General features: G+C 33.2%; 6 protein-coding genes and 2 pseudogenes across 6 annotated transcripts; 5 read left to right on the forward strand and 3 right to left on the reverse strand.

Annotated features, from left to right (window-relative positions):
- Positions 1-1502: 1502 nt before the first annotated feature.
- LOC123208434 (indole-3-acetic acid-amido synthetase GH3.6) lies at positions 1503-3885 on the reverse strand. The gene is made up of 3 exons (XM_044625964.1): positions 3460-3885; positions 2441-3369; positions 1503-2348 (listed from the first exon to the last, which is right to left on the reverse strand). Exons 1-3 carry the CDS (start codon positions 3768-3770, stop codon positions 1717-1719), a joined length of 1872 nt encoding a protein of 623 aa, XP_044481899.1. The 5' UTR covers positions 3771-3885; the 3' UTR covers positions 1503-1716.
- A 9396-nt stretch (positions 3886-13281) lies between these two features.
- LOC123218937 (WD repeat-containing protein 25) lies at positions 13282-30272 on the reverse strand. Its single transcript, XM_044640593.1, has 6 exons — positions 27977-30272; positions 24962-25076; positions 21860-22209; positions 20169-20335; positions 15923-16407; positions 13282-14057 (listed from the first exon to the last, which is right to left on the reverse strand). The coding sequence occupies exons 3-6, from the start codon at positions 22177-22179 to the stop codon at positions 13686-13688; spliced, it is 1344 nt and encodes a 447-aa protein (XP_044496528.1). The 5' UTR covers positions 22180-22209; positions 24962-25076; positions 27977-30272; the 3' UTR covers positions 13282-13685.
- On the forward strand, positions 16703-19391 carry LOC123214746 (annotated as a pseudogene).
- Positions 28753-29663, forward strand: LOC123192300 (putative F-box/FBD/LRR-repeat protein At4g03220). Its single transcript, XM_044604832.1, has 3 exons — positions 28753-28962; positions 29044-29226; positions 29319-29663. The coding sequence occupies exons 1-3, from the start codon at positions 28753-28755 to the stop codon at positions 29661-29663; spliced, it is 738 nt and encodes a 245-aa protein (XP_044460767.1).
- Positions 30273-31232: 960 nt separating the features above from the next.
- Positions 31233-33148, forward strand: LOC123210103 (multiple organellar RNA editing factor 9, chloroplastic-like). Its single transcript, XM_044628345.1, has 5 exons — positions 31233-31666; positions 32253-32350; positions 32439-32504; positions 32621-32797; positions 32886-33148. Exons 1-4 carry the CDS (start codon positions 31335-31337, stop codon positions 32794-32796), a joined length of 672 nt encoding a protein of 223 aa, XP_044484280.1. The 5' UTR covers positions 31233-31334; the 3' UTR covers position 32797; positions 32886-33148.
- A 5689-nt stretch (positions 33149-38837) lies between these two features.
- On the forward strand, positions 38838-39907 carry LOC123215139. The gene is made up of 2 exons (XM_044635214.1): positions 38838-39343; positions 39673-39907. The coding sequence occupies exons 1-2, from the start codon at positions 38896-38898 to the stop codon at positions 39732-39734; spliced, it is 510 nt and encodes a 169-aa protein (XP_044491149.1). The 5' UTR covers positions 38838-38895; the 3' UTR covers positions 39735-39907.
- A 5242-nt stretch (positions 39908-45149) lies between these two features.
- LOC123213102 lies at positions 45150-47069 on the forward strand. Its single transcript, XM_044632463.1, has 4 exons — positions 45150-45629; positions 45921-46107; positions 46276-46369; positions 46541-47069. The coding sequence occupies exons 1-4, from the start codon at positions 45259-45261 to the stop codon at positions 46903-46905; spliced, it is 1017 nt and encodes a 338-aa protein (XP_044488398.1). The 5' UTR covers positions 45150-45258; the 3' UTR covers positions 46906-47069.
- Positions 47070-47268: 199 nt separating this feature from the next.
- On the reverse strand, positions 47269-51618 carry LOC123213111 (annotated as a pseudogene).
- Between the last annotated feature and the right edge of the window lie 1679 nt (positions 51619-53297).

The following is a 53297-nucleotide window of genomic DNA, read 5'->3' on the forward strand; positions in this document are numbered from 1 at the left end:
AATCCACCTTGATGTTAAGAGTTAATAATAATCATTCAAACTACTTCAATTTTTTTTTTTTAGGTCAACTGGTTTATCATTTCTTATGGTACAAGCTAAAATTTGAATTTAGATTTTGAGAAAACCATAAATGATGAGTACCCATCATTTTCTCACCACTAAATTTTTTTAATTGTTTTTGCTTTTTAATTCAATCCAACTTTTTTTAAGTGAATGAAGTGAAAATTAAACTTTAATTTCTTGTAATGGTACTTTACCATGGTGTTCCAAAACAAAGTAGTTCAACTTCTTTTTAACTCAAAAAGATGGTTTTTTTTTTCTTGCTTACTCTAATTAACACTTGATGTAAGTAAAAAGCAGAAATGAATATGTAAAGTAAAGGTAAGAATCTGAAATGCAATGGAGAAAGCACCCAAGTAAGATGTATGAGTTTCAATATTAAACTGTACAATGATTATGTGTTCTTGGATTAAAAAAATTGAATCAAATACAAAGCTGAGAAAAAAAACAGCAAACAACTGATGGAAGTAGAGAAAACTGTTAAGAAACTGAAGCACTACAGAAAAACAAAAAAAAAAAGAGGCCTTATCTCCATCCCCATCTGTTGTTTTATCAAAATTATAAAAATGAATAAAGCTGAAAAACGTCTCTGGAAATTGTTTCTCTTTTTCTGCGATTGTGTCTGGAGAGTGGCTTAATTGTTTGATTAACCCCCTAAAAAACTGTACTTTTCTGAAAAAACAAAAGTGTTTTTGTTTGTTTTTAGAGACAAGGGCATAGAAAGGGAACATTTTCTGATTCTTCTTCTCTCCTGCCACTCCACAACAAAATTGTTCCGGCCTTTCAACAGTTTTTGTCTTCTGGGTTCTTGATTTTTGTAAGAATTCTCGCCAATTTTTATGGCTGAAACAGAGATTGGGTCCAACTGACACATTCACACACACCTACAACAATAATAACAATGTCTGTTTTGCTTTTGCATATATGCGTTACAAATCCAACACCATTTTCGTCATCTTCACTCTACACATTAACAATAGTAAATCAACCATCTTTCTTTATGCCTTCTGCTCTATGTGTAACCTGCTTTCATCTGTTGCAAGAACAGCCAACCATGCATTTCTTATAAGGCAAATCAAAGGGCATGGTTTTATTAAATAATTAATCTGGTTTTCTATTAAGTTTGGTTGCCCAAGTGAGATCCATGAGAGACAAATGTTGGTTACTTTAGACTTTTTTGAGGGTTAAAGGAGTTGAAAGTTAATTTGATTTTATATTTAGGGTGGGTTTAACTTATACAGATGAAAAAGTTGGTATGCTTTTTGGTGAAAATAATAGAAAAAGATAAAGATAGGAGTTCACAAGTCGGTGGCTTTTTTTTTTGCCGTTTTGGTTAATAGGTCATGAAACTGATATAAGTGGGCAGGATTCCTGGCTGGAATTAAGATCAAATTCCCATGAAATGTGATGATTATGGCAGTTGAGACTAATGAAAGAGGTAATTAATTAGAAATGGAAATTTAAAAGCTTTCCTTGAAACAGGAACTGTTTTTGTACAAGACTAATTCAGAGGTAGTCCCTATGCATCATTAACAACAGTTAAAAAAGGGAAAAAACATAAAGACATGGGGTTAACCTAAAAAGGATGATTAACATTTTCCTAAGATAATCACAAAAACAGTTCTTGTGAACCTCCATGAAAAGCTACTAAAAGACTCAAAGAGTAGCCTTTCCATTAATTTCTTCAATTCTTGTAGTTGCCTTGTTGTTGTTGTTCCATTGCTTGTGACCAGGAACCCACTTGGGACATTTGGGACTGAAGTAGCTTGAGATAACTTTTGAGTTCAAAAGCTCAACAATGGGTGCAAATTTCACACACCTGGGGGTCTTGTACTGGTTTATTGATGCGCCTAGGCTAATGGCATAGTCCATAAGCTTATCAAAAGTCCCTGTCTCTACAATCTTTATCTCAAGAGGTCCAATTGACTTATCTGACACACGGCCCTGCCGGTAAACACTGTTGAGTGACTCTTCCATTGTTAAGCAACAATCCTCAAAGACTGAGGGAGGAATTGGGGTTGTCCCATTGAGGGTAAGTTCCCAGTATAACACATAATGACCAGGGATTGTTGTGGTGTCTGCGTAGCTTGTGTACTCAGCAAGAGTTGCATCAAATGGCATCAAGTGGTTCACTGCATTCTTGATTGCATTTTGCAGCTCAACCTCGTCAGTTTTATCTGAATCAATGCTCAGCACCACATTTTTCCTGCATATGAAGTTGAATTGTGGTGCCTTGTTCTTAAATCCGGCCACTCTCAGCACATCACCAACTCTATAGCGATAAAGTCCTGAAAAAATGAAGTTATACAATTGAGTATGAGCATGTAACAATAAAGTGCAAAAATATTTGAGAGTAGATCATGAAATAATTTTAAGTTACCCGCATAAGTGGTGACTACAAGCTCATATTCTTGGCCAAGCTTTACATCAGCAAGATCCACCAAGTCTTGTTGCTCCTTCTCATTGAGCGATTTGGGCATGGAAATAGAGTTAGTGACACCATTGTTTCTATGAACAGGCAAGAACTCAAAATAGGCCATGGTTGGGATAAGGGTATAGGAAACTTCACTTGGTTTACAAAGAGGGTTAATGTTGACACCAAAATAGCACTCGGAGGAGGCATACATGGTGCAAACAAGAGGGAGACTATTGCTATAGTAATCAAGAGTTGGGATATACTGTGACATGGTCCCAGTCACAATTACATCCACATACTTAGTGTTGGGCCATAACCTTGTTATGATCCCTTGCCAGGAAACCTTACTACACTCATTTTCAATAAAATCAGCAAGTTTTGGGTCTGGTTTAAGGATCTTCATGACTGCTTCACGGACAGATGGGTCAATGATCTGGCGGTCAATGGTGCCAGTTCTAATGTCATTAACCAAAAGAGGCCAATGTTTTTCAAGAAATCTGATTGCCCTAATAAACCCAGAGGCAAAAACAGCACCAACTCTAAGGACTTCTTTGTTCTGGCAAAGACCACAAAGCATTTGAGAGTACATACTTTGGTAAGAATCTGGGCACAAAATGGTTTCATTTGGGCTAGTGTAGTTTGTATAAGGGTCAAAAGGCCTGTTTTTGAAATGAGAGCTTTTGTAGTAGCTTGTTAAAACTGGGCGAGCCACAAGGCCACCAGGAGTCTTGGCCTCAGATTTTATAAACAGAAAATACATTCCCTTGCCTTTGTCCAAACCAGGAACAAACTGGCTCATTACAGGCATCAATAAGCTGTAAAGTAGTGACCTCCTATCTAGCTCTTCTTCAATTGTTGGCATCAACTTTCTCTCTCCTCCTGATGTCCCAGAGCTAGAAAAAACATTAAAAAAGAAACCCATAAACAAAACTCCCAAAAGAAGAAAATTTTGAAGTTAAAGATGAATAAACTTTGAGCTTTACCTTGTCAAAAACTCAGAAATGGGCTTAGAACAGAGAATTGGAGAGGTATCTCCATTGGCAATACGACTGATATCATTTTGGATATCTTCATAAGTGATGACAGGCATGAGTTTCTTGAAAGTGTCTCTATCGGTATGACCATTAAGGCCATGCCTTTGCAAATAATCAACGTGAGCATTGCGAGAGAGGATCTCTCCAAGAACCTTCTTCTGAACCTCATCAGCGTTTGCTGTAACATTTTCAATGAACTCAAGACTCTTGTTGTTCTTCTCTATAAGATTGTAATCTGAGTTCTTCGGTGCCTCAGGCATGGTGAGTTTAGAATAAATAAGGGACTCTTTGGAGAAGAACACTAGAGAAATGTGTGTGGTTTCAACACTTGAGAAAGAGGATTTGATTGATTGATTGTTTTGGTTTGGTTTTGGTGTGGGGATAAAAGAAAGCGAATTGGGCTACTATATATAGAGGGAAAATTGAAGAGCGCTATTTTATTTCATTTAGGGGGCATTTTCGTATTTCCACATTTGATTTTCCTTTTAGAACACCTCTTCAGCATGAAAACATCATGCACTTATTCTCAAATATCCTTTTTTTTTTTTCATTTTACATTTTACAAATAAATCTCTTTTTAATTGATTTCTTAAAAAGTAAAGTCCATTAAAAATGTGTTTTTTTTTTTAAAAAGAAAGTTTTATTTAAGTTAGGCTGTTTTTTTTAAATTAAATTGATTTATCAAACAAATAAAAAATTAATTCTAAAGATAGATTTTTTAATTATTGTATTAATTAAATTAAAATTAATTTTTAATATATCATCAATAAATTTGGAACCTATAATCTTTTATTTAGACATTTCACTCTATTATTATTCTAATTACCTTAAAAAAATTTTAAAAAAATGTGACCGGCTATGTCCGGTAAAAGTGTGACTGTAAAGACCGGCAGTCTACGATTCACCCGCAGTAATTTAACAAGTTGCAAGGGCGCATGTACTGCGGGTGTTTAGCAAAAAACGGCGTTAAGTTTGACAATTTATCGCGGTATATCAGTCAATATATCATGAAAGTGTACGGTAAATTATTGGAGACAAGGGGAGAGGATTTCTTGTTGAAATATCCAAGTGGGATCAGCCAGCTGGCTGCCAAACTTTATAGGTTGACACGTGTACTAATGGGAGTTTAGTGCCTTCACGTAGTTATTTTCGTATAGATTCGTAAACTCGTCCCATTCCTCGCCAAAAAACTCGGCCGTATGAAGAGCACCCTTCGCCATTAATCACCATCACCACCAATTTTAATATATATTTTTTTTAAAAAATGTATTAGGGTTTGAGCATAAAATATTTATGCTTTTAATTTATTTCAAATTCATTAATATTTTGGTAAATATATGTACATTTTAGGTATATATATAAATATAATATAAATAAAGAAAATCAATGTTAAAAAAGAGGAAACAAAAAATTGAATGGAGTGATGGTCTTTGGTAGATGTGTGAACCAAGGAAGATTGAAGAGTTGAATAAAGAGGACATGGTTAACCTAACAATGGCTGCAGAGGGAAGAAAAAATAGACCCATAACTAAAATTGCACTAACGTTTGTTGGGAAAATTTTCTTTCGTATAAAGAAGGAATTATTTGGAAAAAGAAATTCATGCAAGTTATATGAATGAGGAATGATAATAATACCAATATATAAATTGTATTAAAAACTACTACTCAAAGTAGTGGGGTTTCAATGAGGAGCTGACATCAAAGACTTTCTTCAAAACTTGTGTCTGCGGGATTTTAAGGAGTAATGCAAAGTATGGTTGTTGAATTTGTTAAACTTATACATCATGTATATATTGCTTTCACACTGAGAACTTTAGCTGAATCAACAGTGAAGTTTTTATTCATGGATGTGGCCATGTCTTTCTTTTTGTGCTCTCTTTTTCTTGTCACCAGTTAGGGTTTATATCATTGACATTCATCTCCTTGAGCTTTTGTGTTGAAAATAGATGGATAGGGACTTCCCAGAAATATGGTCTAATTAGATTAGGGTGAAAGGATTTCATTGAGTGATTTAATTTCTAACTTGAAAAACGTTCAATTCCCTATTAAAAACCCTAGTAAATTTACTGATTTTATGCTAATAAATAACAAAATCTTTATGAAAAGTGGGAACATCTATGTTGCTTTTCCAAGAAATCACTTTGAAAATAATGTTGCAGCATGTGTAAAATAAAAAGACTCAAGAACATGCACCAAGAACCCAATTTGTACTTGCATTTGGTACCTAACATATCTTCAATCTTGTTTTGTTCATTAAGGTCAAAAGCCAATTTCTATGCAATACACGCAATGCCCAAAATGTCAAAACGCATGCATAGTCATGTCGTATATTACTTAATTTCTTTTAATGTATTAAAATTGTTAATGGGAACTAATTTCAAATGGATAATTTCCTTGTCAGAAGTTAATGGAGCAATGCCATTTATCATATGAATCTACTTAGAACAAAAGCAATTTCAAACATCTTGAATCATATATAGCCTACTTTCGGTGATTTTTTGGTTGACGTGGATCGACTGACTTAATTTATTTTAGGTTTCAAGCGTTTTCCAAAAGTGTTTTTGACTTACTATTCAAATGTGCAAGCTTTTCTTGCCATATCGCTATCCTTCCAAAGAAAATTACATTACCCTCCCTTATCTTTCCTTCCCTTTCACTTCATTCAACCCACAATTCAAGAGAAGCTGTTGGGTAAAGTCATCTCAACGTTGCATTATTGTTAGGGTTTGATCTGAATGAAGTTGACTTAATCATCAAAGTCAACTAGGTCTAGCTGATTCGATTCAAATTTGTTTATGTTGAATTTGAATTGAATTTAAATTGAAAGAGTCAATTCATTTTTTAAATTGAACAAACTCTAGTTAAAAAATATTCAATCAATTTAGCTCAAATTTATAATTTAAATCCGTAATTTAAATTCATAATTTGAGTTTGATTTGAATCATAACTCAAATTTGTGATTCAAATTTACGGCTTATGTTTACAATTTATCTACAAATCGATATTTTTTTATTATTATTATATAGAATGACATCATATTGTCAATAAATTATAAACTTAAATAATAAATTTAAATTAAATTCAAACTAAATTAAGTTAAAACATTTTTACTTGAATTGAAAATGAGATATCTTTAATTTTGCTTAACAAACTTAATTAAATTTGAATTGAATTAGGTATAAATCAACCAAAAACGTATTCAAGCTTAATTTAATTTGTAACCACCCTTGTTAATCACCACGACATCACATTGCCCTCAACCAGGTATGTCTCCACTTTCGCCACGTGTACACGCCCCGCCCTTGTCGCCACTTGTCTCCGCGTTCTTACAGACCCCACTGAAAGAAAACGCTCATGTGTCTCTCCTTAGTTCTTACCCACCAGCCTCTTGACTCGGTCAAATACATCGTACCGCGTATTATTATCCGACGGCTAGGAAGCCTACGACTCCCTTTTTTAAATTTTTTTAAACCAAATAAGTGGGACCTACTTGCTTGGTGGGGATTAGGGATTGAGAGCGGGCGGGTGCACCAAGGCAGGTAGGACCGCACCCAAGTGGGCGCATGGTGCTTGGAGTAGTGAATTTTTTTGGGGAAGGAATGTTATGTTAATGGAGACAGGCATAGTAGTGCAAATCTTTGACCGTTGACTTTTAATTCTTAATATTTATATTTAAGTTTTAACATCTCGAGAAATATGGAAAATGTGAAAAAAAAAAATTATTAATCTTGTATTTAGTCTCCAATTATCCCAGGTTGGATTAAAAAAATGAGTTAATAAGATCAAGATAAAGACTTAGCTTGACAAGAAAATATTAATCCAGGGTGCAAAGAGCCAAAATTGAGAATTTTCTATGTTTTCCAGCAATTTCGGTGCCTCGAGGAATTGCATTTGTATTTGTAGTAGACAGACACTTTACAAAACCCTAATTCTATTTCAATCTAGTGGCATACTAAAAGATATAATATAAGATGGTTAAAATTGAACAAAAATAAAATTATAGAAGTCCATTAAAAAAAGAAAAGAAATCAAAGAAAAGTTATTGTAAAATTTGGAGTGTTATTTTGATATTTTTAATATATTAAATTAATAATTTTTCAAATATAAAATGGATAACTACAAGAGTCTCCTAACTCATTGCCCCTCCTTGGATCCGCTACTACCTCAATCCATTATAAAAATATGCAAAATATAACTGGCAAGGATTAAAGTCACTACCCATAATAACATTTAACTTGATATTATTAAATAATTAATTAATCATACTTTTGAATTAGATTATTAAATTATATGTTAAAGGCAGGTCAATGTACCTGTATAAGGTGGCCTTAAGAAGATTTTAAAATGTTATAGAGTTGTTAATATAAGAGCAAAATGATGAATGTAGGGTCAATAAGAACCCTTTCATGCATACAATTATCAACGTAAGCCATAATATTACACAAACACAGGCACGTGAAATATATGTATTATAAATTTCTAATTTAATTTATGCATATATATAAAAATAAATAAAAGTTATTTGAGAATTTTGAGTTCACATTGGTGTTTAATTTGGATCCTGATAATTTCAGAGAGATAATCTAAGATCTTCTTCCACGAGCGGCTCATACTTTATGCCCTAGCTCCAGCCCACAACATCTTAATTATATTTATACTTAATTAAATCCTCCCAATACATGATTACCACTGTAAATCCTTATATAATGTGGTCCCAAATCTGTTTATTATTTGTTTTTTCATTTGGTTATATATATATATGTATATCATGGGAGATAATGCCATTGAAGAAAATTTTATATGAAGGTACTGTCAGTCTGCATCGTTGAGGTAGGATCCTGCATGTCTTAATGTGAACATTTGGATGAGTTAATTAATTATAATTAAGCATGATTTTAATATAAAGAACGTGGGCATAACTCCATGTTAATTGCCTGGAAATCACATGCAAAACTGTTGATTAATTATAGTACTCTAGGTTAAAGGTGAAGTTGCCTTTATTAAGTTTGACACTTCAAAAGGGCTTTGGAGGTTGTGTTAATAGTTTAAGTTGTTCAATTTTTCTCATCTTTTCATATAGTTAAAATGATATTGCCCACAAAAACATTAAAAATAAAAAGTTGATCTTCCAATTCATGTAATGATGAACTCAACTCAATTAGAAGTAGTGAAAGGAGGAGGAATTTTATGGTGCATTAGATGTACCATATGATGTTCATCAAAATTCAACATTACATCAGAATGTTGACGTGCAATTTTCCAAACTCGAATTTCTCGGTGAAGAAGAACAAGAAGAAGACCCTCTTAGCTTTTTATCAAATTGGCAGTATCGTCAATCAGCCTTAGTGCCCTGTGCTGATGAATTATTGGCATGGAGGGAGAGTCAAGAGTGGGCTTTTTATCAGGTGAAAAGGAGGGAAAGGCACACATTCAAGTAACAAAATGATGAATGGATTGAAACATGTGGTGAAAGTAGAAAGAAATGTGTCAAATTTTCATGGAGTGTAAGATGTTTCATGGCAAAATCCTTATAATCTTTATGTCCAATTCTATCTATTACATCTATCAATAATCTCATATATTTCATATCATGATCGAGCCTAAAACCACTAAAAATAGGGTATTTATCTTTTACAAAAAGTTGAAAAAAAACTTATATTCATATTAATAATTCCATCTATAAATATTTGATAATTTCAAGGAAGTAACAATTAAAAATAATATTAGGATATATTTTAAATAGTTCTTTTAATATTTTTTTCATCGTTTAAGTTTGAAAATTTTATTTTCTCATTTATTTGTTAAAGTTTAAAATAAAATTTATTTTTTAATAAAATTAATAAAATACAAAAAGATCTTTATTTTAGTAAAACTAAATAATTATAAAATGTTTCTAATTGTCATGATTCTTGCATCGTCACCAACCATCCCAAAATTAAACTACAACCCGATTGAGCAAGCTTTGCATCTGTACAAATTAGTCTCATCTCCACTTGGAATGTGGAGATTGACCTGATGAAATCTGAAAAGCAAAAAAAATTGATTCATAATAAATCGTCATTATCTCCATGTAAAATTAATTCAGCAACGATATTTGATGACGCAATGAGTTTGTCGTGGCCTCATTGCTCTGTGCCAAATCCCTCCAAATTTGATTCTCATCATGCAAGAATTTCACTCATTCTTGAAGAACCCCAATTGAGCATTCTTTGAATCTCTTCATCTTTTCTCTTAATTTCTTCATAATTGCTTCTTGAATGGAAAATAGTATATTCTCAATTGCCCATTTCTCTGTTCTTCAAGCTTCAATCTCAATTTCTCCACCTGAAGTTCATTAGAAAAAATTCAGAACAATGGTCTCTTCAATACGAAAAAATGAAGTGGAATGATAGATAAAACTTGACTTACATAATGAGCAATGTGGAGGTCAATTTCTTGTTGTTATTGCTAAAATTGAAAGGCAATATATTCATCAAGAAATGATTAGAAAGAAAATGGTGTTATTGATGATGAAGCCTTAAAAATATTGTATGCGCAACCCCTCCAACCCACACGTCACATCTCACGCCTGGAAGCTATCTCTTCCAAATCCTTTGGCTTTTCCCTGGGTGTCATCTGGCGGCTAAGAAATGAGAAAGAACAAGAAAAAAATTGGGGCGAAAAAATATAAAGTAATATAAAAATATAATATAATTGTATTATTTGTGGTATAAGTGATATTAACCCTATTATTATTAAATTGTTGTTTCAATGTGTATAGGGTGAGAAATAATTATTCGACCTTAGAGAATTTTATAAATATGATAAAAGTATAAATTTAATACTTTTTCTTATAAATTTTAATACTTCACTAGATTTGTTAACCTCTTTTCTTTTTAAGACTCATTTAGATACTCACTCTCTTGCTTCTAACATGCCTTTCATGAAATTGTACAAGAAAGGTTCATCTTGCCGACACATAAATGGCCAACATGGATAGCATTATGAAGGATTATAATCACCATCATAAATTGGTAGAAACAGACCTGACATGCTAAACAATACAAAATGTTGGCACTTTGGGATGTACCAAATTCCGGACATGTCCTTACAATATTCTCAAATGTAGAGAGAGAAAGTTAAATGAAATTAGCTAGATTAGGTTTATCATTCTGGACAATATAGATGCCCCTGTGTTCTCCATTTTCATGCTTTTTCAACCTGAATATAGATAAACCTTGTAAGCTAAAACTGCGAAAAGGTTAAAAATAATTTCTCTCCAACAAGACTACCAGAAAAAAAAAACCCACCACCGCAAAAGCTACACTATGCTTTACTTCTCTTTTCACTCGAAAGCTCAATCAAATTTCATGCACTCTCATGGATCCATTGTGACTTTATAACTTTATTTCTTTCACTTTCAGTGAAAATAAGTTTTACCCGAATGAGGAATTGGTGCGTTTTTTATGTTTTAATGGATATATGCATGCTTTATTAATTCTTGTTCATCATGGGGCTCTCTGCTGCAGCTTATCCACTTACTGTGCCTCCATTTTTGTCGGTAAAGTGACCCAAAATTTATGCAAAACTGTTCCTTTCTCGACAGTAAGTCAATTTCAATATTCATCCAAGAATTTTAGAATCATTGTTGTCTATGTCCAACTGTCTTACAATTTGTATATTAAAAACTAAATGATATTATGAATAATCGACAAAATATAACAAAAAGAGAAGAGGGTATATATGCTTGTTTGAAAAAACAACTATTGAGATATTCATGAAGCTAACAGGAGAATGGCAAAGTGTGGTTGACTAGAAGTTGAATATGCCATGCATTACAGAATTATATATTATATTCAAGTTTACTGTGGAGAAGACTGTGCTTGTGTTGAATTGAAGAAAGAAAAGTAATCAAAAAGCTGAAATCAAATCTTTCTTTTAAATTAAAAGGAAAACATATGAGACACAGAATCTAAAGAGCTAAAGCTATCTAGATGGAATCGGCATTCTTCTGTAGTCCATAGAAACTGGTGGTGAGAACTGGTGACAAAGATATTAAAAAATAATATTAGCTTTTTACAGAATCATTACAAAAAGAAATTCTAGTTAAGTGTGAGGCTTCGATTGTAATCATGATATAAAAATATTATATAGCTTAATTATTATGAAGAATATATATATATATATATATATATATATATATATATATATATATATATATGTATGTATGTATATACACACACACATATAAAAGTATAGTAGCACTGATGAATGGCTACATGGCCTACACAGAAACACCTTAATAAGGAATATTTTCCAAATTGGGAAAAATGGACATTTAACAAAATCATGATTGGTGCTTATATGGATAACAAATTTAAAAAAAAAAAAAAAGAAGAAGCATTTGAAGAGGAAAATTAAAAAAACAAAAAAAAAAGGCAAATGGGTGCACTAGATATGCCCACAAATCACATGGTTATAGCAAGAAAATGAGTTTGTCGGCTCACTTTTTAGGGCTGAGATTGGAAGAGTGAGTGATATGTTACAATTTTTGTGTTGAGGCAGAAACATTTTGATTATGCTTTACCATGTAGGAGAAGATAAACATTAATCTTTCTAAAGAAAAGAATGAAAAGATAATGAAGATAACTTTTAATAGTAGCAGCAGCAGCTTGTAGTGTTTTTATGATTCCAAAGCAACAATTCTCCATCGTTAAGCACTTGTTTAAGATTCCTCTTTTTGATTAATTGTTGGTTTAAAACAGCAAATTGTGATTCAGATTAGACCCTCTTGAGTTTATGTCCAATCCAAGTGATCAATTTGCTTAGGTAAAACCTTTCAGCCCATCTTTTCGTGTCCCCAGTTAGGGTAGCCAGTGGGTCCTTCAAGGTGCCAACACTCTCTTCTTCACCACAATTACCCTAGATAAAAAAATATGCATTTTTTAATTTTAAAAGTTTTTCTCTTTTAGACTATCATTGCGCTCAGTTGTTGTATCAGTAGCCAAGGCTTTCAGTTGTAGGAGGGGGCACATTTATCTATTTTACTTTGCTCCACTCTTTTTTGAACTAAATGGGATGACATTACAAACAACATAGATTTTAGAATTTAGTGTGAGATTCAGACCAAGTAAGGTGGGGAACATATTCATATGGAAGTTGAAAACAAAGTAAAATGTGTATAATTTGAAGACAGATTACATAAATCTGTTCCTCATTTATTATCCAATATAAACAGTTTTGAATTAGGCTTTGTGGACCACTCATGTTTTCAACATTTGCTGGTCTGTCTAGATAGTGCTATGGAAAATTGAGGTATAAACATGTTGATTTCTTCTTTTTTTTTATTTTTTATTTTTTATTTTGTGGGTATTTTATATATATATACATATTGTTTATGAGGTTTGAGTTAAAATAAAAGGGTTTGGGAAGGAGTGTTGGCCCTGTTTGCAGATGCAACTAAAAAGAGAAGTGGTGTGTCATGTCTGCCTTAAAATTGACCTCTATGTAGAATGGAAAAAGAAAATTGCATAATTATGTCTAGTTTAAGTATGAATTTGGCCCCCTCTTCCACTCTTTTGTAATGAAAAGGAAGAGGTGGATGAACAAAAAACACAGCTTTGAGTATGCCCCCACATTGCCTTCTCTCTTTAAATGAATTATGTATACCTGCTTGCTTTCTTTTTGTTGTATGATGGTAGGTATGGGTTAGGGGTATCTAGACATCAACATTTCACATCTTTAACACATTTTCTATTCATTTTTCTTCAATATATTAAAACATAAATAAATAAAACTCTAAATCTCAGTTTATTTCAGAAGGGTATCAATCAAAATGCCATCAGCTTGAGCGGTAATCACAAAATCATTCACCTAAAAGACACTAACTTAAAATAGAATAGTGACAGCATTATTCCTCATAATTCAGTGTTACACTTCAACCGGTTCATATTTGCTGTTGATGTCCACTTCTTGATTGACATTTTCCTCAATAGGTATGATGTATAAGAGCATTAAAATGGAAGAAACTGAGAACTTCTGGAATTTGTTTGCAAAAGTAGAGCAAAGTTTCACTTGCATTAAAGAAGTAATGTGGCTTACAGATGAGATGGGCATATCTGTCGCATCGTTGCCAAAGGAAGTTACCAAAAGGCCCAGAAACAAAATCTGTTGCTCAAAAGTTGGATAAGCTGTCTCATTCAAATACTGAAATATCTCCATGCCAACTACATGATGCGATTATGTTTGGCAAAATGGGATGGATAGCGACGTCTACGCAAGCCTGCTCATGCGCTTTGATTTTTCTATCAAGCTTTGTAGATCTACAGTTGTATACGTAAATAAAACCATCTGAGGAGCCTGACACAAGCTTTTCTCCATCCAAGCTGAAATTGCACTTGATTGGGAACCCAGATACCCCATGGTTTTCATATCTCCGGTACTTGTCAAGCCTGAAAGGAGGACTTGAAGAAAAAATTGCTATATAATTTCCGTTTGACTGTGCAACGAAATAGGGATCAAATGGGTGGTGCCTAATACAGGGACACGTATAAGCTTCCACATAAACCTAATACAAAATGCAGAAAACGTTACCAACAGAAAAAAGTAATTGAATTAAAAGAACTGTTACTAGTCAGTCTTGTTAACAATCGGTCTAAAATGGTAATTGACATTAGATATACATCACCCCACTATATTGCATATTTAATCAGCCGCAATGTGGATGCTAAACATATTACGTCTAGTGATCCTACTTAATCCAAAACCACATTTTAAAAGTAGACAGCTTTAAGACAAGACGTGCTAGCACTAACTAACAATCGATTTTTGCACAAGGGTATATAAATTTTGACATGATAGAATACTATTTATTCAGTCTTCTGTTTCCAACACCATACATGAAATAGCCAAAAGTTGAGCTAATCTACACATGATAATGCCAGATTCAAAGGCTACTTTATTAAGGAACCAGATCATTTTTCTGAGTCATGTAATCAATATAATTAAGGTTAAGTGGTCAGAAACTTTAGGAAAAGATGGACATGTCATGAGGTAACCCTCTATAAAAATGCCATAATTGGATTGCCCACTTGAACAGTTAAGTTTTGGTACTTCCCAAAAGAATCTACTGGTGCATGTATCAGGGTTCACAGGAGCAATGATTCTGAGGTTGTGACCAGGTGCTTCCCAGCAGAGGCTTCACTGTCAGGCAATAGATTAAGCATACATATATAAATTATATATCTTGTAAATTTACTGGAATAAAGATTCCTAATTTCTCATAGAGCCAATTCTGATGGAGTAAGCATTCTAGGTGCCATATCAGCACTCCACATTTTGACTAATCATTATATTACTTCGGCATTTGGAAAAAAATCCAAAAATATATGCACTACTTAATGTAAATATGTATGGTGGAAATCAGTAATCTTGCTGCAAGACCTAATGTTCTTTCCTTACATGTTTTAATAATTTCATTTTAACAGTCTAGTGACTTGTTAGTTTCAGCATTTACCTTCTCTCTAAGAACTTTAATTGTAACAATTACAATACGCAAAAATACAAATATCAGGTCCATCCAAAATATAATCTATAGTTTGATACTGGATCATAATATATCAATTCAAATGAAGTATCCAATTGAAATCCAGTAACTAATTAAGACGATTATTATATAGTTGTTTGACTAGTGAGGAGGCCGGATCTATACTAGGGGAAGTGATTCTTTGAGTTTGTATCCTTGGCAGTTGACAATAAGCACAACATGATTTTCCAGTAAACAATTTGATTCAATTACCATCCATATCCAAAACTAATGCAAAAATTTAGCAGAGTAAACGTCACAATTCAAGAGAACAATGAATTTCACAGAGAATCTTTTGTCCAGAAATCTGGCAGCTGTAGAAGGGTGATCTGCCTTCAGATAGTTGGATAAATAACAGGATGTCTAATATCTAAATAAGTACACTAGTCCCTTCTATCTCTAAAGGCTATCTACATTTGAACATTAGTAAGGCCATAAGAAAAGGAAACCAATTATGTATCGAGTAGCTACATAATTACTTTGTCTACTTTCTAGGAGAATGTAAAAGTAACATGGAACAAACATTGGTGACCAGAAGTGAACAAAAAGAGCCCTGCTACAGGTCATGTGTACAAACAGGATACCCTTGCGATTGCATGGGAAGTCAGTATGACTCTGGAAGAGCTACTAAACATCTTCCGTATGCCAATTCTTTGCTTATGCTAACTCATTAATGCATTATTCATCATTTTTAAGCCAAAACTTTATAAATGTGAAATGATATTTGGAAGCATAAAATAATTGTTCAGCCAGGCTAAGGGGGATTACCCCTAAATGGAGTATACTCAGGGACATAATTAACATTGAACTCTAAAGACAAGTAGAATATATTTGAAGGAATCTATTACCTGATTAGACAATGGAATCTCTCGCAAGATATCCCAAACAATAACAGAATTTTCACTCATATTGACTCCCGAAACATCACTGGAAGAGATAAATTGCCTCCCATTGATGGAAAATTCAACATCAAGAATTGGACCCAAACCTCGAATATATTCATGTACCACATTGCCCCTTCTAATATCCCACAATTTGAGAGAGCCCTTTGATCCCCCGGAAAGAAAGAGGTTGGGGTTGTTAGGATGGAACTTTATAACTCTTATCACTTGTTCCTCCTTAAAGTTCTGTATCTCTATCCCCTTTTCAACATCAATTAACCTCAATGAGCTATCATGGCCACAAGAAAGAACAGAAAGTCCCTGTGGAGACCACTTTACATCATTGACTGCTGCATCGTGGAAGCTAAGAGCACGTGCTAACTTCTGATGTCTGCTCCACACATTCCATATGCAGATTGAGTGATCCATCCCAGCAGAAGCAAGAAGATGAGCTGCAGACTAACTCTAATTAACAGATCAATAAGGCCAGAAATACAATAATAAGCATAATATATTTTGAACTAACACCTCAACTTAAATAATTTGAAATTATATCCTTGAAATGTTGAAATGAAGTATCACTGAAAGAACATATTAGAATCCATTGTTGCCTTAAGCTATGGAGTTACAAGGTGATAGGAACTAGAGCGCAAAAGAAGGGCAGGACTAGGGGATTAGTGCTGTGTGGTGAGGTGGAGTGATCATGGAAGGGAGGGACACATTGACAGCTGTGGGAGAAGCAATGAAATGGGGCATAAAACAGAAAAGGAGCAGTATATAAAGAGGAAGGAAGAGAATGGAAGGAGGGAAAATTTGTGGAGAATATTCGGGAAAAGGCTTCTACCAGAAAAGAGGGTAACAACACCTTGAATTGCCAAAATTATCCAGTTTTCTATTTCAATTCTATTTCTCATACAATCCCAGTGGTAGTAGTGAGTGTGAGAAGATTGTAATCCTGTTGACTCAAGCAATGAAACTAAAATATTCAAAATCAATAGTCCTTGTTGGTTTGTTTATTGTGTTTGGTTGAATATGCAGGTTGGAACCCTACCAAAGTTGTATCAGAGCAGTTGTGATAAGGAGGATTGATTTCATGAAGCAAAAGAATAGGAGGTGGTTGTGGTTTCAACAATTGACGAAACTAGAAGCTTGGACCATGGAGGAGAACAGAATTTGTCTTCGTTGTGAACACAAAATAAAACCAAATCACGATTATAAATTCAAATTGTTGGCAATTCTATTGATGGATAAAGATGGATCGGTTAAAGACACTATCATGATTGTGAGAGAAAAGAATCAAGAGTAGCGAAAAGTTGATATGGTCGAGATGGTGAGTTTCGCTACTAGAAGGGTAAATTAGCCACGAATCAATAGACACCAAAACATTTACAAAGTCAACAGTGGTCCAAAATTATAAATTAGTAGAGTCCAACAATGAATCGACAAATTTCAACGAAATCTAGCTAAAGAAATTCGCGCATTCACTTAACTGCTTTGTTCTTCTGCCATTGAAGATGAAACTGGAGGATATTAAAAGAAAAGATGTACAAAAGGGTACAGAAATTAAAGAGACCTGGCTTTGTTTGAAACCTCATTTGTTCAACCCGCAACCCAACCCCATGTCCATTTAAAATCCATTCAACAAAATCCCAATCTCAATTCCACACTCAAATTCTAAACATATCAAACACAAACCCATTCACACCCACACTTAATCACTCCAACCCCTGTATGCCCAATCGAATCCATTTCCACACCAACTCAAACACAATCACATATATAAGCCCACATATCAACAACCCATGCCTATTACCATAAACCTAAACCCAACCTTCACCCATCTCAATTCAACCCAATCTCCAATACTCAATCAAGCACAAATACTAAAAACCCAACTATGAGACCCGACCTAAAACCCAATTAGGTTAATCCAAATACAACTTATCCACCAGACCCAACCAATTACCATTCTAACCCAAATACATACTATCTAAGCCCAAACACTTTTATTCACTCACACCCAAACAACTCCAAACTCAAGCCAAAACATTAATCACTCTAACCCAACCTAATCCCAATATCAAAATAATCTGAACCAATATCACCTCAACCCAAGCAGATTACACACCCAACCAAATATATTACACACCTTTCCCAATTTGAAACCAATCAACTTAATTCCTAACTCTAACACCATTATCAATGCCAGTATAGGCTTTGACACAGGAACTGATTCACCCCATTAGAATTCCAAAGGTCCAACCTATGACAATGTTGTTATTAAGGATATAGGTGATTGGATTACAAGTTTATAGACCTCTTCAAAGAAAGGCTTGGGGTTACTTTTGACAAAGAAGATGAAATGAATCGTCTTGTGGCAGGAGCAAATTTTTTGCTTAAGGCTATTCGTCATGAAAATTTCACACACATTGAGGGCCAAAAGAGTTTGTGTAGACTGACCATAATGATTTGTTTCCATATCATCTTACAAATATCGGAATTAGTGTTAGTATGATCAAGGTTGACCAGGTTGGGAAGTTTCAATAGGTCAATGGGACAAATGTTAGAAGTGGTATTTTTGGGAATTAGAACGATTATTAACAAAGTGCAAGAGTTTTGATGAATTGTTAAGACTAAGTCAAGGGGGAGATAATAGGCTAATAGATATGCTAGTTGAAGACAGTTATGGTGACATGGATTACTCTAGGATTGGTCTATAAACATCAACCATTGCATCTAGTTTTGGCAAGGCTATATTCAGTAAGGAGTTGGAAGATTACAAGCCCAAAGATATCTTTGTCCCTCATACGTATGATATCATATAACATTGGGCAGATTTTTTATTTGAAGGCACTTCAGTTTGGGCTCAAACGTAGCTTTTTTTAAGGAATTTCATAAGAGATCATGTTTATACCATGAACACAATCTACTTTATTGTTCAATTTTGGTCAAAAGGTGAGGTACAAGCAATGTCTCTACAGCATGAAGGGTTCCTGGGAGCTTAAAGTGCATTCATGAGTTACAAAAAACACGGTCTAAATGATTTGATGGTTCATTAGTTGGTCAAAAGGTTCCCAATGGAAGCACCATGCAATGGTGGAAAGATTCATATTCCACCGCTTAGGGATTTAAATGAGAAGACATTTATGGATAAGGTTAATAATGGTGGGTTGTTGTTAGGAGATCAGTCTTTGGATTCAAGAATTATAAAGTAAATTTTGTAAAGTGTTCGATTTGTTCATAAAGGATTACAAAGTTGACTAATTCTTATACGTTGAGGTCTTGGTTTGATAATTATATGTTGATTGTAACTGAGTATTAGGACTCAAGGAAACTGCATAGCATATTGTTTGGGTCAGCTGAGGCGTTTGAGGAGTTGGCTGATGGGGGAGTGCAAAGTTTGACATTAGGTGCATTGGCCAAAGAAGCTGCATAACCAATAGCCTTGGGTATGGATAAGAAAAGCATTCTAGGAATGGCTATCGGAACAACTATTGAGGCAATCAATTTGAAAGACAATTTGAATGAGCAGGATAGCATAGTTGGTAATGGTAACGATAGATCAATAATAAATAGAGGCGCAACAACAATTCCAGAGGACATGAAAAAGTATCATTCCTTGAAGCGTCTACTGTATAATTTCTTCATTTCCACCTTAAGGACAATGTGGTTCTCAAATGGGTAGGAATGATAGAAACTAGACTGCACAAGAAAAGCAAGACTAGGAAATTAGTGTTCTATGGTGAGGTGAAGCAATCTAAGGAAGAGAGGGACACGTGGACAATAGTGAGAGAACTAACGAAATGGTGCACAAAACAGAAAAAATAAGCAGTATATAAAAGGGAGGATGGAGAATGAAGCGAGGGAAAATTTGTGGAGAATATTCTAGAAAAGGTTTCTGCATGAAAGGAGGTTATCGGCACCTCGAATTGTCAAAATGATTCAATTTTCTTATTCAATTCTATTTCTCAGACAATCCTGGTGGTAGTAGCGAGTGTGGACAGATTATAATCCTATTTAATCAAACAATAAAACCAGAATATTCAAAATCAACTGTCCTTGTAGGTTTGTTTGTTGTGTTTGGTCGAATTTGTATATTGCAATCCTATCACAAGTGGCAATTAAATGATATATAAATATAACCCAAATGAATGGAGGAATGTAGCACGAGAAAATATTATTTAAACTATTTTTTCCAATAACAAAAGCATACCATAAGTTGGTGACCATTGTATTGTATTTACAGCCTTCGTATGACAACAAAGGGTTGAAAATAGCCTTCCAGATAATTTGTTTTGTTGTACAATGCCCTTGGGGTGATGCCTCAATGATGATAAAATATCACGTGGTATATCCGAATCTGAAATGCTTCCCATTACTGTAAACGAGATGAAATATAGAACTAAATAAACATATCTCCATCATACAAATAAGATTCAATCTAAACATAATTGAATATTGTATTAGTGAGGGCAAGTTCCGCATAAGCAATTATCCCACACTTATTCCACCAAATTAGGGTCTTACTAGAGATAATCCAAATACAATCCTAACTTGATCACACATCTCTGTGCTTTGCAATCTCAAAATTTTATCATTCCACCAACCACAGGATCCACATAGTTTGAATATGCATATAATTATTGGATCTAATTCACATATGCATTTAATCAGAAAATATTTAGTACTACTATTTTTTTTAATGAGAACTTAATATTCTCCTAAATCAAAATACATGTCTATTTGGGAAACAATGTCAATTACCTTCACATAATTCTGACTCTAACTTTCCTTTACCTCTACTGCAGTTGAATAGATGATAGATCTACTACTTAATAATTTTACCATCTCAAGCAATTACAGTGAAAAGTAATCCTGCTCTAATTCATTACACCAACAGTAAACCACAAACTGCAGCAACTTGTTGACCATATAACTAACCTAGCAAACTGTTGCATACAATCTTAAGAGACATGCAATTGATATAGGAATTATATCTCTCTTGCTTTAAAACAATCCTTGGTGTCAAAACACAAAAGTAGCTGGCAAATTATTCATGAGAGTGTTGAACATAGTACACTTATCTCCAAACATACTAAAATTCTTATGCAAAACATTTAAAAGAATCCCTCTAATGCAGCTAAATGTTTGGCAATCTTCCTCTCCACCTTTTTTCATCATATGATGCATTTACATCACTACAACTGCATACATAGAGGCCTGGAATCATTCATTCATCCATCCATTTTTGTTGTTCATGTAAATACCAACATATAGTTTAAAAAATGAATCCCAAGTGAAAAATGCTTCACACTCGTTCTAATAGACAAATGTATTAAAAACACTTTTAAATAATTAAAATCCCTCTTACATCTGTTTGATTGAAAGAGGAAAATGCATTTTGAAAAGGGAATTTCTATAAAAAGCAGTATTGGGTCAAAATTCAATAAAGAAAAAAAATTATACTGCACTGTTTTTCATTGAAACATGAGTGATGCTACCCATATGGATTAATTCATAAAAACTCAAACCCTTGCATAAACCAATTCACATACATTGATACTGCACTAACGCATGTGATTGCCACACCATTTACCATAGTTAGTTCCGATTGGATTATACCATATCAGTTTGCAATAAATTACTTTTTCATGTTTCTTCCGAAGTTTGATAGTGTAGTAACCACTCAAAAAACTTAAGAAATACTTCTCAAGAATATAGTTCATAATGTCTTCTCGAAAAGCACTTTTCACTTCCAAACCCAACTGTAGACACATGATTTCAACATCCATAGAAATTGCATTTTGAAAACGGAACAAACCTGTATTCACTATTAAGCTACTATATTGCATTGTTCGCTACCCAAAAAACGGGGAATAATATTAATAACAGAATAACGCTAATACCTGGTTGAGGTACAGTTGTGCCGCCGGGTTCTGGCTCTGGCCTTGTTCAAGAACTGTCGACACAATTGCACCAGAGAGCGCTCGCTCTCTCTTTGATACGTATCTGCCAGCAACCGGAACTTCATTATGAAGATTTGAGTAGCGCTGGTCTGGAAGAGACACGGAACTGTGCTCCACGAGGGGATAAGAGGATTCAGGTTTGGGTCTTTTTGATGGAGGAAATAAGGGATTTCTAGATACGGGTTTTGATTTGGGTTCGGAATCAGGTTCAGGTTCGTCGTCTGAAGTGGTCGAGTATGCGTTGCAGAGAAGCTCCATTGCGCGAAATGTGAAAAAGTTTTCCTTTAGCTGCACACTGTAAAGGAATTTCAGTTCATTATATAAATACAGAAATAGAATTTGAAAAAGGAAATTTGAATTTTTTATTAGAAAAAAATTAGAAAGTGTTTTTTAATTATTTAATAAATAAATAAACAATTAAAACATTCGATTATATAAAAACAAATCATTCTGTTTATACATGTAATATTACTTTCTGTTAAAATAACATAAATAAATGAAAATAATTTATAAAATTTATCCATCAACTTGATTAAATAGTCCATAGAATCCACAAAAGAAAATTAAAGAAAACGACCAAAGGACTTATTCTCATTCAAAGTATGTTGTTTTCTTAAGTTTTTAATTCTTGACTTTGAAATTCCCAAACACCCACCTATAGATAATTAAAGTTAACACAATCCTAACATTTTAAAATTTAATCTCTTTTTTCTCATAAACTCTAAAAACTAAAAGTTTTCCCTCTAGACCAAGTTTAAAAAAATGACATTTCTCCCGTAGAGTTTAGTTTTCAATCTCTGACATCAAATTCGACGCTATTGCCGGCGATGAAGAGTCTCTGATGCATCACCATGCGTTAACAGTCTCTCTCACTTCCTTTGGAACTTTGGCCAACAAAAATCTCATTTGAGAAGATGATCCCAGACGAGATTTTTGTCGATCAAAATTCTAGAGGAGGAGAGAGAGACTGTCAGAGCATGATGTGTGTCAGGGACTCTTTGTCGTTGTTGATGATGTCAGAGATTAAAAACTAAACCCTAAAAGAGAAAATATCATTTTTAAAAACTTGACATAAGAAAAAATTTTTAGTTTTTAAAGTTTAGGGGAGGGGAAGAAGATTAAATTTTAGTTTATTTTTAGTGTTACAGATGAAATAACGATTTTGCTTTTAAAACTAATAGACTTAACTTTCTTTGAATGAATATTTGAAATTTTCATAGTTAAGGGATAGATATTTAAGAAAATAAGATATTTGGGTGGAAATAAATAAAAATTTAGACAAGGTCTTTCCATGAGACATTGCTTCTAAGCCTTGTATGGTAATGATGATTTTGAAAAGGGGCAATTGCTTTTTCTCATTCTAATTATGCTAAAATAATAAATAATTAAAATTAAAGAATGATAAATTATCACCTCTTGTCCAATTTTTTTTTTTTTGGTTATCTTTAACTTTTAAAGGATATTAAAGTAATTTTCTTTTAACTATTAATTATAATTTTAAAAAATAATTTCTTTTTTTCATTATTTCTATTTTTTATTTCACCTAATCTTTCACCAATTTACACATTTATCATGCTGCTCTTTTGAAAACACAAAAACAAAAACACCAACTATCAATTTGCCACCTCACACCTACTCCTGAACCTACCATTACACTACCTCCCTATTACCAAGTATCACTGTCACAACATTAGCCCCCATTGCCGTTACGCCGCCACCACCCAAATTTGTTCAAAATTTCCTCTTGTTGTCACACAAATTCCCTCCCTCCTCACCCCACTGTCACAACACCTAACCTCCCTCACCCTGCAGTCATGCAAAATCCCCCTCCCCCTCCCCTAATACCAAATATCACCACCTAAATGGATTTCCACTCCTAGTCTTTGACATCTAGCATGATTAGTTACGGTTAAGATTACTCTTTTATCCTCCTCTATCAAGGCCATTACATTTCGATTCTATGTAACAAGATTGGTTACATGATATGGTGCAGAAGGTCAGTCTTCTTTTCCAATGCTTAGCAGTTTGCCCAACCCTACTCTACTTGGAGCAAGATAACAAACAACCCCCTTTTTTTGGAACTGAGAGTCAAGTTTAAGGTTTAAGCCGCCACTGCCATTACGCCACCACCGCCCGCTAATCAAATTCATCATAGCTAAGTCCTAGCATCAGCCTGCAACAGTCTCAGTGGCAGAGAAGACAGGAGAGCCTCTACAACTAAGACACAGCACTCTTCCTCCTTTCAACAATCAATTGAGAAATTTTTGCTTTTTGCAGAGTCAAAATTCCTCCGACTTAGTAAAGGATTACAGAGCGATGAATTTTGTTGGGATGAATCGTCTACCATTTGTTGTGCAAAATTTGGAATTCCGAAGCCTCTACCCGCCTTTGTCGTTGGCTCATCACTTTTTACCAAATATGCAATGACATAAGGTTGTGATGTGTCTTGGCCTGGCAATGGAGGACAAGGCCCAAGGGGCAAGGTTTTGAGGATGGCAAAAGGGGAGGAGTGGGCTATTTATGTGACGGGTCGAATGGCATAGAGAGGGTTGGATATTTTCAATTTTTCCTCGTTTTTGTTTTAAAATATAACAAAATTTACTAACAGAATTTGACAAAAGATAGGAATTTATTACTTTTCAACTTTAAAGATGACAACTTGTCATTTTGGCAAAGTTCGGGTGGGAAATAGTGATTCTCTCTATTGAAAATTCAGAAATCCCTTGAGCCTACTTAAGTATTCGCTTGCACAAAATCTTACAATCCTAAGAATCATGACTTCTTGTAGATGGTCCGGCACAATTAAACCCATATTTTGTGGAAACAAACCATACTAATTGAAGTTAAATTTTTAACCCAAACTATAACATTCCCCAAGATCTTGTCAAGCTGAGAGATGCAAACAAGAATATTGTGACACAAGACAAGAATGATATTGTCCATCAAAATGAAGTTCTATATAGCCACCCAATGGTTTCAAGGACATTTTTCATTGTGTACTACTAGTTACCAGGTTTATATAAAGCTCAGTTTCCAGTACCTGCGTGGTTTGCTCCAGTGGATATTTCTTTTACAAAAATAATGTCTCTTTTACTTCTGAAGATGGGAGTTCCATGCTGCACAGCGCAGTTTATAGTCCACTGACTTAATCCAACCTATAACAGTTCAATCTTGGGGTCAGTACTACCATAACATACATGAAATAAATTTTGCGCAACAATGTCCAGATGTAGCTGGAATTCCAAGGCCATCAGTAGTAGGAGTTGATTATCAGCCATCAATTATCATAAATAAGCTATTCAAATCAAATTCAAAGAGGTTTTAAAATAAATGATATAATGGGAAGACATAATCAAAGAAATGTAAAGATAAATCTAGCGGTATCTTAAAAGTTACCAGTATATTACACATGATTTTAGAAGTTCACAAATAAAATGCATTAATTCAAGGTTGTTGAGCACATTTACAAACATTAGTCAGACAAGGCTACTTACATACCCTCATTTGAGCTCAGACAAGCAGTGACCATTCTGTAGATGACAAGACTGGCCGATTAATCCAGAAACTATAATGTCATGCATTCACATGATCAAACATAAGCATTATCTTTATGAACCATTCAATTCCATCTTCTAATCCACGCCCTTAAAATTCTTTTACAGCATTAGTCAGTCCGAGCATGCTTAGATTGCAATGGCTGAAGGCTGTCTCTGAGGCTCAACTAATCACCTAACATTGTCAACTATTGAAAACAAAATTGAGGATTTTGACATAAGCCCAATCCAATCAGAAAAAGCATCCACAACTTCAGCAGTCCAATGTCTACCTTTTTATACCAATTAATTTCTCTATATGCAAACCCCAAGTGGGGAATTGTCTATGAAAATATTCAAAAATAATAATAACCTCAGAAATAATGTGCTTAACTATGAATTTAGAGACTATGTAGAAGAAACCAAAGGGATGAGAACAATAAGAAGAAAACACCCCAAGATAGAAATATTCTTCTTGTGCGTTATCCTTCAAACCTATTAAACACTAGGGTTAGGTTGAGTGGTTAAGACCCTTGGTTCAAACCAAAAGGATAGTGATTCAAATCATTGTGGCCCAGCCACTTGGAATATTATAATTCTACAAGCTCTTGAACTCATAGAGTCAGACAACATACCACAATGTCAAACTCAGTTAACTCATTAAGAGAGGTAAGGGATTCCTTTTTGTATAAAAAATATATATATTGTACCAGATCTAATAATACTGCCAAGTCGTAACTTCTAAGATTTAAAACAGTTGGTTTCACAAGATATTGATCATTTTTGGGCAAATAATCAAAGATTTCTCTCAATTTGCCAAAATGACTAATATGACAAATTCAAATTAAATGCATTAAAAGCGGCATTGATACCATCTCCATCTAAAGGAAATTTGTGTAAAAACACCTGGAAAATACTGCATGCAATAACTTTTAACAATTTGTATAAATAACGAAGGATCTGCCCCCATCACTCTCTAATCTCAATCTTCAGTTGTATTTTCTTCAGTTTCTCTTCTTCCTTTCAGCTTTTAACAATCAGTTTTTTCCTCTAATCACATAATCTGACAAGTCAAACCCCTCATCAATGTCTACTTAATTTTATCAGTAAGTTTAATTGTGCCGCAGACATAAAAAGCAGAGGTTAGTAGCATTGCACTATCTCATATTTGTGTTTTTCAGTTAAAATTTTCTGTATGTCACTCTAATAACTTTCTGTTGTTGATTACAAAATATGAAATTACAATTTGGGGAAATTTTGGAAAAAAGATTGAATGACTAGCTGAATTTCGCCTTTTAAAGTAAAATATCAAGGGTTAATAACTTCTTTCTATGCTATAAAGATTGATGGTTAAGGCTGTGTAAATGTAGCATATTAACTTCATGTATATTCAGAACTAAGTATTCATTGTGTTCAAGTTTTAAACTAAAAGAAAACCAGTTTTCTTCCAACAAAACCCATTGATCATCAAGACCCAACCAAAGAAACCCATTTGAAGTTCTGTTTGGTTTGGGTATTCATAAGGAAAATTATCATGAAAACCCACAGAGAGATTTTTTTTTTTAAATTTACCATTGCCTAATGTTTCAAAAATTATTGAAAAATCCGCTAAAATTATTTTAAAAAAAAACTATAAAGAGGTGTTTTTGATATTTTTTTAAATATTAGGAGGCAATGCAATTTGAGGATCTCTTAAGTGGTTTTGATAGTTACCCATTCTTCAATACAACTATACTTCCATAACTAGGTGTTGAAAATTTTGTAAAAATATATACACACTACATAAAAGCATGGAGTAAGCATACAAGCATACGTGCATGTTCACATCAAGTCTTTTTTAACCCCAAAAAAAAAAAAAATGTAAAGGTCACGCATAAGAAAATTTGTGAAATTTTTTTTTGAAATCTTTTTAAGTTATAAGCATCAAATAGTTAAAACCTTCATAATTAATAAAACACAATATAAATACCATACAACTAGATCTCTTTCAGATAAAGAGATGTATTGTTGGCCTTCTAGTTCCATATAACAGACATCTTAACATAGACCAGTCCACCTTATTTGAGTTCTAATAGGACCAGTGTCACCCATAGGGTCAGGTTCGGTTTCTTCCTAGAACAGAACAAGCCTATAGAACTTATAACAAATTTTATTTGTTCTTTCTGTTTGCAAAGAAATAAAAAATTACTTAGAAGAGATATTTTAATGTTCTTGGATCTTTGCTCAAAGCAGCTTTTATTGATAAAGCATTCTATTATAGAAAGCAAGGATAAATCTTCAAAGTACCAACAGCTGCTTCTGTTTGCAAAGACATCAAAATGACTTGGTACTAATAGTATCCACATGAATTATTCAAAATTAGCATTTTCTGTTTGGCAGCTTTCAATTTGAGCCAACGATCAATCATCAAAGTATCAACAGTATGGAAAGCAACAGCAGCATATATGACAGCAACAAAAATTTAGTGAGACGAAGTGCAAAAAAGCATAAATCTGACACCATCGATTACATGAATTACATACCTGAAGCAATTTTATTCCAAATCCTCTCGTTTCTGCCTCAGAAAGAATTGATTGTAATGAGCCTAGTGTCAAAGCGGTGGAAACATATTGTAGCAAATTTCTTTTCGGTGGTTCCACAAAGCCTAAATTTCAATGAGATAGTGATGACAAGGAGTATACTCTGAAAAGATCTACAACTTCTGCAGCTTCCTCAAATTGGCAATTTTGCAAGTACCTGTAATTATATTCGATGCCTATATCAATTGATACATGACTCGCAAGAGAAATTCATATAGTTTGTGGATCAATCTTTCCTGCTCCTTTCTAGTTGTACAATCAATGACTTGCTGTTATTGTTCCAATTTGAAGTGCATGAGGTATAAGGATACACTCAGAAGATCAATAGCTGGGTTAACTTTGCTTTTGAAAATGAAATCAGACAGCTTTTCTTGGACTTCTCCGATGGACAACTTTATGGACCCAGAGACCTTACTGAATTATATGAAATACCTCATGGCAGTTTTTCACCCAAAGTATTGAAAACTTTAATGCTGAACTTCTGCAATTTTAGATCATCTAGCTTTCAAGTTTTTGAATCCCTTCAGAAGTTATCTCTATTCCAAGTAGAAATCTTTGACTCCTCGCTAGCTGGGCTAGCATCCAAAAGTCCTCTTCTACAAGATGTGAACCTGGAAAACTGTCTCATTCCTGCAAATTTTTTGGTGAGTAATGAAAACATAATGATCAAAAAATTGTCAGTGGTCAACCGTGAAACACATGTGTGGCCAATTTACTCTATGGATCTATCGACTCCATGCCTGCTGAGCCTAACAATAATTGAAAGTTACCTCATGAAAACCCATATTCGGAATGCAACTCAACTTCTAGATGTATTTGTTGGCATCACTGAGATACATGCAGACCATATACAAGGAGAAGCTCTGGGATCACTTACGAATGGTTTAATGCATTGCCAATCTCTGACACTAACTACTTGGTGCATTCAGGTACACAAATTTCATTTTAACTATCATCACTCATTTTAAGTTCATTGCTGCCTCAAACTTCTGGTTTTGTTTCCCTTGAAGGTTCTACCTGCAGGTAACAATTCACTAGAACGCTTGGCAAATGCCTTCGATAATCTTAAGCACTTATGTTTGGCCGTAGGCCTAGCAAATCAAGAATTTCCTGGCATAACTTGTTTGTTAAGGAGTTCCCCAAATTTAGATACTCTAACCTTGCATATGCATGAACCAGAAAATGTCATTTGGGTGAGCATTCCTAAGTTCCACATTGGATATGTAATGGTGTCTTAAAATGCCACTAACCTTTTAACATCTTTATCTTATTCGTTCTTTCACAGGATGAGTTCCAAGAGGATGTTCTTGACAATTCTGACATTGAAGAGCAGACTTATTGGGAGACACAGAATTCAATATTCAAATGTCTGCATTATTCTCTAAAAGAAGTTGTGATACATGGGTTTATTGGAAGTATCAATGAGATGCGATTTCTTTGGTTTTTACTAGAAAAAGCTAGATTTCTTGAAAGGATTAATATAATCTCTTTTTTAGCACAACCGGAACTAGCAGGCAACCCACAACAATGCATACAACACATGCAGTTTCAGGACCAAATATTCCAGATGTTGCTGAACTGCCCAAAGGCATCTGCTCAAGTTCATGCAAGTTTTTACCCAAGCTCTTAATTGAGCAAATGATGTTTTCCAAAAATTCTGTTTGACTGTTGTTTTGTTGAATGCAGTATACTATGAAGCTTTATTAATATAGGTGTAAAGCATGGTGTCGGTGCCCCTCCTCTGGACAGTCAAAATCTTCATGGAAAGCACCTAATGCAATGTTTCTGAACTGAACTTATCATAGTAAGAATTTTCTGTCGCATAAAAGGATGTTTGTTTGAGGTCTGTTAGCCTATTGTAGTTAAAATTTATCCAGAATCTAACAAATGACCTCGAGAAAAAAGATGCTAAAATTCATTATTCAATAGTGAGCTTTACAAGGTGTCCAATTTTCTTATCTAATAATCTGCAAACAAGTTAATAACTTAAATTCCACATAAAGCTAAAATGCCATGAATTAAATCGAAATCAAACAAATTACACTCAACACAATAATCAAACACCAAATACACTCATACCCACTTCAAAATACACCATCTTCTAACTCATCTACATCACAGGAAGCTCAAAACATAAAGAACAAAAGAACCCATAGAAAAATATAAAGTGAAGCACTTGAATAATTAGCAAACAATTAAGGTTTTAGAACAATCTGAACGTTAATATAAGTTGTTGTTTCTTTTACCTGTTGTCTGTGAATGAACCACTTTTTATCCCGAAATTGGCCCATACAGTGTTGTGTTGTTTGCAGAAGCTGGCGTACAAAGCGCCCACAATGTGAAATTTCTGTTATAACCCTTTTTTCCCCCCGAAAAATACCAAATTTTACTTGTAACGGCGAAAGCTTGTATACATCGTTTTGCACATAAACCTGTAAGTGAAAAGGTCAATTTTATCAACATAAAAACAAAAATGTTAATCACCATTTCCCGCCCAAGGTTTAGCCTAAAAACTCCACCCCTTTGTGGCATAGATCAAACATTTCCACTCACAACTTAACACAGTCACAGGCTCACAGCTAGAAATAACAACGGAGAAAGGTTGAGACGGAAGCCCAATCCTCATCTCTATTATAAAAATAAAAACGATTTTTCATCTTCTTCTTACGAAGAAAAATCTTTTCCCTATACTTGTCTCTATCTCTATCTTTGTAAAAAAAAAAATCTTCTCTTTGTGTCTTCGAAACATAATATAAATATATAAAATAACAAAATAAATTAAAATTAAAATTATTTTATTATTTCAATTATCACAAATATCATATATTAATCACCTTAATATGTATAATAAAATAATAAATAAATTTAAAAAATATAAATCATCTAAAATTGTAAGAGTATTTTAGTATTTTAAGTAAAAATATTAATATGAAAAAGTAAGGTTGAAAAGAGATACATGTATTATCTTCCTGAGTATAGGGATATTTTTCATTTTTATAAGAGAATTTGCTCTTTTAACTTTAAATTCAAATCGAAATTATTATATCTACTCATAGTTGATAGAAACTCTTTGATGAGATGACACTAGTGTAGGTCAAATATTGGGTAGGAAAATGTAATTCACTAAAAAAAACTGGTTTTGTGCAGTAGATTTATAATTTACGGATAAATAACTGAACAGGAGGTCCGATGCCCAGCCCAAAGAAGCCCAAAACAATGAAAATATCGCCTCGCGAGTACAAAAATCTCATCTTAGCCTCTCTTCGTCTCTTCGCAATAATTCCTCTCTCCCCCATCAACAATGGCAACTCTATACTCCCTATCTCTTCTCACGCCAAAATCCCTCCTTTCACCTCGCCCACAACTTACTTGTGGCCTCCAACCCTTCTCAGTTAGTCTCAACTTCCGAACTCGCTTTAGCACTCGCTCAGTTTTGACTGTCAAAGCTGGACGAACAGACAGCGACTACTCCTCGAAGAGAAGCAGCAGCAATGAACCGAGGGAGACGATAATGTTACCGGGCTGTGACTACAACCACTGGCTCATCGTTATGGAGTTTCCCAAAGACCCAGCTCCCACTAGAGAACAAATGATTGAGACTTATCTCAACACCCTTGCTACTGTTCTTGGCAGGTGATTTTTTTTTTTTAAATTTTTGATAGATAGTGGGAAAGGGTTTAATGGGTTATTTGGTTTTATGTTAAAATCATTGATCTGGTTTTTGCTTCCTTTGTATTTACTGCATATTTGTTTTGTGTTGTGACTTTCACTTGTTTTTTCGGAATGAGAAAGTGTTTGTTTGTTTGTTGAGGAAGTAGTGCTTGGATTTTGTATTTGTTGCTAAAAAGTGTTTTTTGCAATGATAAACTTTCAAACTTCGATGAAAGTAAGTTCTGATTTTTATCTTGTATATTGTATGTGTGAGTGTGTTACCGGCCCTTTTATTTCAATAGTATAAAACCTTGTTACAACAAGAACTTGGTAATTCAACTCTCTGTATGTTGACCAATTTGGCTTTGTAAATTGCAGTAAAACGTATGATGAATGAACATAATTATAGATGGCATACTAAGATTTGTGTGTAATTGTACTTATATTTGGAGTAGTAAGAATTAGCAAGAGGTATCTTTTAAGTTAATAGGCCTAATTCTTGGGTATTGTTCCTCATTAATATCTAATAATGGAGGGACCTCAAATTTTATATATATATTCGCTACAGCATGGAAGAGGCAAAGAAGAATATGTATGCTTTCAGCACAACCACTTACACTGGATTCCAGTGCACTGTATCTGAAGAAACTTCCGAGAAATTCAAGGGTTTGTGATAACTAAGAAAGTTTATTGTTTAAGCTATTTTACTTGTTTATGACTTGTGAGTGTCTAACATGTATTTTCCCTGTTGTAGGACTGCCGGGTGTTCTCTGGGTGTTGCCTGACTCATACATAGATGTCAAAAATAAAGATTATGGAGGTTTGTTTTCTCTAATTGTTCATTTGAATAAATAGTTTGCAGCTTCTTATAACATAACTGGTGCCTTAGTCTAATGGTCATATAATGCTCTTTCGTACTATCTTGTCTATTTGTAGGTGATAAATATATAAATGGGGAGATAATTCCGTGCACTTATCCTACTTATCAGCCAAAGCAACGAAAGGAATCCAAATATGTTAGTAAAAGATATGAGAGACGACGAGATGGCCCTCCACCTGAACAAAGAAGACCAAGACAAGCCGCAGCTCAGTCAGAATCAACTTCTGGATGAGGTACCAAAATTTCCATTATACTTTGGTTACTGAATTGTAGTTTTATAAATTTGGTTTGTATAACATTTGTTTGATCATTTTTCAACAGTTTGCACCTCCAAGTCACCTTTTACTGTGCTGCTATGGGTATCAGTTGTATAATACAGACCCTTGTTTTATGGGATACGCATCTGTTCTTGATTTTTCCTTTTTCAGGGTTAAGTCTATCTTCTCTAGAGTTTGTAGAAAACAATTGTGATACACACGGACTCTTTTAGATTTATTATTATTTGAGTTAGATGTCCAGTAGTACTTACGTATCAGATTTTGTTGCCTAGTTTAAATCTATATAGCAGTTATGCTTAGATGGAATTTGCGTGTTGCTGGATTTGATTTTTTTTTTTTCATTTTTTTCTTGATCTTTGTGCCTGTGTGAAAAAGAATAAGGGCGAAACTCAATGACTTACTGAGTAACAGTGTGAAATAATTTTGAAATCACTGGAAAGAAATATTGTAAAAGGGGATCATCTTGTTCAGTGTATAGTTGAAGCCTGATCATTTAGCATGGTCTAACTTGTACAAAATTCAAATTCAAGTTGATAGATGCTGAAATATCACTACTTAGATGCATGTACTCATAATTATTTCATTGCTAAATGCTTATGTGGATAGGAAGATTAAGTGAGCTATTGAGGCATGATGAAATTCTTCACAAGGGTATGAAATTATGAAACAAATTGGGCCCCTGAAACAATTCATACTGCTGGATAGCCTACATGCCATAGCATTTGAATCTTGGTTATATAAAGTAGGTCTTTATGAGAACCTGGACCTGGAAATGATTTCTGATTTCATTCTGGATTAATACATTAGTTTTCTTAGCCTAAAGAGTAGAGAAAATGGAATTGTAAACAAGGAACTTGATTGTAGATGCTTTAGAGATCGTAAGTTCTTAATTCTTAAATGAGATGGGGCTCTGTAATAACACCTTGGACAATTTCATGGAGAACTCAATGACCAAAATGGTGCAGTAAGTTTTTAGGAAACAAAATGAAGAACAATGATAAATGGAAATTAAACAACACAAGTGTGAAATCATGAAACTCTGGAGAAAATGGATAGAGATGGAGAGTGTCTGTATTGATGGAAAATCACAACGTCCTACAAAATCACAATGAAAATTGAAAAAATAAACGAAAAACCCTTCGACGAATTCGTCAGTACCACTGGTCTCCCAAAAAGGGCAGAAGTCAGCCCCCAGAACATTCTTCACAATAAGCCTCCCCTTCTTTTTGTGCACTCGGTCACTTTCGTTCTCTTTTTTCTCTATCTGTTTCACCATCTTCACTGCTCGTATTCAGCCGGATGGAGGTGTGGAATGATTAGATTCTCCTGGACCACCCCTTTTTGGTAGCTCCGCAAACTGCTGCTAGATAAACTCTCATGATTAGAGTTCTATCACAGTTCAAAATCTTACTTTCTTCTGGTATCCTTCAACAGATAAGTGGGAGATAGAGGTTATACATGCTGCAGTGCCAGTGCTGGTTGCATACTTAAAAGTGATATTTTTCTTCCATATTTATCTGTAAACATTTCTGCCCCTCATTTTCTAAAGACTCCTAATGAGCAATGTCGTCGCTAATGAGTACTGAAAACAAGTTACAATGGCGTCAAAGTTCTAAAATTTTAACTTGTATACTGAACTGTTAAGTGTAAAAGGAGATTACAAGATCAAACAAACCCGGCTCGACCTAGAACTTTAACCATAAGCCCCAAATCATAAGAAAGTCCTGCCAGGGCTACCTCAAACTCAAAGCTGGCGGTCATGAATTCAGCTTCCTCTCACCTCAAACTATTATGGCTGGCTAAGAAACATATTTCAAATTAGTAAACATTCCTCCATGCAGAATGGAACAAATACCTTCAATTAATTAGATTGACTTTCTCCACTGAGCTATAGAGGCCTGGAAATTAAACATGCTTGCAGCTAAAGGCTAATCACAGTTTCACTTATTGTAAATAATGACAAAGTTTGAAACAGAAAATGATGAAATGGGCTGGGCAGGTTACTGTGTGTGGAATTTTCTTTCGTATCCGAAATTATGAGAGTGAAGCCATACAGAAAGATAACAATGCATGGGACAAAAGAAAGTGGATTATCAAAAATTCAAAATAGTCAATGAGAAACATAACTTGCTGAGAAAAGTCTGCTTCTTTTGGTTTTCAGAAGCACCTCTGCAACTGCAACTCCCTGTAAAAACAATTGTACGCCATTATAATTCACAATTCAACTCTTTTTCCTTCACTTTTGATACCCCTTACTATCATCTTCACACTAATTCTAATTCATCCACCTTCTGTAAGAACTAATTTTTCATGAAGTAAACCAAATCAATTCATCCTAGCCTCACAGGATTTATCGATAAAATACTGAATTGGAAATCTTCAAGAATTATAGAAATACCCTAATTGCCATATTTTTTGGATTAGTAAAGTTATCAAAAATAATTGCATTAGAGTGATAAATCTTTAGTTTCTGGAACTTTTTTAAATGGCAATCTTTAATAAAAAGGGAAAGTTGTTTTGTTATAGTTTCGTTGAGAGATTTAACTAATATAAAGTAGGTTTTGATATTTCATCAAAGATTTAATAAACTTTTAGGACTCGTATTAACGTTGTTTATCTATCTTATAACCTTTAAATATGTTGAGTTTATCTTTATTGATACAAATGTCAATATTCCTATTCTTTTGACACCGAATAAGCTACAGACATGATGCTTTCTTTAGCCCCTTTTCTTTTTACAATAAGGTAAGGAATCTCTTCTTTTCAAAATTGCAACTCCTTCCCACTTGAAGAAGATACCATTACCAGCGGCAAAGGCTCTCAACCTTAAAATCTGTGACAGCTTTTTCTTTCTCTAAACGCTTGAATCTTTCTGTGTTGATCTTTAACCATAGTCAACAAAGCCAAGGGCCCCATAAACCTCCAAAACTGATATTAAGAATAAGAACAAATATACACGCATCCCACCAATAAGAAAGAAGACAATTCCAACTTTACCAGTATACGTGAAAATTTCATGAATAGTATTTGGCAATGGTGTATCTTACTGTCCTTTCTGGGAAAGATTCGAAGCTAACCGCAAGCAAACAAACAAGTAAATATAAGAAACAGGAATTGATAATCATCAACCATATATATCATTTTGTTTTGACCCGGAAGGAACAGCTTTTGCTTTTAAGATTATTGAAAAGCAAACTCATGTTTAATGCCTTGTAAACTTTAATAATCCTGCTCGTGGATGTTCAGTACTCCAAGAGCCTTCATCTTGTATACTATTCCTTAAACATTATATTAATCCACTCTTTGTTATAATATAAAGTTTTGAGCACTACATTCTGTCACAAATTGGAATTATGATTATTCCAAGTTATTGAAAGTGCAACATTTTGACAATTTAAAGAATTGGCATAGGAGAAGTCGAAGAACTTGTTGTCCTTAATGATAAATAATTAGAGTTTGATTGTGATCCCCGTGCTTAAGGGATCCTCCATTGAACGTCTCGCCTTTCGTACTTTTCTTGTTAAATTCGATTGATAATTTATTAATTTATTTATATCAGCAATGTGATTCTTTGTCACGAATTAAAAATAATTAATTTTCAATTTTGTATAAAATAAATTAAAATAATTATGAACGACATTAACTATGTCACTTAGTTATCTATTACATTGATAATTAAATGTGATTCAAAATATAAGAAAGAAAAATAATATTTATATGTATCTAATTTTAAGTATTCAATTCGAATATTTATGTGATTTGTTATTAAATAATAAAATATTATTTTATCTTTAATTTAATATCACTAAATTATATGATATTATATCATTTAATTATCTAATTTGATACTCGAAATTATATACATATAATTTTATTAATGATAAACTAATAATATAAAAAAAGTTTTTAAGTTTATTTGGCCCATTACTTACGTGTTTACGTTCAAAATGATTATTTATATGTGAAAAAATATTTTGATAATAATTATAAAAGAAGCCGTGCATCTTCTATGTTGGTCTTTGTTTTGTGTGTGTGTATACATATATGTGTCCGTACAATTTATAGAGATTCACTATTTAACATATATTATTCTATATAATTTAATTAAATAATAAAATTATATGAATTTATTTTAAATATATAAATATATATATTTATATGTATTGTTATATAGTTAGGTAATTTTAAATTAAAAATAAAATAATATTTAATTATACAATAATATATAAAAATATATATTTATATATTTAAAATAAATATGTATAACACTGCTGTAGGTTGTAATGAGTATTAGCGTAAAAGGTTGTTTGGTTTCAATGATTTAAAGATTACTTGGATAATTTATCTTTTATTATTTATGTTACCTTGTTTGGTTTATCAATAATAAAATATTACAGTAATATTTTATTATCAATACTGATGTAACATATAATATATGTGATAATTTGATTACTACCTTCATTTTAATTATTAAAATATTACTAAGATAATTTTGATTTTATTATAATTACATTATTATTTATTATTTTTTGAAACAAAAATAAGTTTATTTTTAATTAATATAATAAATAATATAAAAAATATTTAAATATAATTATATTTATGAGTATTTAAGTAAAATAATTTAGTAGTATTCTTTTATTACTTTTAATCAAACACAATATTATTTATATCTATCAAATTTTATCAAATATAATAATTATTTATATCCAATAATCTTTTAAATAATTTATCTATTTTAATAATAAAATATTATCTAAATTAAATACCTTCTAATGCTAAAATAATGAAATAGAAAGGGGGCATGAGTAGGCACGCGTGAAGCCCACACGTGCCCCTAGTCTAATGTAACTCAACCAAACAGCTTCTATCCGGCCCACGTGTTTGAAATCATTTTGCAGGGTGATTTACCTATGTCCTTGCCCGGTAAGATAATCGTTATCTCCACTCAACGTTTTCCCATCACTGTCACTCAAGGACCCTACATGGCATTCTAGTAATTTCACTTTCTACCCTTTTCCGTAACACAAATTAACACAATTTAATTATTTCTTTATAAGCAATCATGGACTATAGGGATATTTTTATTTATTTTGGTGATTATCTGTCTACAAAAATGACATAAATATCAAAAATGTGTTTAAAATATTATTTTTATTTGTACCAAATATTTGACCATATTATTATTATTATTATTATTATTATTATTATTATTAGGTGGCCTTAGTAATGAGTGCGCTTAAGCGGAAAGTACAGTAACTGACAGTAGCACAAAATCTAAGCCTTATTTATGAACCCTTCTCTTCTGCTTCCGTTTCAGTTTCAGATTTCTAGGCTTTTGCCTTTTTGACTTCATTCATACACAGCCCCAGCTGAATATTCTTTTTATTGACCAAATACCCTTACATGTTTTACCTTTGGTTAATTAATTTTTTTTTATTTATTTGCATTAACTTGTAATAATAAAAATGTAATATAATAAAATGTGAAGAAATATTGATGTGGACTGATTGATATATGTAACAAGCATGCAATTTGGTGAGGGCCTACCCTTTGAGAAGAATTATTAAAGCTTGCTTCGAGACAAGGAAAAAAAAAAGCAGCAAAATTCCCCTAAGATATTTCATATTTTCAACATTTTATCATTCTTCAACATTCTTTCAACCAATTTGTTTATTTTTGGGTTCTATCAATTCTCATAGATAGATAAGATTTTGTTAAAAATAGTACAATAATTCTAGATAAATACATATTGGTCAAATCTTGCTTAGATTTTTCAAATTGATTTCAAATGAATAAGTTCAAAATAATTTAGATAAACATGTGTCTAATCCAATCTTAAAACATATATCTAATCAATTTGATTAAAATAATAAGTAATCAAAAGAAATAAATAGAATATAAACAAACCATTCACCAGGGGTAAAATTGTAAATCCATATCTCATTAATCTCTCCTATCTCCTTCATACATAATTACTTTCCTTCATAAATAGCCTCTTCACTTTCTTTCAGAACTGACTCCTTAAACTCTCTCCAAAAAGAGAAAAAAAAATGGCAGTCTTTACCTTTAACACCAGACATGCAACCTTATATATTTCCTTTTTCTTGATTTTTCTCTCTTTGCAAGTTCTTTGTTGTTTCTCTTCTTCAATCCATGAACTTCTCCGGTCAAAAGGGCTGCCTCCCGGCCTTCTTCCGAAGGAAGTGAAATCGTATTCGCTTTCTGAAAATGGGATGCTGGAAGTTGTTCTTGAAGGTCCATGCTTAGCGAAATATGAGAACAGGGTTTTCTTTGAAAGTGTCGTTAAAGCTAATCTCAGCTATGGCAGTCTGACCGGAGTCGTGGGTTTGTCTCAGGAAGAACTCTTCCTTTGGCTTCCGGTTAAAGATATTATCGTTGATGATCCAACTTCTGGCCTTATTTTGTTCGATATCGTTGTTGCTCACAAAGAACTCTCCTTGTCTCTCTTTGAAGATCCTCCTGACTGTAAACCTCAAGGTAATAATTAAGTTTCATTTTCAGTTTTTAATTCGTCTACTTTGAATAATAACAGTTGCTTAATTAAGTTTTTAAAGCATTTGTACCATAAGTTTAATCCATTGTTATTTCGGAAACTCTATTTCCTCTTTCTCTTGTTCCATGCTTTTGCATGTATAAAATCAAGGAACTTTGCGGTTATGGCAGAAGGAACAAACAAGCGCAAAAAGCAGCCACCTTGGAGATTGTAATTAGAAAAAAAGAAAAAGATTCTAATGATTTGTTTTTAATTTTTAAATTTTATAGAGTAATATGAAAAAATATTCATCTGGGTTCTGATGTCTGTGCAGAACTGATGAAGAAACATGTGAGGAAGGACAGAGCAGGAGGAGGAGTAGAGGCTTTGAGATAGAAGGAGAAGAGAAGAGATGCCAAAGAAACAGACTGTGTCAACTTTGTCTTTTTGTTCTTAGTGTTTTTTATATTTTGTTAATTAATTTAGGGTTTGGTGGTAGGACCTGTAATTAAAGATGTGAAATTTGGAATCATATTCTCTAATCAAATTTAGAACTTGTAAACTTTCAACTTTTCTTTAATTCCTTCTGTTTTTGTCTCTTGCCATTACACCAAAGCAAAGAATCCATTCTTTCCCTTTCCCCTAATCTCTATATTATTCAATTTCACGCAACAAATTTTAAATTACAAATGATAATATATTTAAAATTAAAAAAATATTTTTTTATATGGGTTTATCCCATCAAAATCGAATTAGATTTTATTAAATATATTTCAAATATTAATTTTGATGATTTGGAAGGTAAGTAAAGCCTTAGCTCAGTTCACGGGCGAATTTTGTGGACACTTTTTATTATGGGATTCTTGGAATTATGTAAATAAATATTTTGAGAGGAAATGTGGGCCATTGTTGTTGTGGGTCCAGGGTTGGACCCACATGGGCTTAAGGTTGCATTATATTGGTTCACTGTTTTGCCTTGGTCACCGGCTTTATTGTGCATGAGCTGTGTCAGGGAAAACTTTGAACTACCATTTTAGGTCTATTTACCCTGATTTGGTCATTTGATAATAACAATGATTTGAGCAAATTAGGGCATGGTTCAAGTTACATTATTACAAAAGAAAAAGTAACACATCATTTTGCAAGTTAAAGTCCTTTTTATGAACTCACACTGAGTAAAATTACTCAAGTCTTTATCATTTGATATTGCAAATGTAAATGTAATATTTACGTTACCCTAACGTTGTTTGGGCATATGCCAATTGAGAGATTTTTCATGTGGAGTATGAGTTTTACTTATCAATGGAGGAGGGTGGTTTGGAGTGTGTGGGTTAAGTTGGTTTGTTGTTTCATCTTCAAAGGTCATATTCTCTTGTCGGTTTTTAATAATATTGTCTAGTCAAGTTGGAGCATGGGAGATATTAAAATAAATAAAAGAGAAATGTATGAAAAGATGGGTAATTCTATTTAAAGATTTGATCGCCAATGTCTCCCATTTTCACATAAAAATTTTGTTTGAATGTAATTATTATTTAACTATTGCATTACTCAAAATGGATAAATACTTGGTCACGTGAAAATATTTTACCACACGCATAAAAGTATTTTTATGAATATTGTTATTTGAGTCCTATAACAACTCTTTACTCTAATTTATGTTCATTTCGTTAATTTAATCATGTCTCGTTAACTTTTATGTTTAAAAGAAAATTAAACATAAATGTATGTTAAATAAAATAGTAATTAAATATGTATAAACAACTGAAAATGCAATTAAAAAAATTAATATCCTAAATAACTCTATCCTCATTCCCTTCTATTCTCCTCTTTTTATCTCATTCTCTAAAATACTATTATAGTAATAACATTATGTTAAATAATTAATAGTGTAATAAATATTTTTGAAAATTATATTTTTTCAAATAAGAATGGGACGTGGAGAGTATGAGACAGGGATAAGACAAAGATATATATCCCTATATATCACCGTGCCCGATTGTTTGTTATTCTTGTCTCTATTTATGTTAAAGAATCTCACCCCCTATAAGGAGGGATGAGGCGAGAACTCTATTTTTAAGGTTAAATTGTCATCCCTACTAATAATATTTAGTGGTATGAAAATATATAAGACAATGTGTTAAAGATGTTTTATTTAATTGAATAGTTTTAAATTATAAATAAAATAACATTCAATCATATAATAATATGTTAGTTATTATACCCGTGTTTTTACATCTTGTTAATTGCATGTAATATCACTCGACAAAGAACTATAACTTTGAATACTATACATTCGTAAAAATCTTAACTTTGTTATATGCAAACTAAAATCTATTTAATTCACCTCGGAGGAAAATCGCATCTACATTTGAATGTGGAAATTGACTTGCTATTCCTTTCACTGCAAGATTTTCTCTAGATTAGAGCAAGGCAAACAAAAATAGGTGAAGAAAGCCAGTAACTTTAAGATAAAAAGAAAATAAAAAGCCATTAATCCTATCAGCGGGGGTATTTCTGTAATCTTAGTTTATCTCATATAATTATAATTAAATCTAAGTAACATTTTTTTTTTTGTTTAAGTATATTATTATAAACAAAATTAACCAAAATCTCAACCGAGTGACGGAGGACAAACTAAGCTCGTCTTAGCAGAACACTCAAGGCAACGAAACCATAACAAGACTTATAAACTCAACCCATAAATGCAAACACCTAAATATGTTTTCTCTTAAAATTCTATCCAATTTACTACATAGATAGAATTTAAGAGAATGATATAACTAAGTTATCCAATATCCAACACTTAAAAGATAAGCTTGAGAGTCTTGAGATTAAAAAAAAAGACAAACAGAGATCAATTTATATTTATCAAAATAAGATCAAACAAAATGTCAAAAATTTAATTGTTCGAGTTTGAAGGGTCATCGAAGAGAAGATTGTAGACTGCCTAAATCATACACGAAAGCAGGAAAAGCACTTGTGGACTGTCCAAACAGAGTACACTTCTTCTTCTTTGTTCTAGCCACAATTTTTGCTCTCTTCAAAGATTGTAGGGATCAAAGTCGATTGTAGCCAAATCTAAGAAATATTAGAATTGGACAATGTGGGGATCAATATCACAATTTGATAGTCTTTATATATTAATTTGATAAGAGATGACTAAAGAATGTGATTGACATTTTGCCACCCAAAGATTTGACCTAAAAACATTTTTTTCACGTAATTGCATGAATTATATGTTCCTTCCTAAATCTTAATTTTGGTAACATAAAATTAATTGTAAAAAAAATATAATAGTCATTTAACCTTTTAAAAGTTTTGAAAACAAATAAAAAAATTAAAAAAAATTTAAAAATATAATGACTCGAAAAATGTTTCAATACTATCATAACCTATACAAAATCAACAAGTGCTAGTGTATCTAATGGCCATAATCAACGAAATCAACCATTACCACCCAAAATTAATTGCGGTTGAATCAATAAGAAAATCCAGTGATCACGAGCAACAAAATCAACAACCATCACCATGTTAGAAATGGTTTAATACCATTACCACAAAATTAACAATTGCATCCATTTCAACAACCAAATCAAAGATTTTGTGGCTACGAATGGACTTGGAGAGAGTGACAACACTGTTAAAGAAAAATTTTCCCAATTCAGGGTCAAAGATTGGATTCATATGGAGGGGGGACCTTCCATAATGGAGGAAAAATTGTAGAAACTTTCTAGGATTGCTATAAGGAGCAGGAATTATGTTTTGAGGGTGGCCAGGAGGAGGGAGGTTAATAGCTAGCACAAGGATGAGATTGTGTGTGGGAGGTAGAGATGTTCCCCGGTATGGTGGTAGTGGTGCGAATGCGGGGGGTGATGCATTTGGTGCAATAAGATATTATTTTTGTAGTGGGGTTTTAATATAAAAATATATATCTAGTTCAAAGAATTTTTTATTAATTTCATGTTATTTTTCACATTAATTTAATTCTTTATATTATTTATTTTATCAATTAATATTAAAAGATTATTATAATTTTTATTATCTAATTAATCAAACAAAATTATATGGTAAGTAAAATATAGATAATCATAGTAATATTTTATTTTTGTAACCAAAAAAATGGTGTCAATATATTAGAACCTGTTATAAACAACCCAACAGATATTGTCCGCTTTAGGCTTCAGGCTCTCACGGCTTTAAAACGCGTCTATTGAGTTAAGGGTTTTTGGCCCCTGCCTATATACAAGCTCAGTAGACTACACGGGAGTGATGTGAGACTTCAGGTCACAACACACCCCTCCCCATTGCAAATCGTGCTGATAACATGTTATAAATAACCTAACAAATATTGTCTGCTTTGGGCTTCAGACCCTCACGACTTTAAAACGCGTCTATTGAGTTAAAGGATTCTGACCCCTGCATATATATACGCTCAGTAGACTGTGTGAGAGCAATGTAGGACTTCAGGTCACAACAGAACCAAATTTTTTGGGTTAGATTTTAAATAAAAAGTGTAATTTATAGTGAAAAAAATGTTAATCACTCGTTTGTTTACATTCATGAATTTACAACCGTCTGATGAGGCGCGTTAGCAGGGTCCCCTCGATTTAGCACATCAATGTCAACCCCGAAACTCACCTAGGCCCCACTGCTCTTTCCCTTCTCGCACATATTCGATGTCAACGTGGCGACATTTTATAGTGCCACGAACACAGCACCAAACACCGACTCTCCAGTTGCTTTCATTTCAAGTAATACTATCTTCTACGTCACTAGCGGAGAGCTGTAACGAAATCTAGTTGAAGGTCCCTGAGAACCGTCCGATGTTAAGACGATTCTTGTATCAATACGTGGTGTCAGATCACCGGTTATCTAGGAATCCTGTACGAGAAGTGACCACACTGAAATTAAACAGGGCTAATTGATGGATCTCCACTAATGTTGATCTTAATAATAAAGCACTTGTTATACTTTAAAGAATTATCTCTAACCTCCCAATAAATGTCCATACATCCGCTCGGTTTTACTTTCTTAAGGAGGGTTGATAAGAGTAGAATTAGTGAAAATATATTATTATTAAACAATTTTCAGTTTTAAGTATAATAAATATAATATTTAAATAAAATAAGTTATAAAGAAATGAGAAAATTCTAAAGTTAGTATAGTTTTTTCTTCTTGCGGTTAGAAAAAAAACATGAAAATTGTATCAAAAAAGTAATATGTAAGCATTTAACAATAAGATCTGTTGTCTATATGTAATACACTAAACACATCATTTACTAGTTTATTAGTAAAAAATGTAAAAAAAAAAAAATCGTTTTGCATAGAAATATCAAAAAGAGTGAATTTTGACAGTTTTATTAACTTCCATGATCTCCTTATTATACTATTATCATATCCTATAAAAAAAGTATTTTACAAAGATAAATGATGACTCTTGTATTTTATCGAATTCTAAACAAAATATCAATAATATAATGAAAAATATAAATTTATAAATAATAAATCAAATCATTTTAAAAATGTTTGGATTACAAACCACACTATTAGTTATAAGTTATTTTTGTTGATATAAATTTTACATAAATAATTAGAATCTTAGAAAACTTAATTTAATTTTAATCACTTATTCAACTAAATACATACATACATATACACACACGCGCGCGTGCGCATACACACACATATATATGGAGGGATGCCAAACATACCTGCAAGTTAGAACAATTTTCAAAATATTGGGGGTATCTTAAAGTTAAACTTAACATTAAGGCAGTATATGAAGTTATCTAATTAATTATTACCATAGAAAAAATTAAAAAAAAAATCGAAAACCAGAGCTCCTTAAATAGAACCTTACTCCTGAAGGAATTGCTTAAGGTTCAGATTTTTTATCCTTTCATTTTCCAGTTGTTTGATTATGGGAGGCGGAGCAGCCATGAGAGCCGTAGGTAAGGTCGCCGGGATTGGGGTTTTCAACGGTGGGATGCGTGGCGGCGTGTCTTCCGCAACCGCCGCGACCCCGCCCGCATCACAATCCCTGCGAAACGTCTCGCGCCCTGTTGGAGGAATCTTATCGAGCGGGAAGGTTTCCGCTGGAGGTGATGTGGCAGAGACGCTGAAACCCTCGTGGGAATTGGATGACTGGGAGTTCGCTGGAGGAGAAAACGATTTTCTGGTGGCGCCAGGGCCGGAATCAACTGAACCAATGGCTAGGGTTGTATTTGGCGGTGCGCCAAGCCTTGAGGAGGCTAAGGAAGCAACGTCTGAACTTAAAGAGGCATTGGATAAGTAATTTTTCCCAGAATTTCTTTGTGAATATTAATTGAAAATTTTTATCTTTTTTCAATTGCATATATTATTGTACCACATCCGCATGGTTAGCTGAAATAAAAAATTCCTATTAAGGCACTATTAATTTGATAGTAAATTTTAAGTAATCATACTAATTAGTAACATGGAGGCTTGTTTCTGTAGATTTTTATGGGTATTGATACCAACAGTTATGGTAAAAAAAATTGCAAACTTTTCAGACTTGATCGTGTTCCACTGTGTTTGATAGATGATTTTTTTTGTTTTCAGGGTTTATTTTTCATCTGAGAATTCCAGCGAGAGTGAATATGACGGTGCAGTGTCAGGGCTGCAAATGGTTGCAAACTCTGAATGCTTGGAGACCAAGAGCTGTACCTCATTTGATCCAAAATCTGTTACAGTACCAAACCAGGCTATTCAGGCTTTTAAATTCCTTTGTGAAAATGCTTCAGCTCAGGTCTTTTTGATTCAGTTGCCTTGCCTATCTCTTTTTAGTTGCTTTTAGCTTATGTTTTTGAATGTATATATTTGCCAATTGAGTTGTTACTTTAAGATTTATATTTCTAAAACGATCATATGACCATTCACTTTGACAATAATTTTTTGATTTTGGTTTTGTGACCAGACTGTTGTTGCATCAGTTGCTTCTGACCCAGATGTGTGGAATGCTGTCATGCAAAATGAAGCTCTTGTGCAATTCTTACAGTCCCAGAAAAGCAGTAAGATTTTTATATGTTTTTTCCATTTGATAGATTTTTTAGCAGGACTAGTTTTCTTGAGAGGCTCTTTGGTGGGAAGGATGCAGTGCAACACTTTTTGATTGGCCGAATGTTCATATTTTTTTTTACCAGCATTTCTTTGGTATGGATCTGAGATTAAATTTGTTGCAGATGTAACGTTTGAAGATCAGGGTTCTCCCAGAAAGGTTGATGAATTAACTGATTTGAGCAAAGAAGATACAGGAAGCCATTCTGGAGACAGTGGAAGCCAAAGTCAGTTTGAGCCCATGGCTGTTCTTCAGAAGATCAAAGATAGTGTGGTTGAACTGGGAATAACAACCATGGATCGAGTGGTTGAGGTGGTGAGCAATGTGGGTAATTTTCTGCAGAACATTTTTGGCATGCCCGAGGCTGACAAGACTTGCACTGAAGCAGATGCCAAACCAAACCATATTGAAAACAAGGTAGGACTGGGAGCTTCTGTCATTGGACTGGCCATTATGGTGATCATGGTGGTTGTGCTGAAGCGAGTTTGAAAGTTTATATTCTGGCAAATTACCCAAAAATTTGTCGAGTTCACAAACTCTTTGGAAGTATTTCTCCGTTATGATGCATTAGTAGATATGTACAGTACTTTACAAACCTTTTGCAGCTCGGGTGGCTTATGCTAAAGTTATGCAAAGTACTTCACATTGCGTAATTTTACTTGTTCCCTGCAGCACTTGCATATTGCAATTTTGTGTCAAACCAGATGATATTTTTTCAAGCCATTTAGTTGTTTGCTGCTGAAATTGATAACAATGTTCTAATCCAGGCAAATTTTTTTTTTTTTTTAACCGGTGAAAGATGAATTGAATTTACAAAATTTGCGGTGACTGATGTACACGTTTGGAGAGAAGTCATAACAAGCATTCACCAAAAGGTGTTATCTTTCTAGCGTTTTGTTTCCTCCACAACTTGTATTTTTGTTCCAACGATACAAAATAGTCCTGTAAAGTGGCAATTTCTCAGAAAGGTCGTCTGATAAATTATTTCAGTATGTATTCATGAATCTACAAAACTGAACAGCCATCAAGAATCTAATAGTGGAGACTGCGTTCAAATTTTCTCCTATTTGGCCCTTCGACCACCCTTCTATAGTATTCTTTGAAAGAATCCTTCCTGGGACATTTTTATTGTTGAATTTATATGTCACTGCTAACGCACATGATGTCTTCCTTTGATATATACATCTTCCCTTTATCTCTTCTTCCACTCGATTGCGTTCGGTCTAGTTGGCCCTTCTGCGAAAAATGAAATATAAATATGGTTGTAATAGCATTCACAGAACTGTGACAGATGTGTGAAAAATGCATTACTTTATGATGGTTATCAAAAACAGAAAAAACTGTACCAACCTTCTTCAGGACAAATGCCAGGTACAAATAGGCCACTTCCCATTCATCTGGTGATAGTGTGCCTAGATATCACAAAGCAAATACAAAGACCCACTATTTAGAAATCTTTAAAGCCTGCCTAGAAATATTTTAAACTGCAATACATTAATTTTTGGGCCTAGATGGGAAAGTTGAATGAGTGAAAAAAGTACAGGGCATCAAACTTACTCTGGTCTTGGTTACCGTTGCCCAAGGCACCGAGTCGTCGCATGAGTTCTACATATTCAGGTTTCTTCAAGTACTCATGGAAAAATTCGTGTGAGTTCTTCACAAAAACTAGCTCCAATCCATTCTGCGAAATTGAATAGTGTGTAAAATAACAAAACATGGCCATTGCAAAGCTAGGCGAAAAGAAAAAAAGGTACATAACTAAGCAGAGAAGTTGCACCTCTTCTGCCATGGATTTGAAGAGATGGAAGGGAACAATCCATTCTGGGCAATCGACTGCATCCTGCAATAATATAAAATTTTAATTAGATTTTTAGTATATTATCTCAGTGACTTAGTTCATATTAATGTAGCAAAATTAAGATACAATAAAAACACTGTAAATAGCTCATACAGAAAAAAGATTAAACATTGTGGCAAGTTGAGATAACATAGTTCTATATAAACATAGATATGTGTGCCATTTAATAGAATTTATCAATAGAGCACAGCTTGAAGAAAACCATAAAAATGAAAAAAAAAAAAGAAATTACAAGCCAAAGGGAGAAGAAAAAATACCTCTAGATGAAACTTGTACTGGATGCCAAACGGCTTAGAAGATTTAAATTTCTGTCCACACCATATTGTCAATACTACATGAGACAAAATAACTGTGCAAACCAAATCTTCTACAAACCATGTAACTGTTACAAAAGGAAAAGAACATTTGACCTTTTCAGAAAATTCTTCATCAAATCGTATCCAGTAGACACTATTACCGATGGTCAATCCTTAAGCTGCATGTTCACAATGCAGATAACTTTACTAATCAAGAATGAGAAAGTGGTGTGTCATGCCCAACAATCCTAATTCTCATATGTGGCAGGAAAGAAAGAAAGAACTGGAAGAAAAAAAAATTATATACAATAAAAATTTGACCCAGTATAAAAACAGTTCATAGCAATTGAACTGACCCAAAAAAAAAAGGTTAATGATGAACAGTACAGTTTTTTAAGCATTTCACTTCAGGCTTTCCTATTGAGAAAATAAAGCATTGCTGTAATAATTTAATGCAAGCTTAGAGAGAAAAGCTTATTCCTTAAAATGTACAGAATATGTGTTTTCAGCATAATTTTGGCTATGCTCACTGTAGAGTGCATGAAGAAATGGCAATGGTAGAAGGAAGCATAACTATGGAAATTGAACTCTATGAAAATAAAAGTTCCTATAAAAACAAATCACCAAAAGGAATTTACCAAACAACAAGGGAAATTGCGAAACAATGAAAGGATACCAACTTGTTGGAATAAGACCCAGATTTTCATATTAGAAGAATTTTGCACGGATGATAAGCAATCAAAGTGAGGAGCTTGACAAAACCTTCTCTAAGCTTTTGAACTATCACATTGGCATCTGGCATTGTCCCAATGAAAGTGCCCCCGGGACAAAGTAAAGCAGATACATTGGCCAAGGCTCGCCTTGCACGTGCCTCAGTAGACCAGGAATAATGCATGGCAAACTGAAAAATCAACACAACAATCATTTATATAGAAATTTGAATAAAATATTCACCTGAAAAAAATGATGACCTATTTATTAATTTGAAAAGGCATTTGTATTTAGAAATTCAATATCTGACAAGGAGCAGTTCATTGATTTCTTTTACTATACTAAGTAGATTTGACTAAAACAATAGTTACTATAGCATTTTCAAGATTTCACAGAAATTAAGACTCACTTGGCAACTGCAGGTATCAAAAGGTGCATCATCTGCACAAGCACCAGACGAACCTGAAATTAATTCATAAACAACAAAACCGATTAATACTTTCACAAGCACCAGTATAACATAGTCATTCTGGTAGTTAACCTTGGACATAATTACTCTAAATATACTAAATTTCATTGTTCCATAGCTTAGTACACTGCTGTTGAATTTAGCGTGCATCCAATAAATAAGCTAGGAGGAAAGGTGATGAAATTTTGAAAGACTAGTTATTGTTAGTGGAAATACATCATAACAGTCTCCACATATGAGCCGGGCAGGAAAACTGAACTTCTTACGACGCTGATGGTGATCTGCATCACCATTGTAACAGGTATGACAGTCTTCTATCTGTACAAAAATGATGGGCACAATTTAGCTAGCACATTCTGATATACACATACTTAAAGGCCAAAGGTGAAGTTGAAAAATATGGAAGCTTACAAAAAAAAAAAAAAAGTCACATTAAAATTGAGCATTGATTATTTTGAGAAGGGAGGTTCCCAGAGGATGTCAACTGTTGTGCTCAGGACACATAATTTTGCACAAACATGGTACGTCAAGAAAAGCACTAACTTATCAAACATGTCAACTGTCGCCACAAGAACAAGAAATCAACAAGCACTAACTTATCAATGTAGCTTAATAATTATAACCCCATCTACCCAATATGCCTAAGCAAAATGGGGGACAACAAACTGAATGTACTTACTGAGCCTTCAGCGATATCAATGCCAACATAATATCCAATCTTTGCCTTGTCCCATTTGATAAGATCACCACCCTGATACATCAAAAAAAGAAGCAAAAAGATCCATCAGGGAAAACAAAAGATTGAGAATTTGAAGGTTATAAGGAATTTAAATACCTTGCCGCAGGCAAGATCAAGAACAGCATCCCCTCGGCGAGCATAAAGCTGAACTAAGACACTTTTAATCTGTTCAACAAAATAAGGAGTCAAACAATTTATTCATACTCTATATATATAAATCATAACTTAATGACATTACAAGGCACACCCAGTTATTAAGTTTCTTCAAGTGAATGATTGGACTTGCTTCTCGTTCTTCCAAGGTTTGATTTGTCCTTGCACTATAGTGGTCAGCTACTTTCCTAGCAAAAACCTTAGTGCTCTCATCTTCCAAAAATTGTGCATCACCTAATATCATAAAATCAAATACTCAATTACATCTTTCATTGAAGAAAGGATTAACAACTTCAAGCATTCCAACATCTAACAAGCTGAAAATTAAAGTATTTAATTCACGCCTGCAATTAGCACTCAACAATGGACGCCAAAACACTATTCCTTAACTTCAAATTAAGGTAACTCCAATTAGCTTTCTGGGCAACCAAACAAAAGCTAAACCTTGTTAAACTCAAAACCCATGTCCAAATTAATGAACACATTAACCAAAAAACTTCAAATAAAGGCACACTTTATTTTCTTTTCAGAAACTAAAGCTAACAAACGACAAAACCCTTGTCCAAAAACTATCTAATTAACCAAAAACATAACTAAAAAAAAAATCAAGACAAGACAAAGAAGGGTTTCAAAGCTAAATTTAACCTTCTGGGTTCTGTCGGAATCTGGATTGAGGTGGCCCATCTGAGGTAGATGGAGACTCCCGATACCCTCGTTTCATAGCAAATTATGAGTAATGAGAAATAAGTTATAGCGTTTTACAAATATAAAAAAGTGTTGTTTTAATTCTAAAGTTGTGATTGAGAAGACAATAAATCAAGAGCAAAACTGAACAAATTTGAGTTAGTTGGAGGCTGTTAAGTGCTGCGATGTTGATATATAATAAACAGAGAAGAACATTAAATGACAGTGATCGACCACGGGATCTTACACCCAGAAATCAAGGACCTGTTTGGGAGCAGGGATAGGAATATTTTTTTCCGAGATATTAATTAAAATAGACAAAAATTTTTCCGTTAATACTTTTTTAGGTAAATATACAGTAGTTTTACTTTTATAAACAAATTTTTTTATAACTCTAAAAATACCCTCCCAACCCTGTAACTGTAGGCGCAAAAAAAAAGGTGTGGTACGCATGATACGTACAAAATACGCACACCCTATATATATATATATATATATATATATATATATATATATATATATATATATATATATAAAACAGAGTGCGGGGTGCGCACCCTTTTTTTCATATATATATATATATATATATATATTAAATAATATAATATAATATTTAAAAAATATAATAAATAAATATATATTAAATATTATAATATTTAATATAATATACATAAATAATAATAATAATAATAATTTTTAAACATATATTATATATAATATTATAATATAATAAATATATATAATAATATAATATATATTTAAAAATTATTATTATTATTATTGTTATTTATCTATATTATATTAAATATTATAATATTTAATATATATTTATTTATTTATTATATTATTTAATATATATATATATAAGAAAGTGTGCACGCAGTTGTTTATATAGATTATATTAGGGTGTGCGCACTCTGTACGCACTGCACACTGGGCACGCACCGCATGCATCGCACGCACTGCGTACACCGTACGCACCACGCGCACCACACGCACTGCGTACGCACCTCGCACACCACGTGCACCACACCATCCTTCCAGTGCCTACAGCTACAGGACTGAGAGGGTATTTTTAGAGTTACAAAAAAATTTGCTTATAAAAGTAAAACTACTGTGTGTTTGCCTAAAAGGGTATAAGCGGAAAAATTTTTGCCTATTTAATTAATATCCCTTTTTTTCCCTATTATCAATTTATCCCTGATGATTTTGGAAGTCCATGCAAAATTGATTGCAGCACAAGAATATTAAGAGTTTTATGTTTTATTAAATAGAACTATAAATCATTTATTTATATTAATTTTAAGTTTCTTTTTTTTATTTGTATTTCATTTTCAGCTATAATGAATCCTAAAAGTTAAAAATAAAAGTTTTTTATTTATTTGGAAACATTTGTACCTAAATCAATAATTTGAATGATTTCTGTATTTGTATTTCTGGTTTTTTACCAGCTTAGTGGAACACCAATTTTTAATGATAAGTGAAGAATAGATAAAATATCAAATGGAATTGAGAGGAGAAAGGAATGTTGCAGGAGAATTTCATATTTAACACCGCTTACTAATTTACTCTACATATATCTATATGTTCATTGAGCCATCACTGCAAGTCTTTTGTTCTGATTTGGTGATAATATGGAAGCCAAAAGGCCCAAAACCCCGCTGGAAGCTGATGAGAAACGAAAGAAGTCAGTAGTGATTATGTAGAATGAGATGAGAATTGTGTTAGAGTAAGTAGCCTTCTTGATTCCATTATTTTTTCACATCTTCTCCTTTGTTCCCACAAAAGATGTGGGTGCTAGTCTTTACTCTAAACGGTGGAACAGATTATGGTTTTCTCTTCTCTATATTGACCTGAAAGAATTTTGGATAACATGTAAGGAAAATTTTATAAAATTTGTGGGTAACTTTCGATTGCATCGTGGTAAGTCTATTCAAATAATCAAATTTCGACTTTCATGTGCATGTTCTC

Source organism: Mangifera indica, chromosome 1, assembly GCF_011075055.1.
Source record: "Mangifera indica cultivar Alphonso chromosome 1, CATAS_Mindica_2.1, whole genome shotgun sequence".
In the NCBI taxonomy this organism is placed as follows: domain Eukaryota; kingdom Viridiplantae; phylum Streptophyta; class Magnoliopsida; order Sapindales; family Anacardiaceae; genus Mangifera; species Mangifera indica.

Excerpts from the sequence above, each read along its gene's own strand:
- LOC123218937 (XM_044640593.1), bottom strand. The coding sequence starts at position 22,179 with ATGGAGCTTCTCTGCAACGCATACTCGACCACTTCAGACGACGAACCT. Across the intron at positions 20,336-21,859 it reads CAACTGTACCTCAACCAGGT|AGTAATGGGAAGCATTTCAG; the intron begins ATTAGCGTTATT and ends CATCTCGTTTAC. Across the intron at positions 16,408-20,168 it reads ACAATGGTCACCAACTTATG|CTCATCTTCTTGCTTCTGCT; the intron begins GTATGCTTTTGT and ends GTTAGTCTGCAG.
- LOC123210103 (XM_044628345.1), top strand. The coding sequence starts at position 31,335 with ATGGCAACTCTATACTCCCTATCTCTTCTCACGCCAAAATCCCTCCTT. Across the intron at positions 31,667-32,252 it reads CTTGCTACTGTTCTTGGCAG|CATGGAAGAGGCAAAGAAGA; the intron begins GTGATTTTTTTT and ends TATTCGCTACAG. Across the intron at positions 32,505-32,620 it reads CAAAAATAAAGATTATGGAG|GTGATAAATATATAAATGGG; the intron begins GTTTGTTTTCTC and ends GTCTATTTGTAG.
- LOC123192300 (XM_044604832.1), top strand. The coding sequence starts at position 28,753 with ATGGATCTATCGACTCCATGCCTGCTGAGCCTAACAATAATTGAAAGT. Across the intron at positions 28,963-29,043 it reads TAACTACTTGGTGCATTCAG|GTTCTACCTGCAGGTAACAA; the intron begins GTACACAAATTT and ends TTTCCCTTGAAG. Across the intron at positions 29,227-29,318 it reads AACCAGAAAATGTCATTTGG|GATGAGTTCCAAGAGGATGT; the intron begins GTGAGCATTCCT and ends GTTCTTTCACAG.
- LOC123215139 (XM_044635214.1), top strand. The coding sequence starts at position 38,896 with ATGGCAGTCTTTACCTTTAACACCAGACATGCAACCTTATATATTTCC. Across the intron at positions 39,344-39,672 it reads TCCTGACTGTAAACCTCAAG|AACTGATGAAGAAACATGTG; the intron begins GTAATAATTAAG and ends ATGTCTGTGCAG.
- LOC123213102 (XM_044632463.1), top strand. The coding sequence starts at position 45,259 with ATGGGAGGCGGAGCAGCCATGAGAGCCGTAGGTAAGGTCGCCGGGATT. Across the intron at positions 45,630-45,920 it reads CTTAAAGAGGCATTGGATAA|GGTTTATTTTTCATCTGAGA; the intron begins GTAATTTTTCCC and ends TTTTGTTTTCAG. Across the intron at positions 46,370-46,540 it reads CTTACAGTCCCAGAAAAGCA|ATGTAACGTTTGAAGATCAG; the intron begins GTAAGATTTTTA and ends AATTTGTTGCAG.
- LOC123208434 (XM_044625964.1), bottom strand. The coding sequence starts at position 3,770 with ATGCCTGAGGCACCGAAGAACTCAGATTACAATCTTATAGAGAAGAAC. Across the intron at positions 3,370-3,459 it reads ATTTCTGAGTTTTTGACAAG|CTCTGGGACATCAGGAGGAG; the intron begins GTAAAGCTCAAA and ends TGTTTTTTCTAG. Across the intron at positions 2,349-2,440 it reads TGTAGTCACCACTTATGCGG|GACTTTATCGCTATAGAGTT; the intron begins GTAACTTAAAAT and ends TCATTTTTTCAG.